The sequence below is a fragment of the Pseudopodoces humilis genome, chromosome 1 (assembly GCF_049639895.1).
Source record: "Pseudopodoces humilis isolate 2021_Gansu_Grassland_sample_001 chromosome 1, ASM4963989v1, whole genome shotgun sequence".
In the NCBI taxonomy this organism is placed as follows: Eukaryota; Metazoa; Chordata; class Aves; order Passeriformes; family Paridae; genus Pseudopodoces; species Pseudopodoces humilis.
Genome location: NC_142200.1, coordinates 9,840,601 through 9,912,689, shown reverse-complemented (window position 1 = coordinate 9,912,689; position 72,089 = coordinate 9,840,601). Strand labels below are relative to the sequence as shown.

General features: G+C 43.3%; 1 protein-coding gene across 1 annotated transcript; it reads left to right on the top strand.

Annotated features, from left to right (window-relative positions):
• The first annotated feature begins 46,529 nt into the window (after positions 1 to 46,529).
• Positions 46,530 to 50,503, top strand: MYC (MYC proto-oncogene, bHLH transcription factor). The gene is made up of 3 exons (XM_005516908.3): positions 46,530 to 46,728; positions 47,625 to 48,330; positions 49,362 to 50,503. The coding sequence occupies exons 2-3, from the start codon at positions 47,640 to 47,642 to the stop codon at positions 49,925 to 49,927; spliced, it is 1,257 nt and encodes a 418-aa protein (XP_005516965.1). The 5' UTR covers positions 46,530 to 46,728; positions 47,625 to 47,639; the 3' UTR covers positions 49,928 to 50,503.
• Positions 50,504 to 72,089: the final 21,586 nt, after the last annotated feature.

The window sequence follows — 72,089 nt, the reverse complement described above, 5'->3', positions numbered from 1 at the left end:
AAGTGCATCAGAGCAAACAGCACTCTGATTTCAAATGTGCTTAGACATTCAAATGAGGTATAGACTTTGAGAGTTTGGGCACTATACATTACAACTGGAAACCAGAAAGTACCTTCTTTACCTCTTTTCCAGTCCTTCCTCCTGGTGTGAGGAATTTTAAGGATCAGATTGGAAGTAAAATGATCAGTGCAATTTCTGCTGTTTTCATCTTTCCTTTTTCTTTCTTTTCTAGCATATGCTATATAGACTACTACTACTGCTACTACTACTAATATAATTTTATGGCATAACACATTGTGTTATGAGACAAAACTCTGAAAACCATGGGAAGTGTAAACACACAGCAGCAATAGTCATTGCATGATGTTTCAGTGTACAGCAGAGAGCACTGTTTGTATCTCTGTTAGATTCAATTTCTTTGCTGCCATTGAGGAGTTTGCTTAATAGCATCAGTTAAGACCCCAGCCTTTGAAATCACTGTTTTCATTTGCAGAAGGAGAATGGGAGGAAGATTAGCATGGAGCTTAAGTGAGAGGCATGCATATGAGTTCTCTGGGATGTAATTTTTAGGGGCGTCAAAACTGCTGGAAAGATAAAGGAACTTAAAGGAAAAATATATACATCTGCAAATGAGTTCCATCTTTTCAGTTGACAAGCATTGGAATTAAGAAGGAATTCAGGAAAGCAAAATAGAAGAAGTCTTTCACCCATCTTTTCCTACCTTTTCAGAAAACAGACTATGTGAGAAAAAATTGTCACACATAGAAGACAGCTTCTCTCTCTGAGCAGGCTGGCTGTGATTAGACGATCCATGGTGCCACTCACCTGAGTGTACAAGTCTGCCCAGAGCCCTCTGACAGGGGTCCTTGTTGGTAAATCAGGACCTTGCAGCACATTCTGCACCCTGGGGTGTCATTATGTTACTACTAACACTTATTTGTATTGGGGTAGGTTCCCAAAGGTCTGTCTTTCCAGGTCAAGGACCTCATTGTGCTTGGCATAGTAGAGAGAGAAAATCTGTTCCTGAAGAGCTGACCCTTTAAACAGAAGGTACAAGCAGCAGTGAGAACCCAAACTGAAATTCAGGAGATATTTAATTTCTTCATCAATTCATTTGACTGTGAGAAAAACAGAAATGAAAAAAAAAATATGCTCAGAGATATAGTATAAGTAATTTAATTCATAATTAAATGTTTGTGTTTCAGCTATCCTTAGATGTGGGTCTTTCAGTCACCACTGAAAACAGGAGTTTGCTTTAAAAACAAATCTGTTAACACCTGAAGGCTATAATCTGCCCCAGTATAATCACTTAAATAAGTAACATTTTTCATTTCATTGTGTTGGCTTATATTAATTTTTTGTAGCTAAATTGGCCATGAATGATGAAGATATTTTAATTTGATTTCATACCAGAGGTAAGTTGGCCAACAAGGCATCATTCTTTTTGTCACTGTACACACCACTGCAGAAACAAAATTATAGGAGGGTACTGGGATTTTTAAGCTTGAGAAAATGCTGGGATGAGAAGTACATGTCTGTGTCGATCCTGGAGCTCAGGAGAGGCTTGAGTCTAGTGTGACATTTCATGTGCACCACTAATACAGGCTCCTTACTACTCACTGGATAAAATCTATTCAAATGCATCAACTTCACAAATGTTTTTATTAAAGCTCAGGCATGGACAAATTCAAAGGTTAACTCTGTCCTCCAGGCACAGGAGGACAGGGAATAACATCATCTAATCATGCTGCAATTCCTGGGGATCAGGCAGTTCAGCTGTTTCAGAAAATGTAGCATCTCTACTAAAAATTCAGAGATGCTTAAAGGGACGTACTTAAAGGTGTAGAGTGCAGTAGTTATATTGAAATATTGCTTGGTCCAGCTTGACTAGAGCTGCATTACTTACACTTCTTCCCTTTCCCTAAAATTTCCTCACCAGAGAGACCTCTAACTTGTGGCATCCATGCCGTGAAGATAACCAGAGTGAACAAAAGTCTACCATGGGAATAAGAGGCTCAGCTGGAATGTATCTACCAGAACCAAACCCATCTTGTCTGTTTTTAAGATTTGCAATGTGGCACTGACATGCTAAGAGCCAACATCTCAAATTTTCAGTGAGATACTGAGGAAAGACTTCACTGCTCATCCTCCTTTGTCTAAAAGCCAAAACACATCCAATGGCTCTGAATATGATTCTTTTGTCCTTCACCAGCAAACACAACTGCCATGGTATAGTTTCCCAAAGCCAGTTCTCCCTTCCCATGGAAATCACCACCAGCCTTGCCAGGTTCGCTCTACGAGGGTGACCTCAGCTCTGTGACTTTTTCATCAGCCAGCACCAGAAAACAAGGAGACTTGCATCCATAAGTCCCATCCAACATTTTACTTTCCTTACTTTTTTTGCCCACACATCCCATCCAGACATTAGAAAAGACCTTTACAGCAGGTGGTGGTGAGTGTCAAGTCATTCACCAGGCACCCTCTGTACCAATTGTTTCAGAAAAGAGCAGGCTTAACATTAAGAGCACTGAATTTTAAAGCCAGATACCTCATATTAGACTTCTGAAGAGATGGGTTGATTCTCATGCTTTCTGTGTACCAATTTCCTAGCAGCAGGTTATATTTTTGCAGGATGTAATTCATGGAGTAGATGTACCAGATAACATGTGGTCCTCAGTAAGCAACAAAGACAAAAGAGCATAAAACACATATGCTCTTAGCAAACTTGTTCATAAATATGCTTCTTTAAAACTCAGTTTCTGTTTTATTATTTTCTCTGGGGTGAAGTCTGGATTTATTTTTAATTCTTTTCTTTCTAGCAAAATTTTGTCATTCTATAGCCTCTCATTTGGTTGGTTGTGGCATGACTTTGGTGTTTTGGCCTTCCTTTCCAGTCATGGATTACAGCTGAGTTAAACTAAAGGCTAAACTTAGCAAATTCTCTCCATTAACATTCCAGACATGATTTCAAATAAGAGAGCAAATTGTGCAACTGTTGGTAAGAAAAATTTAATTTATGTTATTGGAGTTGCAATATTTGTTGAAGAATCAAACACAGCCTGAGTAGAAACTTATATTTACCCCTGGGAATATCAAAATACAGACCTGCCTCTGTTTCTACAGTGCCACAATGTTTCTAATATTTTAAAATAATATAAATAAATTCAATGTAATTTTGAGTAAGAATACTCTAGATGTTGTGAGAGGAACTTTTGAGGTCTCAGTATCTACAAGCACTGCTAAATACACTTAAGGATGTGGAATTACCAAGGAAGGATAATGGTGCTTCCCTCTTCAGTAAATGGTGTTGAGATCTTATGATGAAAAGCACTAGATAAGTGAGGTACTATCTGTGCCACCAGTCAAATCAGACAGCATTGTGCACAATCTGTTTATTTTTATAGTGAAGTATATTATACTGTCAAAAAGACACTTCATCATATATAATAAATATTCATCTACATGTATCATACACTTGAGCTGCATGAAAGTTGAATTCAGAGCATAGAAATGAATGAGAAACTTGTGAGATAAATGTCACCTTTCAGTGCTGTTCTTGTGGATAAATTGCAGATGGATATAAACAAAGTCAATTATTTCATACAAGTGTTCCTTGACTCAATGTAAGTGTTCCTTGTGCCTAGACTAAAATCCTAAACCTCATCATTTACCTTTTGTCAGAGGATGGCAAGAAGAAAGAGTATGAAGTTCCACTAACTGAGGATAATTACGTACAGTAACACAAACATTATCGGATATATTTTCCCAGAAACAAAGGTCACATGCAATGGTGTTGAACAAATCCTCACCAGTGCTTACTAAACAACTCCATTAACTACTAAAGAAATATTTTTATTAACACTGGCAGAGAAGGTAGCATATAAATTGAATTTCCACATGCAGTTATCACACAGCAATGACTCTGAAGCATAGCAAAATATCATTTCCATGACCTCAATCACACAAGGGAAAGCAAATTTAAAGTAATCTTTGACTTTGCTGTACTTTGAGTTTGGATTTGCTAGCTTTTTAATATATGGACATATGTTCTAATTAATTTACTGTTATCCTTAATTTTCTTAGAAAATAAAATATTTTTCCTGGAGTAGTCTTTTATTCAGTTTTAAACTGTATGACTAGTCCATGGCTATGCAACAACTGCTTTCCATAAGCAACATGAAGAGCTCTAAAAGCAAGAACTGTATTTTGTAATACACTCAAAGAAGCAAACTTACACAGTGGGGAAGGCCCTGTTCCCTATGTTGTGTCCTCTGCAGATAAAACAAAGCAAAACAAAATTGTCCTGAAGAAGTAGTTTCAGTAACTTCTGAAAGTTAATTCTGAAAATGTGTTTTATGCTAATAGGAAGCCATGGATGGTGGTGTTAGGGCACTGTCACCTCCATTACAAGACATTACATTTAAAAGTTATGTATAACCATTTAGGTCATAATTTGGATTTTTTTTTCTTCCTATTAGAAGTTTGATGTCATTTTGACATTAAAGCCTGGATAGCATCTGAAGGTTGGGCCATATGGCTGAATGCAATGACGCTGTGGCAGCTCAGCGAGTGTGAGTGTCCTCCTGTCCAAGCAGAGACAAACACCTCACCATCACACGTGGTCCACACAGCCCCAGGCACGAGGCTACACACATTAATTCACCTCAGGTAAAGCAGCTCTATTTACTTCATCTCATGGCCAAGGCAGCATAAAAACAGGGCAGAGTCACTGTTAGACCACATCCAGCTCCACACTTGCCCATCTGCCCAAAAGTTTCTTTTCCATTCTGTGTCTAACAGCACAGCCCAAAAATCCAGCAAACCAAATGTATCACAGGGGTCTGGGCTTTAAATTTTCCTTGCTTTGCAAGTATGCAAGGAGCCTGTTCTGCCAACACTTACTGACTCCAGTGGTAAATGTCTTGCTTGTTCTGCCTCCAGGGCTGCAGGTTGCTGCAAAGGGATCTGACCCTCGGTCGTCCCCCTTGTGCTTCTGCACCAAGAGCCAGCCAGCTCTGCCTGCACTTTTAGTGAATTGTGCCTTAATGAAATATAGGAGAATAAACAGAGGTGCTGTTCCCTTGAAAGCCACTACATCTGAAAATTGGCAGGCTGCAGTACATTATACCACCAACCACAGGGTCATAATATCTAAATACATTGTATATAGAAAATAGTCACCAAAAAGTAAGTATAGTCAGCATTTGTAATAAATAATAGCTAATAAATAGTGAAGGCATTACATTCTAGGATGTAAGATCCTATGTCTTCCACTATTTAGTAATTTATCATGTGAAATCCACTGACCTTTCCAAGCTTTCCTTTTTCCCTTTCTGTTTTGGTGAAACAGGAGTGTTAATTATGCTTTCGCTTTTTTTATTGAGCAACATTAGCATACAAATAGGCCATCAATAAGCAATTACAATCTCCAGCTCAGAAAGAAGAGAACTACAATATTGTGTGGCTACTCACGCAAGCACACAAGTCCTTTTTAAAAAAGACAGAGCAACTCACAATTGAATAAAACAGGAATGCACAAGAAAAACAGACAATGATAGATGGATAAATATCAGGCTAGCTCTCAGGCAAAGAATTCAAAAAGGTCCTTCTTATTCATCAGACAAACATAAGACTCAAAATAACCCTCGTTTTCCCCAGACTGCCCTGCCACTGACTCCAGAGATTAAAAATCTGTTCAGATCTCATGCTGGTAACATTTATGAATTTTACTCAAGTGGAAGCTATCAGTTGTGTCAAATGGCACTGACTTATGTCTTTAGCAGCATTTGACTTATTGCCAGTGAAACACTAAATCTGCTTGCTTCTTTTTTATAGTGGGGGACCTATATGAGAGATAGGATGAATTTGACACTCTTAGGGGAGGTTTGTGCTAAAGATGAATAATAAAACAATCACCACAATATTTTTTTTTCTGTAAGTACAACACATTGCTGCTGTGCCCTTCATTGAAGACCTGGTTTAAACCTGAACCTACACTGATTTAAGTAAATTGTTATTTTGAACCTTTTTATACTTCATACTATTGGCCTAAAATTGACTTCAAATGCAAATAGGGGTGAATTAATTTTTAAGTGCCCACACAAGATGTTTCCACATTTTTACATAACATTTAAGACTATTTGATCTTAAAACCAGTTATGTCTAATGTCAATCAGCCAACACATTTATAGAAGTCACTGACCTTCAGCTGAGATGCTGTAAATAACCAGATTTTGATTCACAGACCATTGGGGGAAATGTAAATAGCTTACTTTGAAACCATCTTTGACTGAAGGATGACCTCTTACACTACTATATCTTGATCTGTTGCAGGTTTCATGTCTGAAGCAGTTTGTGCATATTCTGTTTGGGGAGTACCTGCTCTACAGCAAAATGTAAACAGCTTGAATTAATGAAACCAAAGTCTACTAAAGAAAAAGATGCTTACACCTTTTGTGAAAGTGATCTTGACCTCCTGCCCTATGTATTTTTTTTTCATTAAAATTATAAATAAATCTTTGAAAACTACATAACACTGATTGTCTAGGAGGTCTTCTTTTGTTTAGGACTTCAGCAGACAAGTTCAGCCAAAATCTCACCTTGCCAGCTGTGGAGACAATCCCCTTGGCTTCCCTCTTTTCCTGCCAGCAGCAAATACCATCTCTGGCATGGAGACAGAACCACTCAGCAGACACCAGAGTTTGCAACCTACCATCTCAGTTTAACCAAATACAGATTATGTTGTGAATTTCAGCTGTCAATGTTGCTGATGCTCACTTGACTTTTCCATCTTCCCTGTGAGGGTGTTATCTCCTCAGTTGCCCAGGAGGATTCAAAGATATTCATTAACAACAGCATTCCCTTAATACAGTTTAACAATCCCCCTCTTCACCAGGTTTCCTCCAGTGCAGGAAAGATATGAGCTGCTAAAATTCAAGCTGCTGTTGGATGATTTCTCTGGTTTAAAGTACAACTAGATAAATATATTTTAACTCCACTATTCTCTTCAGTTCTTATAAAATCTCAGTTTTTCCCTCTGGCATTTTCCTGCTTTACCACTGAAACTTTGCACTGCATTTCCTGATGGCTTTTTCTGGTGATGCTAGTAAATGGGATTAAGGCACTGCCAAGGACCACACAGGAAAAAAAAATAAAAATTGATACTTTGATATGAACACTGAAAAGAGCAAGGAAAAGAGTTGAGGGAAAATGTTCAGAGAAGCAGGTTTGAGAGTGCAGTCCCATGAACTGGAGTGAGCCAACCTAACAACTCACTGTCGACACCTTGGTGCGACACTGTGGTTCTCCCCATTTTTCCCCTCCTCCCTATGCCACTTGTCCTGCTCCTGTTCTTATCTTATGTTGGCTCTGATGTTTTTGAGCCACTCCTTTCACCAATTCACTTCACCATCCCAGCACAAACTATGCTGTAGGTTGGCAGAAAATTATCAGATAGTTTCTGAAGGCTAAGTGAGCTCACAGGAAGGAGACTCAAGGACCAAAGTCAGTGAGACGGAGCAATCACAGAATCTCAGGTTGGAAAGGATCTTTGAATCATCAATTCCAAACATGAATATTGAGGCTGGACAGCCAAGAGAAGGGGAGTGACACCCACCTTTCAAAGAAATGACAAGATACCTGAAACCAAAGTTTAACCCAATTTCATCTAACACAGTAGGACATTTCCAACCATTCTCAAGCAGTTTGCTGACCTGTTCACAGGTTTCTTGCTCTTGCTTTGATTGTCCAAGTGGTTCTGTCCAGGGAAAGGTGCAGACAGGGAAATCTGTCATTGGAAAGGAACATTGCATACACAGGCTTCCCTCCTGGTTACCTTCATGATATCAGAAAATACCTAGAGAATAAAGCTATAAAAAGACAAAAGGGTCTCAAATTCTCAAAAACGCAGTAATCTATTCAGTTACTTGATTAGCAATGTGCTAACAGATTTTTTTTTTCTCCATAATTAATAGCACAAGAATAGTATTACTAAAAGGAAGGGCACTTTTCAAGCCCAGGTTTCCAATGTCTTATTTTGGATTTCTGAACACTAAACATGTCACAACATGAAATGTGAAATTTCACTTTTATGTGTTGTGATTTTGTCCATTTAAAAAGAAGTATATTTCCTTGAATCTTTTCTATATCTAAAATAGAAAATATAATCATAATTCTATTTCTTTCTGAAAAATAAATTGGTAGCAAATCTTTTTCTAGAAAATGTGAGATCTCCCTCATTTAATTAAATAAATTTTAAAGTCTTTGTTATAACTCTCTTTATAACACTGCACAAGCATATGCCAAGGTAAAGCTTTTAAGTGAAAATTTTGCAAGGTAATATTGCAGCTCATTTTCAAGATATTTCAAATCAGCAGCCCAGCCCAAAGACATCCATTTCAGTTGTTCTTTGATTCTAGGATTGCTGAATGTTCACACTTAATCATAAACACAGACTATAGAACCACAGCTGTTATTAAAATAGAGATAAGATAAATCTTAATTAACTGGTTGTATGTCTGTAAATAAATAAACTAATCCTATCTCCCTGAATTGCAAGTGACAGCTTTGCATCAGCTTGAAGAGAAGAGATTTCTTTTATTTTTTTTAATTTCTTACTGGTGGTTACAAATCTCAGTATCAGAAAACGTAAAGTTTGAAAACAATAGATTTAAATTTATCTCAATGGCTTCATCTGAGAATGGAGTTAATGCACACTCTTGTGCCTGTCTTCCTAAAACTGAGACGTAAGTTGGACTAATAAGCAACAATGTATTCAGCTCTTGCGCTCTGTGTGGCAAAACTATCACTGGGGCAGGTCCACTAACTTTAATGCTCCTGCCATTTGTCTGAGAAATAAAGTAAAATGGAAAAGTTAGGATCACAGCTCTGATGCTGTCTTGGCTTTGTTGACAACTACTTTCAGATACCTGTCAAATGCATCACTATTTTGTTGCAGTTTGTATATTCTGACATGATCTATGTCTGTGGTTCAAAATCTTCCCAGTCTTCAATAAATGTCTACATATTACACCTCTATAAATATAGAATTCCACATCAATATTGCTAGCAGGCTATCCTAGGGTTATTTCAATGACATTTTTATGCCTCTTATTGCTAAGTTAGTAAAGGGAAAAATATTTCTTTCATTTACTTTTAAGTTGATTAAAACTTACCAGTTCTGTGGTGTCCCAGCAACTTCACTAAAATCACCGATTCATTTTAGACAACCTTCCAAAAAAACAGCTGATGATGTCAACTTCTTGGTCTCGTGTTTGGTCCACATGCAGTTGACCATGTTAAGAGGCAATGACTTGATATTGCTCATTCTCACACAAGTCAAGAGCTGGAAGTGTGCAGTCTATCTGATTAATTCGCTAGTCTTTATGAGATGACTAATGGTTACTCACCAAACAAAAAAATTGTATTACCTGATCATTTTTGATGCTGTTATCTGCAGGGGAGGAAGAAATGGGGTCATTTCTAGATGCGATGGAATTTCATTCAGCCTAGAAGTGAGGCTTACCAGTCCCAGTTAAGTTAAGACAGAAGAGAGGAAAGAAAGAGGAAGACTTTCAGGAAAAACTTAACATTTCAATAAAAATTTTATAGTTTTTATTTCACCAAATTTTTCCAATAGAAAATCTTATCATTCCTCATGCTATGTCTTTGAATGTGAAGTAGGTAATCTGACACTCCTTAAATTACCAAAATGTTGGTATAAATACACTTTTCCAGGAAAGATAAAAGTACTGGCCAAATGTTAACTAAAACATTACAAGATTAAGAATATTGTAACCACAATATTACAAGAAACAAGATTACACAGCTGTGAATATTTATATTTTTTAAGGTTCTAATCTTACACAGATGATTTCACTCAGGATTTTTTAATTGCTAAAGTGAAAGGCTGAGGTGTAATTTTGGTTTTATAACTCACTGGCTGTTTAATGACAGCAAGGAAAGAAAAGTTGTCAAGATTGCCAGTGAGAGGCAGTTAAAAATATTTATCTTTATTATACACTCAATCATAACATTTACAGTTTCTGTAAAATAGTCGATTGATTCCACTAATTCACAAATTAATAACGTGATGGGAAGAGGAGGGAGAGAGTGCACATTAGTAGGAAATTCTTCCTAATGTGATAATCAGCCACCTATATTTGTCATATATACATGTAAAGGGGGAAAATATTCCCAGATTAAGTCTGAAAATGTTGCTACAATAATCTCAAGGATAAAATTAGCTTGCTCAGCCTAAACCGAGAAAAATAATCCTGAATGTCTCTCCTTCTCTTCCACTAGCAAAAGAGATCCTAGAATAAATAGAATCAAATTATTAAAAATAGTTACTACTAAAATAAAACTGAGTTGGGAAAAAAGTGAAGTATCGAATAAAACCAAAGGAGATATATTGCAAAAAAAGAAAAAAAAAAAAAATCCAAGTATATATTTTAAAGAGCTGTTTGGATGAAAGACTTGAGATAAAGCTACTTATTCCTTCTCAGTTTCTCCCCCTCTTTCCTGTTTGGCTTCACTATAAAGCAATAAACACCATCTGGTTTTGGAATTTTCTGCTGCTTTGCCTATGGTGCTTCTTCTACAAAATTTCCCTTGGGCCAGAATTTGCTGAGCAACCTTATCTTCCCAGAAGTCAGTGGTTTTAGGAGGGATTCAGCACCTCAAAATCTCAAATTCCTATCAAGTCTTTCTACCTGTTGTGTGCCTGGATCTCACTGGCTTGCCCTCCTCTCAGAGGGCTAAGCGAAGGATCTCCCTTGTTCCACAGGTTTCAGACCAAGGACGAGCACCCCCAGAGGATTTTAAACCAAGGATAAGTGCCTCCAGAGCTTGGGTCTGCACCCACCACTTCTTGCCTTTCTCTCCCTCCTCTCATGTCCTGAATGAGGCAGGTAGGGCTGGATTTCACAGGTTTTCCCTGCCATGAGAAAGGCACTTGCTTTTCCAGAGTCCTCACAAATCGCTGCCCTCAGCCCCTGGCTGGCACAGACACAGGGTTGGACCTCTGTGGCCAGCGCTGTACCTGACACCAAATCCTCTCAGAAATCAGGTTCTCGAGTGACCACGTGCTCCCCCCATCCATCTGCAGCCAGGTGAGACACTTTGCCTTCCTCATCTCATGAAAACTGTCCCCTGTTTGTCTCACTCAGGACCTACAAGCACCTGACATCAGATACAGGGTGAGCAGAAGGGAGACACACAGCTGGAGGCAGCAGCAGCAGGACATCCCTTTTTAGCACAGTGTGGCTACTTTTATAATATGTAATATGAAATTTTACTCTAGGTAGTGTGTCCTCTGCAAAATATTTTCTAGGAGATAGCACATCCCAGAGATCCTTTGTAGGATATCATCTAACTGGAGATTTTCCTTCTATATTAGCTTCAATAGAGCTTTTGCAGAGTAAAATGAGCTAGAGCTACCCTTCCCACAGGGTAACACAGACCCCCCTCAGTCCTGGAATAAATGTTAGAGGAGTATCTGTGTTGCCTTTATCTAACACATGAATTAACTCAAATGATCTGGCAATCAGTTAATTTTGGAAGAAAAATTCTCATCTGCACATGCCCTCAGCAAAGATCAGTTTTCTTTTTTTGTCTGATCTCTCTCTCTCTCAGCTCTTTAAACTCCTCCACGAGAAAGTATATCACCCTTTAGCTGTTCCCCATACACAGCCTGCTGCTGGCATGCAACCAGGAAAACTCCAACCCATAACAACATCAAGGAACCATTGCTGCTCCTGCTATCACAAGAATCCTGTTCAACTTTTGGGGTGGGTGGTTCAATCACAATCTTTACAACAGATCACGCAGACCAAGGAAAAATTCGTTTTTGGAGCTACAGATGAAGAAATCATAGAGGGATGAAAAATGCTACCCAAGCACCTCTAAGGAATTATTTTCCTTGTGTGGAGATTTACTTGCGACATTATTAAAGAAAGTACTGCTTACTGTGGCCTTATATCTTTAAAATATTTCTGATACATATTGAATCTTCCTCACATGCACACTACCATTGTCTCTTGGGTTTAGTACATTATCAGCTGTGGAAAACTATAGGGATACTTAAAACATCAAACAAGCTGTTAATTTTGTGATTATGAAAATTAGTAGATTGTAGCTTCCTGGGACAGCTTCTCCTGGGGAAGCTGAATACAACATTTGAAAAATGTTTAAAAAGCAAATAACAATTAAATAAAACTGAGCAACACGAAAACAAACAAAAAAACAAACCCACAAGTTACTCACTGAGTGACCAAAGCAACAAATCCCTTATTATCACCCCAGACATTTAAATATGTACAAAAGAGACAAAAAGATTTTAAAAATCTACAAACAGAAACAAAAAAATACACAAAACGAAACTCTGGAGCTGGAATTCACAAAAGCTGATGAGTATCTACCATAGTATGGGTCCGTATCTGGGCAGGTCACCTGAAGGTGTCTTTACATGCAGCAAAGAATTAGACAAACAAATTAATGAAGATGGTGACACAATTTACTTCATTAGTTTCCTACATTCTTAATTGCATCTTTTCAGTTCTATTAACTGCTTTGACTACATCTCCCTTGGCTATATTAGGTGTTTATGATGTGTAGACCTAAAAAGTCGTGGACCTCACCCTGATCTGGTAGTTGTTCTTAGCTTTTCAACACTAGAGGACCTTCACTGTGGTCCAAACATAACAAAGTTCACTTTCACATCACTACTTAATCTGAACCTTTCCCACACTGGAAAATGTTATTGAAATCCTCAGTTGAGGGCCCTTCTAATCCATGCTTAACAATTTGAGAACCAGTGTGTACATATCCTTAAATATTATTCATGTCAGTGTACCTAAACAAGATTCATGTGCCTGAGAATTCTTTATTAAAAATGTGATTTAGGGACACATGACAGATAGTGACATGCCAGCTCATCCACCACTACCCAACTGCTCATAAATCATGTCTTTGAAAATGAACTAGAAAAGCACAGGAAGAGTTACTTGCAAGAACCCAGTGGCTCAGGAAATGCAAACACCGTGCTGGCAGAGCATGAGTGCATTTAAGAGATTTAATTATTTGCTTCTATTCCATAGTTTAGGTATAAGACAGCTGAAGAAAACAAAAATACACAAACAAAAAACCCAAACCACACTTATGTCATGTGTATATCATAAAGGTGATTGCCCAGAAACCTTGCTGCTGTCCTGACCTCTGTGATCCTGGCAAAAGGGGCAATGGCCACTCCACCTCAATCTGCCTGTCAGCGAGCTCCGAATTCTACAGAGCACAAATGGGCACAGTCAGAGGGCTGGGCTATCTGTACAGGGATAACCCCCTCATCTCTGCCTCTTCCTTTTGGTTGAATACAAACTTTGTCTCCCTTCTCATGGCATAAGCTGTGCCTTTCTTTATCAGTATAAAGTTAGTGACCCTAGTGAGCAACTCCCTTGATGGGGCCACTAAACATTGCATAAGAGAGCAATAAATCACCGTGCTGTTTAATGGTGACCACAGGCTTCCCCTCCACACTTACCATAAGCAAAGGTACAGGAAAAAACACCACAAATAAAACCTAAAATTCAGGAGTTGGATATTCAGGAATTGCCACCTGGGTCAAATGAAGTCTTTCCACAAACTTCCTATGCCCATTTGTGTGTGTGGCCAAGCCTCTTTGTACTTTATCCTCCTCTTCTCACCAGCAAAGCAGAGCAACACTTCCCTGTCTAAGGCTGAATATATCAAAGATTGTGATATACCCACATATTTTGGCAATAAAGTTCTAGCAGTATCTCGGGTAGATAAAATCTCCTGCAAACAAAATACTGGATTCCTTTAAAAGAATAACTTTTTTTTTTTCCCAGTTCAATCAAGCTAAAAGAACAATGTTCATTATACAAACAGGTTTTCTGATGTAATTACCAGGGTTTCAAAGTCCCCTCCTGTACTTAGGGTTATGGAACTTGTTGCCAAGCAATTACCCCTTAGATTTGCTTTAATCCATGCCGATCATTTCCCAGAGCTGATCATTACTGCAGACTTTAATTGCCTTTGTTGGCTTGTATGTTGGTGGAGTTCAAACAGAATAGATTAACAGGAGGCTGCCAGTCACAAAACCCTTTGAAAAAAAGGCGGGAAGATGACTTAAGAAGCTCACAGTGTACTTTATTCCAAGGTCTTCCCAGAAATTGTGGTTCACACCTATATTAACCTGAGAAGAGGTCTGCAGGAGTTATATCCTGATCTCGCTGCCATCACTTTTATAGTGGTACTAGCCATCTGTGTTGTATGGAGCTGCAGGCAGGAAAGTCAGTAAGGAACTGGAAAAACAGTGACTGAATTAAGCAGAAAGAAGGATAAGAACATTATCTGTGGATAGTGCAGTATGCAAGACAACCAAGATATCCAGTGCATGTAAATCTCAAGCCCGTGTCAGTAGGACAGACTGTCCCACACTATCATTCCTGTGTGGTTTGGGTTTGCAGGTCACTGGGAAAGAAGAGCACTCTCATTCCTACTCCAAACATGCAACCTGGTTCCCATCCCTTCAGATCATGTCATTTATCTAAAGGTGCAGCAGGAAGCTGGATTGAGTCTGTGATAAAAGAGATCTTTTCCTCCAATAACATGGTTTATCTATTAAGTGAAGCTGCTTTTAGAAGAGGCTCAGTACGTTTGCAACATCCCCCCTGGTAATGAGGTTAATGCACTTGGTACAGCTGATGCTGTGGAGCATTCATCAGGACCATCTTCATTTAAACACCAGATGCATTTGCAGCCATTCAGTACTTTGCCATCTAACCCAAACTCACAAAAATTTCTGGTTTCCAGTTTGTTTCCCAAATGAGCATAAAACCTCTTAACATTTGCTACTTTTAGCACAGACTTAAGCTAATACAAAAGAGAGGGAATTTTGTCCACACCATACATTTTTCTTCCCTCCCACACCATCATTATCTCTTTTCCTTCGTAGCTCAGTAACACCTAAAAGCTTTGGCATCTCACCAGGGGCTGCACCAGCTCTCAACATTGTACAGCTACATGGCAGTCACAGGCTCAATTAGAGTGATATCACAAAGCCAAAGAAAAATAGGGACAATGCATATGTATGCTTGGAAATGAGCAAAATCTGGGAAGAAGGAAGTGAAGGAAACGAAACCTCACATCAAAATATGATGAGTAACAGCTGGATTTACAGAAAGTTCGTAGTGACAGAGCATCAGAGGGTAACAAGGTTATGTTTGTGTGGTTTATGTGTCAGGAACATGTTGCTACAGCCACCAATCATCAGACATAGAGCATGTTTACACACAGCTGTGCCATGACAAGAACAGAATTTACAGTGAAAGAAAGAAAAAGAGCTAACTTCAGGGGAATTTGATATTGCAGTGTATGACCAATACTGGGAGCCCATTATGCAGTAATAATCTTTAGTTCTTTGGGACAAACTTTTTAGCATGGCCTGTTGTGATAGGACAAAAGGTACTGGTTTTTAACTGCAGGAGTGTCAATTTAGATGAGCTATAAAGAAGTTTGTTAGGTTTTTTTTTTACAGTGAGAGGTAAAGCACTGGAACAGGTTGTCCAGAGGGGTGACAGATACCCTAACCTTGGAAACATTTAAGGTCAGATTGGATGGGACTCTGAGCAACCTGATGGCAGAAGGGGTTGGACTAGATGATCTTTAAAAGTCTCTTCCAAACCAAATTATTTTATTATTCCATGTTCTGGACTCGTGGAGAATACTTTCTTAAAATTGCCAGTAGACATACCCACCACAGTCTCAGGATAAAGGCCTGGAGTGAGAGGCACATTCTTACAGCCCCTTTGAAAGCAGCCTGATGTGCCCTGCATGGGGAGAGGCCATATGAGCCAAAGTCCTTCTCTTTCCTCCTTCCTTGTCTAGATAAATAGATATTCTCCATCTATGAGAACAAACAGGCTTGCAACGAGAAGGTGCAATTGTGCTGTGATACTCCCAGAACAACAGACAACATTTAGCATGTAGCTGCTACCTTGAAAATTACTTAAACTGAGCAAAATGGGAAATGAAAAAGTAAGGGTTTGCACACTTTCATTTGCTGCTTTGGGAGAAAAAACAAAAGACTATGGTAAAAAGGAAATTTTAGAAATGCAAATAAATTGGAGTGGGGATCATCAACCCCAAGACAGAATATTTTAACTGAGAAATTGTTGATGTAGAGATAGAAGACACTGCTTATGCTGCATGGGACAGGACTACTGTACAAGGAGAACAAGAGAACCTGGAATAATAGAGATGGACTGGAATGCAATAGTATAAATGTGAGGTCCCACAGCTGGGCATAAACAACACTAATATTTGTCATTAATAGAGGCTAAGGAAAGAGAGACAAAATATTTTTTGTATACAGTCAACAAAGAGCAATAGTCAAACATTATGTTATAAATGTGAAGAGGAATAATTCAGTCCTAGACTGTTATGGGATGTGATGTTTCAAGGAAAAAGTTAAGAGAGATTAAAGTCACCGTACCAAAATGTGAAAATATGTGTGGAATTCTAGCCACACATTTTCAAAGCGAATTAAAATGGGCTGGACAGGAAACAGATACATTTTTTGCTCATTCCAATAAAACAGATTGTCAAGGATAAAAGTTCTTTTCCTTATAACTATTGGTCTGAACTATGGAGTAAAAAAAGACATTTAAGTTGAAGGACTTTGTTGACTCAAGAGGGAATTGAATACATACCATCCATAAATGCAGTCAGCTTGCAAATTGGAAGAAAAACATCTATCTATCTATCACAGAAATTAATCTCTAGAAATTTCCATGGAAAAAAACTCAATGCATCAACAGAATTATTGTGGAACTTGATAAACTTAGTAAATACATTTTTATGGCATATTTGCCTCCAACAGAATAGGAACAGACTTACTGAACTAGGAGATGACTTTCCACTCTATGTCTAAAACAGAATTCACCCTTTGTAGAAGATGCAAAATTCAAATTATAAATAACCTTGAGTCTACAGTTTGAACATTTACAAGAGTTTTAAATAATTTTAAGATTCTAAAGTTTCAGCCATGGCTCATAATTTGTATATCACACATCTGTTTGGCTCTTAGGTTTTTATACATGGTTTAAAGGGACATTTTTTCCTTTTGCGGGATTTGTTCTTTTTTTCTGTGGGATCTTTCAAACACCAGATTAAAAGCATTTGCATCAAACCCATCTTGGACATCACTGCCAACATTTAGTCCTTCCTTTGCCATAGAACAGGGTTTTGTTTGGTTCCCTCAGCTTGACAGCATTTTTACATCTGGGAACACAAACCAATAAAAGCTTAGGGAAAATATAACAAGAAATAATAATAATACTTATTCTGGCTGGAGGAAAGTGCCAGAACTTGCTGCAGAAAATGACTGGTTTAGTGCTTATGTAGGCTTTTCCTGCCCAATTTAGGACAACCCTTAGAAAAAGTTGCTATGAGAAATTTTTCTGTAGAAAGCAAGCTACAAGTTAACAGAATAGGAAAGACAGAGGCAGCTGTTCTGCAGGGCACACATCAGATTTTCTCTTCAATCAATATGCACCAATGAATTGGAAACAAACTGCTGAATCTGTGCTAGCCAGGATGGACACAGCTCAGGGGCTCACCCACGTGTGAGGCTTGCCCTGACCCCATGTTGATCTGCTGCTACCCAAGGCTGTTTCAGTGGATTTAAAGTCAAGGTGAGCAGACATTCACAGGAAACTGGGAAAATCACATTTGGACTGGACCCCTCCAGCTCACCTCCACTTGCCATTTTGTTAAACCCAGATCTTGTCAGAAGACTGACCTGTGGGTCCTGATGCATGTGGTCATATTTAGGAACAGGAGCCTGGGATGTCACGTACCTTCCTTTGCTTCAAAGTGTATCAACACAAACACTCCTGAGAGCTGACTTCTGAGGTATTTACACCTTGTGACACAAGCTGTGGGTGAATTTTCCCACGTCTGAGGTACCTACAGGACCCCTCTCCAGGGTGAATTCACTACTTCTCCCACAGATGAAGGCATGTACAGGATAATTGCTTTTTTAATTTAACCAAAAATTTTTGCTATACTAAGAAGGATCTAGTTATGTGTACAGTTTTGTTCCCTTCCACTCTGACCAGGGTCAGCAAACAGGTCCAAAATGTACCAGCATAAGACATATGGACACACTTAAGCAGTGCATTGGAACATATGCCTGTTTTTGTTTGAAAACAAGGCTAGGAAGTCTGCTCTAAAATCTAGAAAATAAGTTAGAGTATACAAGAGTATTTACTTTGCTTTTCAAGACTTGGGATACAAAGAGCTTTGCTTTCACTTCATGGACTTCTCAGCTAACTGATGAGCACAGGATTAATAGCTGCACTCACAGAAGCAGCGAGGTTTGGATTCATCCCATGAAGACTTGGTCTGTACTTAGTGGAGATGGAAAAAATCAGAATTGCCTCCCCATGACACTTTCTTCTCTATGCTGGTGGCAGAGAAAGCCCAGAATTATTTTGGTCCTTCAAGTGCTGACTCTGGCTGGAGCACTGTGCTCATCCCACCACAGCATTTCCACTGACACAAATTGTTCTGGAATTGCTGCAAAAGCCTCCGAGAAAAAACTTAATGTAGGGCCCATAACTGCTGCAGAGAGCTCTGGCTCTGGATGGTGAAAAGGTTTGTGTTTCAAGAACTCTGAACAAGGGTGGCAGCTCCATCATTTGTGCTGATGGTAACAGTTTGCCTCCTTTACAGCTATTGCATAAGGAAAATATCTACTGCCCACTTTGCAGTGATTTGCCATTTTTACTGTGCCAAAGCAAGGTTTTATAAGTGTCTCTTTCTTTGCACATTAAATCCAGGGTGTGTAAGACAAAAATAATGTGGGGCTGGAAAAAACCAAACAAAACATAGGACTTCTTAAAGAAATTTTTCATTGTGTGGCAGAGAAAAGAGAGCCAAAGGGTCTTTTATCTGTAAAAGGACAGAATTTGAGAAGCAAATTTCAGGCAGAAAAGTCTAATGTTTTTTTCTACTTCCTTTGGCCTCAGGAAATGGATCCCTTTAAAGATGAATTGTGAGAGAACCCTTGAATTTATTTTACCATTTCAATTAAAATGGGTGCTCACTCATAGATATTTCAAATAAAAGCAACACTTTAAGCAGCACTCAGTTAAAGAAATCAAGGGTTGGCTCAAAGAGGAAGGTTAATCAGTAAATAGAATGTTAGCATGGAATTTACAAAACCTATTGCAGAACAGGCAGTTGAATACAAGCCTCCTATATGACCTTAAATTACATTGCCTTTCTCTACCTTGTCTTTGCTTTTCACATGTACTTGAGGTGTTCCCATAGTCCAGTAAAAGCAGGGACTGGACAGAGACATGGATTAAACAAAGCAAACTTCAAAACCAAGTGCTAAACCAGCTTGGTTGTGATGAGGATTAATAAAAATAATTGGAACATTTCAAGTTTCAGGTCCTGTTATAAATATTTTGCACCAGTCTGTGAATGAGTACCTTGCACATTGGAAATGTTTGTGGGGCCAGGCATTATCTATCAGGAGAAGGTGGATGAGGTCTTCTTCAGTAAGAAAAGTTTCTTGGGGAAAATGAAGCCAAGGGTATGAAGTTAGAGGGAAAAAAATCCAAGGTGCCTTGTCAGATCTCAACTCTGTCAGGTTTGAAGTCGAACTAGTGCATATGCAAAGACCTGTGCAACTCTGCACCATCAAAGCCTACTGAATCAAATTTGCCACCTTTACATTTCACAAATACTTTAATCCAGTAAATGCCATTCTTGATTGCATATGCCTGTAACCTTCTCTATCTAGAAATCTGTGACTTGATTCCAGTTAATCTATCTTTTTTCCTTCCCCAAATTGGTGTTACCTGGATGTTAGCTACAAAAGCTCCTTCCTGGCACAATTCTGTGTCTTTTAGTCATATGTTCCAGTGTGAATGAGACGTTTGATATGTAAGTCATAAAAGAACTATCCCTCCAGAAAAAATATCATTATCTGGCACTGCACAAAGTGCATGTCAAATTGTCCTTAACTTTAAGTCATTTAAGGCTTTTAATTTCTGAATGCAATTGTAAAAATGAAAGCTTTGCTCTCATCTCAAGCTTTGTTAATCACATAGTTAAAAATCAGACAAACGAACATCATCAACAAACACAGATTCAACTGATCATGATTTCCACCTTCATCCAGTGACTGAACAAGTTTCTTCCTTTCCACAGGACACAAGAATGGAAATTATTTGAAAATGTTATAAATAGCATTTCTACTTAATCTGTCTTAATCTTGCTTTATTTTAGTAATGTACTGTTTACTCCTCCTTGCACTGGCAAATCAGGAGTCCAAAATATATGTATTTATTTACATTATTTTTAAATATCACAGATAAAAAAGCTTCTCCTCCCTTAATATACATTTAATAAATCCATTTTTCCATCAACAGCTTCTGCTTTGGCCTGTATTTGAGACACCACCCTCTGCTCTGATGTAACACACTGCTCTCACATGTTTATTTCCAGCTCAGCTCAGGCAATGGCAGTGAGGAAGAGACAGGTGTATCCCTACATTTGAGCTCATTTTCTGATTTCTTTCTGTCAGCATCCCATAATCCTGCTTCATTTCCTGCTTTTGCTACCCACTGCCAAATCACAGCTAATTGCAGGGCCTGACCATAGAACCTCCTCTGCCCAGATGGATTCCTGCACCTCTGTTTCGCTCCCCATTGGGGTGAAGACTTTTTTACAGCCATGCAAAAGCCAAATTAGGACTGATGTGGATGAACTCCACAAGGTATTCTGTTCAACAGTGAAACATCAGGCATGTTCACTAATACTCTGAAACAGCAAATTCATTTTCCAAAATAATATTGTGTTAAGTCTGCAGATTGCACTGATGCCACCAATACTTTCATCACTGAGTGTTAAGATTTCTTTTTCTTTCCTTTAATCTTCGAAGATACAAGTTTCCAACTGATAAAAATCAGCAAAGTATGTTGATAAGCACATCATCAGCTACACCTTTAGATTAGGTTATATTTGATTTAACATTATTAATTATTCTGCTTTCCAATGAGTAATCAGCCAAGTGATTGCCTACCCAAGCCATAGCAGAACATCCACAGATATTGTGTAACCTGCAACTGTGGTAACCTGAAGGATTCCTCACAGTATAAAGATCTGGATAGAAAACTTGATGAGCTATGTAGGAATTTCTTCAATAGCTATAGACATCTGTAAGCCAACATCTGGACACTGTGTGCAGGCTTAGGATGTACAAGAACCAAAGCAGAAAGAAGATTGTATTGTCCTGAGTACATTTTAACTTCATCCCTTCTGGGCAATAAAATGGTTGAGTTGAAGTACAGAATAGGGCAGGAGAAGAACCTAAAGGTGAGCAAAAAAAACACAGAATCCCTGCTAATAAAAAGAGGTGCATCAAAGCAAAAAGACAAGAAGCTGTGGTCAAAGGAACTACAGAACTATGTGCCAACCAAACCTGCAGTGAGGAGAGTTATAAGCACACAAAGATACCAAATATTTCTTCATAAACTTAAAGCCAGACAGGCCCACTAAAAGATTAAGCCTAGCCTCTTGGATGACATTCTCCATTAAACCACATACTACACTCTTGGGTTAAGGATAAGAATTTAGGTTTGACTAAAGCTCATCTTGCAAAAATGCACACAACGCCTGAGTTGCAAACATCAAGAAAAGTAAGACCCAGTACTTTCCTTCAGGACTCTACCCTAGACTAAAACAAAACTTTTAAAAACCCAAGGCAAAACAAAACAAACAAAAAACCCAAATAAAACCCAAAATGAAACAAAACAAAGAGGCTATTTTAGTGGCAAAACTTTCATTGAGTTCAGAGCCCTTGTTTCTGATTAAGTCTTTGTGTGATAGATTGAGCAGAGTTCAACATCCAGTATTTTCTCTACTGAAAATATTTCTGCTTCACAGTGAAGTCATCCCTGTATCTTTCTTGCTATATTAAGCTGATGAGTATCCTTAGGTGTCTCTCTGTTATTTCTGCTTAGAAGAAAGAGTTTGCAAACTAGATTGAAATTACAGCTCATTATTACATTTTGCCCCTAAAAGTGAATAAATTAAACAAGTTACTCAGTAAAACTGACAATTTTTTAAAGGTGAAAAGTGGCAAAGAAGAGACAAATTCTGATAAAAATGGCAACAAAGGCATACAATGGGAAATTTCCTTGTGGCCTGTTACTCAACCATTAGATGTCCCCAAGTGCCATCAGGAAAGGACACTGGCCAGGCAAACAAAAGGGACTAAACAGCCACACAAGCCTGTGGACTTGTAGTATTCACTGTGTGTGTGTGTGTTTCATACAGATTTACTGCTTGAGAGCAGCAATGATTTTCTCAGTGTTGGTAATAACTGAATGGTTCCAAAGGGAAGATTCCAAAGGTGCAGTGACTATGGAAAAGCTCACATGGGATCTTATTCAAACAGCATAGGTTGAACCTCAGTTATTAAAGTCAGTGGTTTACAAAGAAACAAGGTTGGAGTAGAGAACAGAGGCCAAGTTCTTGATGGATATTTATTTATCTACAGATCAGAGCTAATCATTTGGTTCTCCTGCACTAGTGGCCAAATTGTACCTCCTCACCAGAACTCACACATGACTTTAGAAAGCAAACAAGGTAAGACCACATCTTCAGCTGCTGTAATCAAAATTTATGATTAATACCTTCATCTTAAACGTTAGTGAGATGGCTGGAGCAGTTACTGCTCCCAGAGATTGCCAGTCCTGCCACTGGGGCAGCCCAGCAAAATTCCCCACAGGCACTGAACTCTACAGAAAAGCACATGAAAGTAAACTTTGGGCTGGGCTTTGAGCTTTGTAGCTCAAGATGGGCTTCACCAGCATTTTGGCAAGATGGTGACCACTAGGAGAGAAATGGGAAAGACAGATAGATGAAATAACTTCCTCAGTCATCTCAGTCCCATCTACCTGTACTAATGAGTGTCCTCTCTTCAGTGACAAGCACAAGTATCTTCAATGACATTTTTAGTTGAAGAGCAGGTGCTTGAGAACAATCATTTTATCTTTATATATTATTTTAGTTGGCTGAATGCTGAACTTGCAAGCCTAGTTCATCTTCTGAACAACCCAACTTTGTGCTTATTTTGAGCAAAGCACTGTACTGCTCTAACCAATATTTATTCTTTTGTTCACAAAATCACTCCATTTACTAAAACAAGCACAAGGACATGGTACCTTTTTAGCCCTACTAACTATCGACATTTTCTGTGCTTCAACAGATAATCACACACAAACACACACGAAAAATAAAAACCATTAAGGAATGCAGTGATAGCCAAAGGATCATTTCTAGATTTACTTAGTCAACATACAGGAATATGGAGACACTCCCCTTTTCATTAACTGAGAAGCCAGCTTGGAGATGGCACAGGGAGTTTCACAACACTTCCTTTCTGACAGATGAAAGGCTGCAGATTATTCAGTAGTGAAGGTGAGCCAGGGGAAGACAGGAACATCCAGGATGACAAGGCTGTCCACACCCACTAGCAATTTTTAACCAGAGGACTGAGGTACAAGCAAATATGTGCCAGCTACATCTGTAAAACTATTTCTTTTAGATGTTCAAGGACACGACTGCAAAGGCTGCAGAGAATAATTTGCTAGGAGTTAATTTGAAAAACCACCACCAATGGGCTGACATTTGAATAGAGATGTGGAACGGGGCTGGCCCAAGTACTTTCAGCTGGAGCGGAGTCAAGACCCTGCACACTTAAGGAAAAGTTTCTGTATTTGAGGTATTTGAGGACATTGAGTTTTTCTGTGTCTCCAGTGCTGTGTGAGACATTAAGCACTATATGCTTTACTTGGAAAAAAACATTAATTTCATGGCAATAATGAATGTACAGTCAAAAATGCCTTCACCACACACATTCCTCCCACTCCCTCATGCTAACCAGCAGGACTACAAGCAGGAACATATGCTCTTCCTTTCTCCCCATCCGTCTTTCCCTTCTCTGGTGACAGAAGGTACTTACCCTGGCAACTCTGGAGCAGTAATTTCACAGACATGCTTGGCTCATACCACAAGTGGTTAACCAAGACATCAATAAACTACTCAGCAGAGGACTCCAGGGGCTTACCTCCTCCGAGTTCTCCCTTGCGGCTGGATTCCAGCAATGTGAAGCTGGCTTCTGGCTCCAGGTCCGCTAGGAGATGGCTGGAGCCCTGCACCCCATTCCCTGGCTCCCTGCAGGCTGCACACAGAGGTTTTGGCTCTGGGGCCCCAGCAAATGTTGCCTCCTCCTCGTTTGCTTTGGCCACTCTCAGACAGCTGGCCTGAATCTTCCCTTGTCACTGTTGCAATAATGGTTTGAGGAGCACAGGGTCAAGGCAGGCCAAGAGACCTGGATGGCTCTGGCTGGAATAATAAGGGATTTGTCCAGCCAACAACAGGCAGCAGGTTTGACTCTTTTCCCAGGACCAGGGACATAGTAGAAAAGGTCTGAGGACTTGACTACAGGGCTACAGCAGGCAATTCAAAACCTCTTCCTGAAGATGCACATTTTATGGGCCAAAACAAGTCCATATAAGAGGAGTTTCTGCCAGAAGCATTTATTCCAGGTCTCAAAGTAGAATAAAAAGTACTTCTCTGAGACGATAAGGACATGCTTACAACAGTTTGGCTCAATTTTGAAGTATTGCCTGAGATCCCAGAGCCCCACAGGAGTTTGGTACACGGCAAAAGCTCCTTGGGCAAACCTGGCCACCAGTCAACACAAAAGGAACAAGGCAGGGGTTGTGCAGTGATGGAATCAGTGTCACATCATGGAATCAGGGGAGCCCAAACCCTCTTGGTAGCACTCTGATGTGAATCCAGTTCCTCTGGAGACCTATCAGCAAGGATGACTGATACACCAGAACACAGCACACTGAGCTAACTCAGGAGGTAAACCCTCCTGTCCACTCCCTGTAAGCATGACTACTGACTCCCAGAGATGGAGGAACTCTCTTCTGTCCCTCCTGGCTGGTGTGTCCCCAGCCTTCTCTCAGCTGTCGCCCTCCTGCAGTTTGGGAGCACATCAGACCAATGCAGAGGTCACTGAACTGAAGTGCTGGGCATCTCAGAACAGAGAGCTAACCCAGCTCCCAAGGAAGCCTCCTCCTAGAAAGTCAAGTAAGGATTCAGTAGCTGGAGTGGAAATGTGATAAACTTGACCTTGAAACAAGATGCCATTTCCTGGGGGTGAGAATGATTAAACATCAGGACAGTTTGCCAAGTGAGAGGAGGAATCACTAAGATCCTTTACAACAAGATTAAATCTCTTTATCAAACCTATGACTTAATCCCATTTCTGGGAAGAAGTTCTACAGTCTAAGTGAGCCAGAGGGGAAAGGGGAGTGAAATTTGCAAATTGCTGCCTCCTTCTTAACCTGGAGTCCGTGTGTCTCTGAACATACCATAACTAATGACAGTCATGGTACAACAAGATCAGAAAGATTTATTCCTTCCTACAGCACATCCTGCTTAATAAAAAAAGGAAAAAAAAAAAAAAAAGAGAGAAGAAAACAGGTGAGGAGAATGTATGAGGACCCGTGGATTTTTGATTTCTCTAATCATACATGTGAGATTTCAGAAGTCTGATAATTTGACTAGTCACATCACAAGACACTCTTCCATCGAGTCTCCTATGGATGTGAGGTCACCCTTGAGTGCAAGTAATCAGGTTTCCAAGCACTGCATCTCCTAATCTTGATACAATTGGTAGGTATCCCCAGTAAGCTACACTGGCCCTCTAGGTCCCACTGCAAGAATGAGGTCAGGTCACCCTGCTGCCAGTGTCTGGGATGAGACATGAGGTGAGCAAGGGAGAGATTCTCACAGATAATTCATGAGACTTGACAAATCTAAATGCAGCCAAGTAGGTTTTAGACCTTCCAGTGATTGCCTTCCAGCAAGTTGATTTCCATCAAAGGTGACACAGCTAATCTCCCCTTGCCCTTCAGGGAAGAGAAGTAGAAATGGAGCTCAGTCTACAGAGTAGTTGATCTCATGGCTAACAGCTCCTGCTGCTTTTGGCCTCTCTATCCCGTGCCTGGCCTTCTTTATCAAAAACACATCAGCTCATACACTAAAGAAGACTGAAAATGAAGACAGAAGAGGCAAATTCTAGAAATTTCCTAGTCAGCAATCCCTGCAAGAATTATTCTTTTTCAGGCAGTGTAATATTTTCTAAAACTCAGTCTCTTGTAATATATCAGACCAGTAGTTGTTTATGTTTGTGGCATTGCTACAGCATCCATACCAGCACTAATCTCACTATGTATGGTTTACAGATTTTAAGGTCAGATGTTTGGGATCATCCAGGCAGTATAACACAAACTGCTGAATTTCGGCCAGAATTTCACCCACATCAATGTCATACATTCCCTTCAGCAGATTGCTTGGGAAACATCTTCTTTGACCTCAGTGAGATCTTTGATTTATATACAGATGGCTCCTTTATATTTCCTTTGAAAATGATGGCCAAGGTTAGAGGAAAACAGGAGACAACAAAGCCATCTCCATCAATGCAACTCCCTACCCCAGAAAGTTAGTGAGGAATTCTGAGAAATTTGCACCAGAGACAATCACATTTTCTGCAAACTGCCATAAAGTGGAAAATACCAGGTGACAGCTCCATACTGGAGATGCTTCAGCACTCAGTGGGCTTATGTAAGAAGCCATAGTACATATAAAGGTCTAATGTGCCTTCAAAATTACCTCATCTTTTATTTAGACATTATTTTGCCTTTGTCTTCCTTTATCGCTCTTTATATGAGTGAAGTGGGGAGGCTGGACAAAACTGAGGTGATTTAGGCTACTAAGTGGAACTAGAGTTCATGGTCAAAATTAGGCTAAGGAGGAAGAATTCCTTGTCACCACCCCAATAGCCAACCCACCTCTGCTTTGCAGTCAGCTCTGTTTAAATGATTCTTCCCAGCTCCAGCCCCCACCCAGCTTGGTGATAAGGCTGTCTAGTAAAAGAGGAAAACACAAACAGAAAGCTATGGTGGGCAGCTGGGTGAGGGACAAAAATAGCATCAGGGCATTTTGTAGTGGCATCCTTTGTGCCATTAGAGTGAAAATTCTGGCAACATTTCTATTTCATGGGATTGGTATCTCCACTGGGGAAAACACATATATGCCCTTCTCCAAGGGGGTAAAAAAAAAAATAAAAAAAGAGGCAATAGGCTGAGTTTTGGCCATGTCAGAGACAAGAGTTAGGAAACATCTAGAACAGCTGAAATACAACACTCAGGAAAACAGTGGAAAACCCCTCCTGGAGCACAGGGTGATGGAGGATGCAGGAGAGAAGTCCCAGCTCTAACCTGCTTGGCAGCCTAAGCTCACACTGTTATCCTTATCTTTTTGCTGTCCCCCCTCCACCCCTTACCTATTTTGAGGCTCTTTGGAGCAGGCTGCCTCTACCTGTGCAGCACCTGGAAGACTGATTATGATCTCTAGGTTCTACAGTAACAGAAATAGTGAGACTCCAGCTGGCTCCAAAGTCCACATATCTCACGAACTACTAACAAGTTATAAGTTTGTACTTGGGGAAAAAAAAAAGAAAAAGAAGCTATTAATTTTAAAATTAAAATCTGCAGTAGCAAATCTGCAGCTTATATATTCCCATTTAAAACACAAACAGTGCTGAAGAGCAAGATGGAGTATTCAAGGAAAGAAACGCCAATATTAGTTTTTTTTCCTCTTCATAAAATTATTGGTCTCTCTCCTACTCTTGCTGGTATAAATTATCCCTAAACTTATTTGGATTAAGACAACATTTGTGCAGAGATTTATTGTTTCCTAATGGTCTGCTGTAGCCTTCTAGTGAAGTTGCTAACACTGGGTATCTTCCAAGAGCATATCCCAGACCCTTGTCTGCAATTCTCACTCTGCTCCAGCATTTCTATTGTATGCTGTTCCTCTGAAGATCTTTTCCAACAATTGTTATAATGCATTCTGCCAGTGATACCATTGGTGCTCCCCCATCATCTGGCCAGATTTGCAAAACTTTCTGCAAGCTGCTAAGCAAGCAGGCTCTGCTAGCTCCTGTTTCCTAAATACTAAACAAACAAACACAAACAAACAAACACAAACAAAAACAAACAAAAAAAACCCCAACCCCCCCCAAAAAACCAAACACACAGACACACACACACAAAAAAAACCAAACAAACCACAAAAAACCCACAAAAAAACCCTGAAAAACCCCACCAACTCTAGATCCTGACATTCTCTAAGCTCTGACTTTCAGAAGAAGTGAATTATGCAGTGAATTCAACCTCCAAAATTTCAATTGGGATGTAATTTAAATGCAAACATTTGGCTTTCAGGCTTATGATATCCCTAAGTGGCACCAAATCAAATGTTTTCTGAAGCTGACTGAGAATTGAATTGGTCCCTTGAGGTAAATGTTCTTCTGTTTACTTTAGAGGATGACACTGACGTGGCTTTACTCAGCAACTAATCAATAATTTAATTTTGATACCTAACTAAATGAAACTCGATAAATATCAGACACTTTTAAATTGGGTTTAATTAGTGTTTATGGATGTGTTCCAGGGCTCTGATTCACAAACTGTGGCAACTCCACAATGAATCTTGTCTTTCTGCTAGAAGATACTCACCCATGCCCATGTCAGAAGCAGCAGATGGTCCTGAGACATGCAGGGTTTGGGTGCCCTCGTCCTAACGGGAAGTAATTTCATAAACCTTATCACAATGTCAGTGTTCAAAGGGAGCGATGGAGGTGATGTGGAGGGGGAGAAAGGGACATCAAAGCAGGAGCTGGGGAGGGGCCCAGCTTTGAATTTCCAACTGTGGGTTAGATGCAGCTCGGGAACAGCTGATGAGAGTGATGAGCAGCACAGAAAGACGTCAGCATGGGGAGAGATGGAAGAGATTGCATCTGTTTCCTTCAGAAACTATGCAAACAGGGAGTGACATAGTGCCAGCGTGTAAAAAAAATTAATGGTCTAGAGAAGTTATGTCTACCAACTCACAAGAGCTCCTAGCACACCAGAGGCAGTTGCAGTTCAGCACATGGATATTTTAAGAGTAAAACCACCTGCAGATCTCATTCTTACCACTGGTCAACACCAAAACAGCAGAAAAGAAGGAGAGCCACGAAGAGAGCTTCCAGCTGGTCTTGTAAAGAAGAGTGCCCTTCTCTGTGAAGTAGGAAGACTTAATTCCCTAAGTACAAGCCATGTACTCTCACCCTCTGGGCTGGAGCAGGTCCTGGCCTGCTTCGTGTGCCAGCACAGGCATGGCCAGCCAGGTGAAGAAATGAGCTGGAATCCAGAAGGTGCAAGATCCTTATCAGAACCAGCACTGCACTCAATGGGAAAGGAAAACACATAAGCAGAAGCCAACCACGTGTTGGTAGAGATTACACAGAAACACACTCTAGGGATATTCCTGACCTTTCCCTGCTCTCCTTCCAAAGTCACTGATACCAAGGTTTGGTGAATCATTGGGCTGTCGCTGTGGTCCTCAGGCTTTGGTACCCCAAAACTGATGTTAGCAGCAACCATCACCTCTAAATGGAAATGATCACAACAATGAAGAGCTCTGTCGCCATACAGCTTTCCTAGATGTAAACACACATACAGAGTGCACCCTGGACTGGTCTGGGAAAACCACATCCCATGGGCAAAGGAAAACGCACTCCTAAACATGCAGTTTTGCCAGCATAACCACATTGGCCTTAGGATGTCTGCCTGGAAAGTTGTGGTGCTGGAAGTCCATGCTTCTTCATGCTCTGACATAATGAGGGTGTGCATTTATCTATCATACTTAATTTTAAATAAATATCAATATTTTTCCCCTGGGCTCTCCTTTCTTGTTTTGTCAAGAACAATGATTGTATAATAGCCAACATTATGATGCAAAATTAGAGGGAAGAAAATGCCTTAGAAAGGTGTCATCATCTGAATAGATGTGATGGCTGCTTGCATTAGCTCAAATATCTTTCTCCCTGAAGTCTGACCCTAGGTGTAAATCGGAAAGGCCTCACGGAACATAAAAAGAAGTACTATCCTGTTGACCCAGTTTTCATAGAGAGCAGTGTGTATAATTATTTTGGCCACCTGCAGCCGATAAACCAATCCCATGTGAGGTTAAAAATTATCCAGGCATTTACTGGTGACACAGCAGTTTGCTAGAAACCTGCACAGCAAACCTGCTCAGCCACACGCTGCTGCAGGGAGGTGTGGTGAGGCATGAGCCAGGACTGAGATAGATCTGCTGCTGACAGATGTCCTCAGCACAAAGGAAGCTCTGCAGAATTCTGCTTAGGTGGTTTATGTCATTCAGAAATGGTAGAAATAAGTGATATCACTAATACCTTATTTTGTGAGAGGATAGGAAGCTGCAGAAGGGCTGTCTGTATGGTGCTCCAGCCTGCAGGAATATCAGTAGTTTTCAGCAGTAAATAAAGCACTCTTGGAACTACTGCATTGCTGCAGAAAAACCACTCCCTGTGGGAAAAGTTATGCTACTAAAAGTGCAATTCCTTTTTCTTTAAATAGCATCAGTGCAAATATTTTGTGCCAGAAGAGCTGTGACAGTGAGAGTGCCCCTTCCACAGGCCCCAGCAGATGTCGGTGTGCTGGCACAAGTCCTCAGCAGGGACTGGGAGGAATTTGCTGAGCGAGCATCCTCTGGGTCTGTGCTGATGACACTCCTGGACATTACCAGGCTACGATCAGGGACTGCTGTGATGAGTTTCAGCAGTTTAGGTTCACACAGCGTGTTTTCCCCAGAGATGAGGTTGGTGCTCCAGGCAGCAGAGCAGCACAGGTTAGGCACTCAGGTGTGAACACGACCTTCAGTGGGTCCTGCAGCCCTGGGAAAAAGGTTCTTGAAAAATCCAGCATGGTACAAATCTAGCCCCTCACAAGCCACTTACTGATCATCCCCTTTTGAGAATAACTAGAAGAATTATTTATAAATATAAAAACATAATTTTGGGCAGAGTGCATAACCTTCTTAGGCCACCCAGCTGGAGTGTGAGAGACAAGGTTTTATATTCTTTCATTTTTCACAACTAAAACATGTTTCTCTTTTTCTTTTCTTTTTTTTTTTTTTTTTGACACTTGATGTGTAACAGAGCCTCAGTGAATACTCAAAAAAAAAAAATTATGATATAGCTGTTACTAATTGTTCTAAAATTAAGTGACCTAATTGGGAAAGCATTTTCCCTGTAACTTAATGCAGAAGTGCAAATGGATATAATTATATAGGCATAACTTCCTATTCTGTCTTGGTTTTGTTTATGTCATTTGAGAAGGGATTTAAATTCAGCCCAAACATCCCCATTTCTATGGGAAAAAAAAGGTGAAATTCTTAGGATAAATTATAGTTATACTACACAGTCTAAAACATTGGTATTAATGGCAATTGTATAATGCACCATATAAAAAAACCCTAATTCCCATATCTTCCATTAGAGTTTATATCCTGATTTCATGCAAAATTAGAGTAAGTTATTAATAGCAGTGGACTTCCTAAAGATTTACTCTAGATTAGAAGGTTCTCATCTGCTCTTAGCATGGAAACTGTAAATATTACTTGAATACAAAGACAACTGAACTGTAAACCAGCTCATTACATCTCAGATCTTTACTAAGTAACGAGTGTTCTCTGGTAAAAACATCAGTACAGGCAAGTTTTTCCTTTCACAAGATCCCCTCAAGACTGGTCAGCTAATGAACAGGGTTTAATGATTTTATACTGAGCCATTCTGGAAGAATTACTGAGACTTGCACTAAAGTAAAGAAAATGTACATCATGCAAAATCCCATGTGTCCCCACAGTTCACCAGGTCTGCATGATCCACATTTCCATGAGATATCACATTTATAACACATCTGTTATAGTCACATCTGCTGGGGAAAGCTAAACAGGGCTCCCTTTGACACAGATGAGTGACATATGTTGTCATAAGGACATTTCTGCTTAGCAAGCCAAGCACAGCACAAGTGCTCTGCTGAGAAGATGCACTTTCCCTCCCTCCAAAGCTAACCAGAAATGGTGCTGTGTTTGCTCAGTGCCTGTTTGCCACAGAGGCCAGCCTCAAATATAACCCAAATCAAGTCATCTGTGGTGGCTGAAGCAGCCCCACGAGGTCCAATAGCTGCACTGCTGGGGTGGCTCTGCTCTGGTGGCACTCAGATGGCATCCATGGCCAGCTCACTGCTGACAGCCATCCTGTACAGCGTGCTGTGGCTGTGAGAGGCAGGTCCAGCTCCTCCTCGGCTTCTGCTTCCATCCTTCAGCTTGTGCTTTTCACAGCTCGCTTATCGAGGCAGATGGCTGCCTGCAGAGCCCCAGGCAAATGGACAGATGGGCTCTCCTCAGCTCAGAACTAAGAGCAAGACTTTGCTGACCTTGCCTGTTTTCTTGGCTGGAATCAGTCAAAAAAAGCTTTTCCATAGCTTCAATTCCTGCTTCCATTTGAAGCAAATTGGAACCAATGCAAATATTATATTTCCTCATCTGCCTGCAGACACAACACGAGGTTGGGTTTTTGCACTCCAAGATGAGCCTGAACTTTTCCTAAACTCAATGGTGCTTCATGTCCTCCTGAACTCAGATTGCTCCCCTGCTGCCGTTGTTCTAGATCTGATCAGGCAAGGAAACATTCAGCACATCATCTCTACATACCCCAAGCAGCACATTACCTTTGTTCATATTCATGATTATGTGCATTTATGATACAATAAATGCTTAGAAGAGCCTTCAGGATCCATGTCACTTAGGAGGAGGGAAGAAGAGATAGTAGAGAATATTAAAAAAAAAAATATTTTTTCAGGCCGATTTTATTTTTTCAGGCATCAGGAACCTGATGATCTGAGAATTAATTTAAAGTGATGTTGGTACTAGCACATTATGTGGTACCTAGCTTCATCTGACATTGCTACCCTCGAGGCAGAGGTGAGGCTGGTGAGGCACTGGAACAGGGTGTCCAGAGAAGTTGTGCATGCCCCACCAGGGCCCTGAACAACCTGATCTAGTGGGTGGTATCCCTGCCCATGGCAGGGGGATTGGAACTAAATGATCTTTAAAGTCCTTTCCAACTCTAACCCTTCTATATTTCTGTGAGAAACCATAAAGGAAGAGAAAAAATAGAAGTAACTGAGCACTGAGACATTTCAACCCTCACTCTCCAATGCCAAGATGGGAGTACCTGTGTTGAAAAACAATACAAAGGTTTGGGGAGTACTAGATTAATTCAGGCATTCCTTTCTGATGTAAACTTTCTGATAATTCAACTCATAAAAGTAGGACAGGAGGAAAAAAATCCCAAATGTACCTCATGGTAAGAAATAAAAAAAATCTGTTTGGACAATTTGCAACCTATACAATCCCTTCTCCAACCTCTGCAACACAATTTCAGATATCACTGCTGTGGGAGCATAGACAGCAAGAAGACAGGCAGGTATTTGGTGGGATATTGAGGCCTTTGCATTTGGTCTGGGAAGCATTGCAACAATCTGAAAATTGCACCAGAGTTGCTGAAAACAAGCCTGTAGAAACTGAACATGACAGACCTGCCCCTAAGGCTTGTGAGCTTTAGAATACCTTTCAAAAGCTTGGATTGAGGGAGGAATTTGAGAGAAAATTCCAAGTCAACAGCTTTACTGTAAATATATTACACTGAAGTTGATCTGCTTTTCTTCCCGCTTTTATAGTAATGTTCCCTCATGTTCTCTCCTCTCAAATATCTGTTCTTTGCACTGCTTTGCTTGACGTCCTTCAACCTTCCGTTCAATTCACCTAAAAACCAAGGAGTACTGCATCCAATAGAAAAAGGAATGGAAGAGAGAGGAGCTCTCATGTAGAGTAATTGCCCCGCAGTACATTTTGATGCCATGAAGCTGGTTATGGTTTCTCAGTAACAACAGAACAGACCTGCTGAACTGAAGAGGAAAACTGTTGGCTTTTAGCTCACAGAGCTCTTGCCTCACTGCTCAGAAGAACCCCTCACCTTGCCAAGGTCAGTCCTGCATCACCCCACCTGCAGGAATCACATAGCAGCTCATTACTGACTGAAAGCTCTTCTCCCACCACATTTTTGGCCCCCACATCAGGAGCTCGTAGGTGAAAATGGAAGGCAGCCTTGTCTCCAGGGCTTGCTCTAAAAAAGGCACTGCTTAGGGAGAGCAAATCCAGCAGAGAGACTGGGAATTTAAGAGCCTCTCTAACTCCCCACCAAAAGTGGAACCCACAATGACATCACTGTCATTCTTGCAGAGCTTGCAAGCACCTGCAGGCATGTCTCTGAGTTCCCAGCTACCTGAAGTTCCATCTTATTCCCAATAGACTCTGCCTAAGGCAAAGAAGGTCTCCAACATTCATCCCCAGGTAGACTACCTATTCCCATGTCCCAAATTTTTCCTTTCCCACTCTCCTTTTGGATACTGACACTCTGCAACCTCTTTTCATCTTTCCTCCATAAGCAGCAGCATTTACACCAACCCAAACCCTCCAGCTCACTCATGTGCAGGCTGCTGGCCTCTACTTATGCATCACCTCCAAAGCTTTCATTTGGCAGGCAGTCTCAAAACTGCCAGCATGCTACATTAACCTGCATTTCTCTCTTCATTCACCACTCTTAATTAGTGTTTGGGAATGTATTAATATGGGGATAAGCCACAAAGTTTGCATCTGGGTTTGCCTCTTATTCGCAGGAGCTGAGCTAGCATCAGAGCCTGATGAAGAGTCACCCCTTCTTCCTCTTCCTCAAGAGCATAGAAGTGACTCCCCATCACAGAATTCCCTCTTCTGCTTGCATATACAGCCACTGTGATTTTTTCCCCTGCTTTCACAACTCTAAGTCACTGAACAGTCATTTGGTCCAGTAACTGAAGCTGTTTAGAAACTACCAGCATTTCTAGCTTGACCAAAGTCATTGCCTTCAGGCAAGGACGTAACAAAAGTGATCAGTGATAGTGGATGAGTTAAGCAACATCAAATCTCTCTGTAGCCACTTTAGGAATGAATACATGAGCTAGTTATTACTGAGTTTCATGTATATGTGAGATAGATAAGTCTAAGTTTGCAGCAAGATAGTTACTCTGACATCACAGGCTCTGAAATAGCTGCAAAGTCAGAGGGGTGGCAGAGGAGACAAGAGGGTCTGTTCTGCTCTTCCTCAAGTGGCTCACCTCACCAGCAAGGTGAGGTGCATGCTTCCATGGTGCAGCCTCTCCTACATGCTGCTATGCTTGGGACACAGGAGTGTTCACTAACATCTGTGGATATGCAGGCCTGAAGGGGTCCTGAGCTTCCCAAAGCAATTAGAAGAGTCACTGAGAAATCTGCCCTCATCACTGCCCTCTCCTAGGGCCTTTGTGTGGCTCAGATCCCTTCTCCTCTTTGATGGTATAAGGAAACCTGTAACAACCAACATAGCCAAGAAAATGGCCCTGTTAAGGACAGCAAACCAGAGGCAGCACCGTGCCAGGGACAAAAGTTGCTCAGAAAAACTACAAGTCCACACCTGAAGGAGACCACCCCTCTTCCTGCCCCAGATCCTTCCCTTAGGTTTCCAGCAGCACCAATCCATCTGGCAGTAGGAGTGGGTCTGCACTGCACACAGTAATGCAGTGATGCATTGACATCTCTGGGACATCTCAGAGCCACTCAGCTTATGGTACAGGCCAGTCCCTACCAACTGCTGATCTCAGAAGAGGCTGTAAAACCTCTATGGACAAAGTGAGGCAGGTGAGTTTTGTCTGAGTTCTGAGCTGCCATGGGACCCCAGGTACTGAGATTTGCTGTTTTAAAGCCTCTTGATATATGTATTAATCATAATATTGCAGACATGTAACACACCTGCACTCCATATGCTGTATCATTTAAATTGAGTGACCTAAAAAACCTTCAATTTTCCATGTTCAGAAAAGCTAAAGGTAGTTGGGAATCTTCATCACGAAGGAGGCATCTACTCAATGTTTAGCAGACAGCAGCTTCTGAAACTCTGAGGGAGGAAGTATAACAACTCTTACATTAGTTGCAGTTAATGCAGAAGAAAATGACCAAGCATGTAAATGCAAGGATGTAAGGATGACCTTGAACCTTCCAATTAGCAATATCATGACCAAATTCCACAGCAGGAACACACATAGCCTTTGGCTTCATAGACATAATTTCATTTTCTGTCTGTTTAGCAGAGAGAATAACAAGGGAAGCTGAGAAGAACATGAGCTGAAGGCAGAGATACCTTCTGGTTAAATATCAGAGCACTGACATGTGGTAGCTGTATATATTAGCACATTGTTTGTGGGGACTGGCATATGTACCTATCCAGCCTTCTCATCACACATATAGACAGAACTTGGTGTTATGAAGCACACAGTAGTCTCAATTCTAACCCATATAACTTTAATCATCCATTAAAAAAAATAAAGAGAACAAGAAAAAAAAAAAAAGCCCAGTCCTTAATAAGGAGCAGAACTAGATGGTCCTAAAGTAGATATTCTAATTTTTTATCTCTCTTCTCACCAAAACTGAGATACATCTCTCAATGCCCTTTGCCACAACGCTAACAGGAGGGTACATCTACTCTAGAACTGGCCTGGAACTACAGTGGTAGAGGAGGGTTACCCTACATCCATTGGATAACATGGTTTGGATCTGCAGATAAGTCCTAATGGAAGTGAGCAGGGAGATGTTCCCTGCTCCCAAGCACACAGGCCAGGATAGGTGAGAGAAAATTTGGGGCTTCCCAGATTCCTTCGATCTATACCTGTACTTCGGTGTTCTGGCACATCTCTTCCAGCCCTTTCAGAGCCAAGGCAGGCAGCACAGGCACTACCCCTTACTTGGCTCTTCAGGATGGGGTCTGAGCATGGTGAAATGCCTTTGCATGCAAACGATAACAGGAACAATGATGGTTGCAGCTCACTGACAACCTCTTCTTTCCTTTCTAAGGCTGGGTGTAAATAATGTTCTTATCTTCTAAGAAATACCTCTGGCATCCCTGACTAAGTGATAAGTAGAAAGAAGAGAGACATTCTTAACTGCTGATCAAGAAGGAGGAGAGTGATTAGCATCCTCTGGGGAACACCTTGTTGATGATGGCTGCTTTGCATTGTTGAGGCTGTAAGAAGCACCTAAATTCCTCCTCCACAGAACTCTCAGCTGCTGCTGAAGTTAGTTCTACATTAATCCCTCAGCACAGTCCTCATCAGGCCCATTTCTGATCAAAGCTTTTCTTGCCACTGCAGTCATAATTGCAACGCTCTTGTTCCCATTTGAGAAAGGGACAGAGTCTGAATGTCAGTAGGACATTCTGACTCTGTCAGGAAGGACTGGACTTAGGCAACATCTGGAATCTATGAAGTAAGGAAATAAAGCAAAAACAACCTGCAGAGGAAACAATTAGTAGCAAGGCTGAATGAATTCCTGGGGTTTTCACACTAAGGGTTGTGGCTCCAAGTCCCTGGTAGCTGGGTTTGATATGCTGGGTCTCAGCAGTCCCCTGGAATTGCCCATCAATGCACAGTGCACAGCAATTTTTGGAGATTTAGCCCAGTTTCTGCCATGCTCAAACTTAACCAAAGCAAGCAGAAACAAGCCCAGTGAAACAGCATTCCTTCTACAAGGTCAAAGCTTGGACTAGCACACAAGTGTCCTGAAGCTCAGGCTTAATCTTGAGGAGTGGATCAATGCAGATGTGTGGGCACAACCGACTGCACAGATTTGCATTGCTGAGTACCAACAGACAGAGCCTTTCCTTGGCCTCACCTCCCTCAGCAGTAGAAATCCAGACATTTGTGGCTCTGCACCCACATTGGGGTCCTGTGGGACAGCCTGGCTCTGCAGCCAGACACATTGTGCTGGAATGCATCCTGACATCTTCTTGCTGGGGTTTCCCCAGCCTGGGCAACAAAACACAGACAAAAGCAGATGTGCATTTAGGCTCCCCCTGTGCTTTAAACACCTCAGAAAACAGCTGTAACAGGAGATCACTCCATCCCAGACATGCTTGCTCTAGTGACAAAGGTGTGCCCCAGTGCTGTATTGGGTCCATGTCCACAATATGAAAAAAAATGCCAGCCAGATCAGAAATACACCTATATCTAACAACAACCTACATTTGGATAGTGTAGGAAGAAAATAGAGCCTCACTTTCAATTACAGAACATCTCTTAAACTGGGCAATCCTAGCCCAGAGCAGTGATCCTCCTTCTCCCTTCTTACAATTTTTATCTCCCCATATCATTGCTTACATGAAACATCCGCTTCCATGCATATTTCCCTTTCTAACAAAACGCAGCAGGAGGTTCCACAGGTTAATTATAAATTGATTTTAAAACCATTTACCAAGAAGTTATTTAAATTATTTCCCTTAATTTCATTTGATGCAGCATATGTCTTGCAGTGCAAAGGGGAGATGCAGCTTTATTGCCACTATCTGCCAGATGAACATGTTCATCATCAACAGTGCAGGGAGTGATAAGTCACTTATCTGATACAGAGAGACAAAACACTCCCTCTTTCTTATCAACAAATTGAGTTATCAGCCAAGTGAAGTAGTGTTTCGGTAGCCTTTCTGGCTGTGTTTTGCTTTTAAATCCATACTGGCAGCAAATGTTCATGGATGTATTTGCCTCTCTTATGCTCATTTAAAATAGCAGCAGCAGCCACTACAAATAAGAAAGCTTCATCTCCCAAAGATGTCTAGCCTGAGCGCAGTTATACAGTTCTGAATTTACTCTGATTGCTGGAAAACTGAACTAAACTACACCAAAAGTAACAAAAGTGATGCTAAAACACTTTAGTATTTAGTATTAGTCCTACAAAGAGCTTAGAGGAACACACAGCTGTAACACAGCACATCCAAAGCCTGACATGACCATCACTGATGGCTTAACCCACATTTCTCAATGCTGTCCCTTATATCTGGGTGCCTCACCTGAGACAATTAGGACCCAGAAACCTGGGAAATGCAAGCCCTGATCCAGACAAGGTAACACTTTTGCTACAGTTGGCTGCATATGCCCAAATGAATTCAGAATTAACTGCACTGCATAACAAAGCTGGAGAGAAGTTAGGGTTGTCAGCCAAAATTATTAGAGGTAATTTTATTAGAACTTTATTTATTAGAATGTAATATTATTAGAACTGTAACAATGCATGGAAAGGTTTTAGGTGTGAAGAGTTAGAAACTGTCTGATGCCTTCTAAGGACTCAGATGAGCAGCTACTCCGAAAGGCTCTGTGCAGAGTGCTCCTCATGAGAAGGGTGTCAGCATCACACTGACTTGAGCAATTGGTGAATGCACAGTTGTTCCCAAAAAGTGCTCAGTGCTGGAATCAGCATCATTTTGGCTAAGTGTGGCTGGAAAGTAAACTTCATTGGGATAGCACTGAAAAGGAATTGCCCTTGACTGCAGAGGCCAAACAAGATCATTCACCAGTGTAAGTTTTAAATGTGACTGTTCTCTTCCATAAACCAGTCCAAAGAAAACATGACTTGATAAATAGAAACCCATAGAGGACAGACATATTAAGTCAGGAATGTTTCTAGTGAATACTTACAAACTCACTGCTACAAGCTCATCTTCCTCCTTCCCATAAAGACATATTCAAACAGGACCTCCAAGATTAATATAAGGGTTGACAATGAGAAAATCATCATTTCACCTGCTGAACAAGACAAACAAAACCTGTGAGCAATTCTGGGCTTGCTCAACATAGAGACAGAAAAGGGAGCTCTGACAATCTTCACCAGAAGCTTGAACTTTGAAGAAAGCATGGACTTTGCATTGTCTCAGATAAATAGATTCCACCTACCAACAAACTCAGATCCAACCACCTATGAGCTGTAATAAGACCAGCAACACCTTCAATCTCCAGTGTTTTCTAAAGGCCATACAATACCTACTTTTCCAGACATTCTCCTTCCACAGGGCACTTTCTTTCTCAGCACAGTTCCAGTGGCTGAACCTGTTAATTTGATAGCAATCAGACTCATCTCTAAAGCAACCAGCTGCATAATTCCTGGAAGGGTCCTTTGCTCTCACCTGTTTGTAGATGGGACAGGATTGTTGGATATTAATTCTCAAAGAGACAAGAGATAGCTATAAGAATGGTCGGGCTGACAATTGTTTCAATAGTTTCCAGCCTTGCTGTCAGCTGACACATTTCTTCCTCCAGATAATATCTGATGCACTCAGATGTTTCTGGAGCTGTGCCCCCACAGGATGTGTGGCAAGAATGACAGCGAGCTCTTCGCTCCTCTGCATTCACACCAAACCTGCAAGGAAGCTGCTGTAGGAGGGTTTGTTTATTTTTCTTGAATATTAATGAGAAACCTGCACGAAAACTCTCAATCCTTTCTCCAGGGGCAATGTTGCAAACCTCCTCAGTGTCGGGCCAAGACGAGGGGGACTCTCTGCACTTGCAGGTGCGATATGGAGGTGGGGAGGCAGGAAAACTCATTCCTGCTGCCTCACAGCTGATGGTGAGTCCTGTACAGGGGAGCACCAATATTGAAGGGCTGGAGCAATGCAAGAGGCTCTGATCCCATTACAGCTCTAAAGATCAGGGTTTGACAGTGGTGGTACCTAAAGGATCATTAAGTAGCTGCAAATTACCTCAATACTTTAAAGAGGACTTAATCAAGCAGAGCTGGGGTGTCTTGACAATCTGATAACTGCAGCATACAATTCGGAGAATGCAGAGGCCAGGGATGTGAGACTGGCCTTTGGGACTGATTGCTCTGACACAGCTCTTCTTTTTCTTTTTGAAGAGAAATTTAAATTACCCAGCCTTTCAAAAATAACTGTTTATCTTTCACAGAGACCTTGAAAATCATCTCATTTATCGCACACTTAAATCAGTGCAGATTTCCTGCAATTCATCCTTAATCCACAGCTGAACAAAACTCTCTTCTATCAAGCAATGCCAAAACTACTGGTGTTAGCTAGGTGCCTTCCAGTTATCTATGTCAAAAGGTGTTAATTCGTGGAGGAAGTTTAATTCAAACTGCTTGTATTTTTGGGGTTGTTTCCATGGGACTTAGATCAGTTTACAAGTAGTGTAACAAAAATAGCTAGCAAAAAAGTTTATTTGCGATTTGAAGTTAGTTGTATACACAGATAAATAGTTTCATTTTACATAATTAAGAATAAACCCATCAAGGGCTGCTCTGCTTGAAAACAAACTAAAATTTGATACCAAAGGTACTGTGATGGCTTAAAAGAACTGCAAAGTCAATCTGTCTGTAAACAAATTTAAATTAACAGCTATGGTAATTTTACCCTAAAGCAAAAAAGGTAAAGGCTGCACACCATAGGAAGACTCAAGCTGGTGTAAATGCTTTTACTCTCTGTATTCAAAAATGTTAAATTACTGTCTTCCAATCTGATGTCTTCTTCAATTTTATGATCCCAGATAATAGGACAAAGCAAGATAAATATATATCAATATATATGTGCTTAATGACAGACCACCTTTAAATATTGCTAATGCTTTTGTTTCACTGAAGACTTTCATATGCAGTCAGTTTAAATATCAACATCTGAAATATTTGTTTTTAACAATTACAAATAATAAAAAGTCCTATATCACATGCACTGCCAGATTGAAAAATTAAAATCTAAAGTGTTTGGTTTTAACAATCAGAAAAAAAGAAATGAAAGTCTTAACTCTGAACCATGGGAAGCAAAATTTTGAATCTCCTCTGGCCCAAGCCAGAGGAGCACTTCAAGATCTTCCTGATTCTCTTGATGACAAAACTTACTTTTTCTGGGACTTCCATGGATTTCCGTGAGAGAGGAGGTACTCAGTGTAGTCCTGGGGAAAGAAATTTAATATCAGTGCAACAGTTTCTTTACTCAGCACTCTCCTGATTCAGTTTTCATCAGTTTCCTTCTCCATATTTCCCTTTTGCTGTTGGTAATAAACAGCTTGAGTTTTTCCACAGTGAGGATCACAGACTGGAATGATGCTGAGGAAGAAGCTGCCACATTTGCTGCAAACACTCTAGGGCACATAGCTGAGAGGATGAGGGAGGGTCAAATAAATAAATTAAACTAGATAACACTTTCACTGACCCCATGACATCTCTGCCTGAAGATGGACATCCACAGGGTGAGGGTAAAAACAGCCTTGGCTTTCAACAGCAGACAAGACCTAAATATGTGATATTATGTGATTATGTAAATATGTGATATATGTGATATGTGCTACTTCTGGTTTAAAACTGGCATATTTTATTTTATTTTATTTTATTTTATTTTATTTTATTTTATTTTATTTTATTTTATTTTATGATACTGTTTTGATTCTCTTATTCATATTTACTGATAACACATCAGCCATAAAACCCACTGATTTCTTCTGCATACTTTATGATCACTCTGAAGACTCATGGACTGTGACTGCTACACTGATCTGGCTGGGTGGAAACTGCAGTGGTGGGTCCTGTCCATCTTCAGGAGGTGTATTTCAGTCTGTTTTTCACCACAGTAAATAGACAAGGACAGTGGCCCTCCCAGATGTCTGCATTTCTCCCCTGTGCTGGGGAAGTCCACTGAGAAAGTACTCATTAGCACAGCATATGAGTCTCTCTGAGCCTGGAGGAAGGGGGTAGGAAGATGTTATTAATTTAGTCAGTGCTGTGCAGCTTGCAGAAACACTGTCAGCTTCTGCCTACACATATCTCACCTCCTATTGTTAAAGAAATTACAGCTGCTGAAAGAGATGAAAAAGTAACTCATATATTTTCTGGCTTTCATGGTAATAAGGCAAATTCTGATTCTCCTTGATGCTGTAGTATGTCTCTGCTTTTTGGACTGGCATCTTTTGAGGTAGCAGTGGGGACACAATTCTCTGCACAGACGCTATCAGTGAAAGCATGCTAGCCTATTTTAGTGGCCCTGACTGCCCTGGCCACATCTGTTTGGGTATATCAGTCATTCAAGGACTTAGGACTTCCCAAGACTAATTAGTATCAAGTTAGTGCTTTCCTGTTTCTCACTTGTGGAAGGCCAGAAACCTGCAAAGCTATAGAGAGGCTGAGTGAAACTTTCAACAGAAATTTCTGAAGATAGCTATGAGTTCACAGACACATGGAATGGTTTGGGTTGGAAGGGACCTTATGGATCATTTAGTTCCATACCCCTGCCATGGGCAGGGACACCTTTCATGAGACCAAGTTTTTAAAGCCCCATCCAGTCTGACCTTGAACACTTCCAGGGTTAAGACAGCTACAACTTCTCTGAGCAACCTGTTGCAGTGTCTCACCACACTCAAAGTGAACAATTTCCTCCTAAACTCTCATCTGGATCCACTCTCAGTTTAAAGCCATTTCCCCTCATCTTATCCCTACATCCCCTTGTCAAAAGTCCCTCTTCTGCTTTTTCATAGGCCTTTTTTAGTTACTGGAACATGCTGTAAGTTCTCCAGGCTGAACAACACAAATTCTTTCAGCTTTTCCTCACAACAGAGGTGCTCCAGCCCTCTGATCATCTTCATGGCCTCCTCTGGACTCACTCTGGCAGGTCCATGTCTTTCTTATGTTGGGGATCCCAGAGCTGGACCCAGTATAATGTTCATGGTGACTATTAGACATCTTACTGTCCTCTGAAAAAGAAACTGCAGATGTCTCTTGAGAACAAAACATGCAGTAGGCAGCACAGGCACATAGCACATTATGTCTTAGGGGTTTCCAGACAGGGGGTGCAAGAGCTTTTCCCACCACCTCTGCTTCTCTTTCAGGTTTTGCTTTCATTTCTGGTTCTCACAGGTTTGCACCCTGCCATCACATGTAAATTCCACCTGGGGTGCCAGCTCAGTCCCTTCCCATTTCCGATTGATCACTAAATCCTTCCATGTCAAAGCAATCAAATTGACTCTGCTGTCACTGTCACCTTAATGTTATACTTGTGCATTTATTCTTTCTGTATAACAGCTATTTTGTCAAAATGTCCCTTTTACTGGAAATTGATACTTAATGATTTCACACCTTGTCTCTGTTCTTTTTTAGCTGGGATTGAACATAAGAAATAAGAGCAAAATATATTTTTTTTTTTTCATCTACACTAAAACTGCCTCATAAGATCCATGCTGGTACACCTCAGAGTTGGCTCCTCAACAAAAAGTGAACTCAGTCTCCACAAGCCTGGAGAAATCCTGTAGAACATTTTAAAGACTGTTTCCTCTAAAGGCTGTATTGTTTCAATAGCACATTTCTCCCAGTTTTCCCTTCCTGTTTTTCCATTCTTGTGAACACAAGGTATTTTAAGAGTCCATCTGCTCATGTTACTTACTCCTCTCCACTTTAAGTCATAACCCTCTGTGATATTACAGTTAATTGCGTTGCCTGTGATTCTATTGCAACCATGAATGGGATCATGATTTTCAACCCTATCTGTACCTGAGTAATTTCAAAATATTTCACCTATTACCAGCTCTGTCTGAACCTCAATGGCTTTTACAATTTTGAGGACATTTATTGCGTATCTAGCGAAACTGATGCTATTCCTAAATAGAAAAGTGCCCATATTGCATTTTACACGAGTTGTAACTAGAGTAATTTGGATCTTGCACCTTTCTGGCCTGCCTTTAGTCATGTTACTTCCATTTACAGCAGCAAGGTTTGCTATGGACACAGGGGGATATTATTTAAAAATAGCACAATGTATTTTAAGCCATTTCTGAGCAAGGGTATGGATATCCTATTCTGGAAATGTCAGTAGGTGAAGCATCTACACCATGCCTATGCCATGGCTCTTGTTTTGTCACCCTCTCTGGGTAAAACTGTCCTTCCTTTATCAACAGGACACGGGACAGAAGATGGTCCAGAAGTTCCTGGTGACCCTTTGCTCAGTGAGGACTGTGATGTTTGCATACACCCTGCTTGGCGAAACGCTCCGATAAGACACGATGGGAAAAATAAAAATGGGATTTTTTTCTTTCTTTGTTTGTTTGTTTCTTGCTGTTGTTTTGCTCTGGTTTGGTTTGTTTCGGATGGGTTTTGTTTCCTGGCGGCTGCGGCGGTGCCCGGGGGTCGCGGCTGCCGCGGGCGGCGCGGCGGGGGCGGTGGCCGGGAGGGGGCGCGCTGGCCCCGCGCAAGCGGCGCGGCCGCCGTGGGAACCGGGGCCGCCCCCAGCGCCACGCCGGGCTCCCCCCGCCCGGGGTCCCCCCGCATCGCAACCCCGAGGGCTCGTGCTCGAGTGCGCCCAGCAAAATGCCGGGAAGCGGGGAACGAATACACATATAGGCACACAACATCCCAGCGGGCTGCCCGCGGTGGGAACGGGAGAGCCGCCGGGAAGCGTTTAGGGGGCACACCGGGGTGTCCCTCCACCTCCGTGCGGAGGCCGGAGTGGGGATGGCAGTGGTGGCAGGATGCGCGGGGTGTAGCTCGTCGGAGGCTGGCGGCTGCCCCGGGGGACGGGAGAACAGCAGGTGCGGGAGGGTCGCCGGAGACGGGGTCCCCGCGGGACGCCCCGCGATGGGGAGCGGGGACAGGAGGGAGCGCCCCGTGACAGCTCTGCAGCCGCCGCAGCTCCGCATCCCTCGGGGATGAGCGAAAGGAGGGAGGTCACCACGGGGCGAGAGGAGGTGGTCGGAGAAGGGGTGGCACAAGCTGGGGAGGGGGCACAAGCGGGGACCGCCAGAAGGAGAGTGGCTGCAAGGTGACCCCGTGGGGCTCTGCCTCCGCCCTCTCCCGGTTTAATCCTCTGCAGACGCCGGCAGAGGCGGGATAATCAAGCGGAGACCGGGTTGGGGGGTGCCCGAGCTACACACGCTCCTTTGTGCCGGGAACCCGCGCCTCCCCCGCTGCCCCTGGGCCACCGCTCTGCGCTGCGGGACCAGTTGGCCCTAAGGTGCCGGAGCCTCCCCGAGGGGGGCGAGGGGCGGGTGAAGCCCCTTCCCCCTAACCGGGGTTACCGCGCTCTCCCTTGCGGGAACGCCAGCGGGAGGAGGGGAGCGGCGAGAAGCTGTCTTTAATCCCTGCTAGTAATTTCTTTTCTTTTTTTTTTTTTTTACTATGTTTACTTCCGATATCTCCGTAAGCAGCTCGTAGTAAAAGACAACAGAAAAAAATAGTAAAATAAATAAAAAGGGCCGCGGAGCGCGCCATCGCTTCTCCCGGCGCAGCTCCCTCCCTCCCTCCCTCCCGCCCGGCCGGCCGGAGGCGGGGGCAGAGCGCGGCCGCGGATCGGGGCGCGGAGCGGCCGCCCCTCGGAGCGCGCCCTCCCGCGGCGGGAGTGCGGAGCCTGCGCGGCTGCCGGGGGCGGGCGGGAGCGCGGCGGGGCCCCGCGGTGCTGCCCCCGCCCCCGCGGCCGCTCCCCCGCCCCTCGCCGGCGCTTTAAAGGAGGAAAAGCAACTAAACTTCTATTGTACCGGCCGGCGCGCCGCGCCGCCCCGGACCAGCGACCGGCCGCCCCGGGGGGCGGCTGGCCCCCCGCTCCGTGGGGCTTCTCAAACCGTGGTGGAAGAGACCTACATTTTCCCGGCGTTTTGTCTAATTTTTTTTTTCTTTTTTTTTTTTTTTTTTTTTTTTTAATTTTACCCCCGTCCTTTCCGGCGGTTCTTTTTATCATCTATCCATTTTCCCCTCGTTGTTTCCGCACCGCCTGCAATAATCGCCTCGCTACGTCTCGCAGCTGGCGCGTTGGAGAAGCCGGTGAGTTGCGGGGCTCTTCGCTTCCCATCACTCGATTCCCGCGGTTGTGGCGTTTGGATTGACACGGGCTGGTGACACCGGGCTGCTGGCGGGGCTGAGCTCCGCGGACCTGGATACCGACGGTCCCTGCCGATGGACGCTCTCCTCTGCCGGGGCTACGGCGTTCCCATCCTTTTTCTTGCGATCGGATTTTAATTTAATTTTTTTGGGGGGGAGGGGAGCATTTGCTTCTCGCGTATGCGCGGGCAGGGTATGATTGTTGCATACATTGCTTATATACACATGTATATATATATATCTTAATATATATATATGTGGGTATATATGACGAGATTTGGCAAAGTTTGCCAAGGTCGCTGCTTGTCCCCGCGCAGTGCCCAGGTAGCTGAGGAACACTCCGGCTCCCGGCTGGAAGCCGCCGGGCTCTCGGCACCCCTTCCCGCCGGGACGCGGGGCAGGGATGGCTCTCCGTGCCGGAGCCGTGCCCCATGTGAGCGGCGGCGGCGGCGGGGAGCCGAGCTGAGCCCAGCCGAGCTGAGCCCAGCCGAGCCGGGCTGCCGCAGCCTCTCCGGGGGAGCGGGGAGGGTGGTCCCGGAGCTGGCAGCACACCCCTCCGTAGGTCAGGTCGCGCCGCCCGACTGTCCCGCCGCGCTTAGAACGGGTTGAAGGAGGGTCGTGCGTTTTTTTTAAATTACTGTAATTATTTTATATATATATATATATATATATATATATATATTTAACTACTAAACGCGACTGCGCATTTCCCTGCCGGCAAGGCGTGGGGAGCCGGGAGGGAGCGCTGCGTGCCGGGGGGCCGGTAGCTCCTCCGAGGCCGGGAGGAGCCGACCCCCACGGCTCACCCGGGTGCCCCCTGTTCCCCCTCCCTCCCGCAGGCACCAGCCGCCGCGATGCCGCTCAGCGCCGGCTTCTCCAGCAAGAACTACGACTACGATTACGACTCTGTGCAGCCCTACTTCTACTTCGAGGAGGAGGAAGAGAACTTCTACCTGGCGGCGCAGCAGCGGGGCAGCGAGCTGCAGCCCCCCGCCCCGTCCGAGGACATATGGAAGAAGTTTGAGCTGCTGCCCACGCCGCCCCTCTCCCCCAGCCGCCGCTCCAGCCTGGCCGCCGCCTCCTGCTTCCCCTCCACCGCTGACCAGCTGGAGATTGTGACCGAGCTCCTCGGGGGGGACATGGTCAACCAGAGCTTCATCTGCGACCCGGACGACGAGACCGTCAAGTCCATCATCATCCAGGACTGCATGTGGAGCGGCTTCTCCGCCGCCGCCAAGCTGGAGAAGGTGGTCTCGGAGAAGCTGGCGTCCTACCAGGCAGCTCGCCGAGAGGGGGGCCCCGCCGCCCGCCCCGGACCGCCGCCCGCCGCGCCGCCAGCCCCGCCACCCGGACTGGCCGCGTCCCCCGCCGTCTCCGCCAGCCTCTACCTGCACGACCTGGGCGCCGCCGCCGCCGACTGCATCGACCCCTCGGTGGTCTTCCCGTACCCGCTGAGCGAGCGGGCCCCGCGGGCCGCCCCGCCCGGCGCCAGCCCCGCGTCCCTGCTGGGCGACGACACGCCGCCCACGACCAGCAGCGACTCGGGTGAGTGGGAGCCACGCGTGCTCCGGGAGGGCGTGGGAACCTGCGCGGCGCCAGGGGCTCCCGGGGCGCCGCTGGAAGGCAGCACCCCCCGGCCTCCCTCCTCAGCCCCCCTTTTGCCCCCCTCCCCGCCTTCGATTTTTTTTTTTTTTTTAAATGCCACGTTTGCGAGGCACTGAGAGTCCCAGCCAGCTTATTTCCTGGAAAACCAGCCCAGTTTTTCCTCCGGGGAATAAGGGAGTGAAAAGAGGGGGGAGGAAATATAAAGAAAGTGTAGGAGGGATAAACTTTCATCATGGGGTCCCGATAAGGCTGGCTCCCTGTTTCATCCGTGGGCCGGGAAGGAGTTAACCCGAGAGCCGCGGGGAGAATGTGCAGTCAGGGAGGTGCTAGTGAAAGTGACTGCAGGGGAGTGAATGGGGCTGGGAAAGTTTTAGAAATGCTTCCTTAGGTATGTGACAGCGGTTCCGCTCCCTCGTAAATCTGGTTTGAAAGTGAATTTCTACTCAAAGCGCTACAGCCTTCCCTTTTTCCTTTTTCTTTCCTTTTTTTTTTTTTTTCCCAAACTCCCTCCTGTTTTCCACAAATTAACAGATCAAGAGAGATTCAGAAAATGTCTCTGAATACCCATATGTGTTAAGTAAGCGTTTAAGGCGTGGCCAAAGCCTTCTAAATCCATAATTAAGGGCAGCTTGAGTCTGGTAGCTTTATTGCGCTGTACTGCTGACAACTGAGGTTAAACTTTCCTACTATCTTTCATGCACTTGACATTACGCAAGATCATTACAACTTTTTGAAATCAGGGAGCCAGGGTTTGGACTGCAGTCCATGTGTCCTATTGCACTTGAACCACTGCTTCCTGAAAGGAAAGGCTCTTGGGGAAAGCTGTGTCCAGCATCATGAAATGGATTTAAGAAGGGTTTGTCATTGGGTTCCTCATTGTGCAACTCAGAGTAGCCTTCCCTGTACATACAGTAGTCTTGAGAGTGCCTCCATACAAGTTATAAATCTTTTCATTTTTGTTTTTATGGCAGAAGAAGAACAAGAAGAAGATGAGGAAATCGATGTTGTTACATTAGCTGAAGCAAATGAATATGAATCCAGCACAGAGTCCAGCAGCACAGAGACGTCAGAGGAGCACAGTAAGCCCCACCACAGCCCGCTGGTTCTCAAACGGTGTCATGTCAACATCCATCAGCACAATTATGCCGCTCCTCCCTCCACCAAGGTTGAATACCCAGCTGCAAAAAGGCTAAGGTTGGACAGTGGCAGGGTTCTCAAACAGATCAGCAACAACCGAAAATGCTCCAGTCCGCGCACATCAGATTCGGAGGAGAATGACAAGAGGCGAACACACAACGTCTTGGAGCGCCAGAGGAGGAACGAGCTGAAGTTGAGTTTCTTTGCCTTGCGTGACGAGATACCCGAGGTGGCCAACAATGAAAAGGCTCCCAAGGTTGTCATCCTGAAAAAAGCAACAGAGTACGTTCTTTCCATCCAGTCGGATGAACACAGACTGATTGCAGAGAAAGAGCAGTTGAGGCGGAGGAGAGAACAGTTGAAACACAAACTTGAGCAGCTAAGGAACTGTTGTGCGTAGGAACTCTTGAGCATCACTGAGAATAATGCAAACTAGACTGAAACTATGATAAAATATTAATGATTCTAATATCTCTCATGAACTACGCAGTCCATCGAGTATGGAACTATTGCAATTGCATGCTGTGCGATTTAACTTGAGACTACACAACCTTGGCTGAATCTCCCAAGGGTTTGGCCAGAACCTCAAAACTGCCTCATAATTGATACTTTGGACATAAGGGATGATGGGACATTCTTCATGCTTGGGGATGAACTCTTCAATTTTTTTTTCTTTTAAAATTTTGTATTTAAGGCATTTTTTCATACAAGAATCCAAAAGAAAAAAGTTGTCCCCAGTTTGCTGTATATATTTACACATCATATTGCCATGTAAATACCTTTAATAAAGCCTTTATAGAAAAATGTGCAACATTAATACGCAACAGTTGTGGCAACTGGATTTATACTTGTCTTGAACTTCTGTGCCATAACATTTCACAATTTTGTTTTTTATTTAAGTACTTTTTTCCTTTTAAAAATGATTTTTATTTTGTTTTTAGATAAATAAATATTTGCCCAAAATTTAATTAGCTAACTCTTGTGTAAAGACTTCACTTTGTCTCCCACTGTTGTCATTAGAAGTCAATTTCCATGACATTCCTTTTTCTGTCATTCTGGCAGTGATCTGACTGAAGTCACAGGGGGTTGGATGAAGGGAAACTGTGATAGTTTTGCAAATTAGTAGGGACTCATTTCTTGCTCCCACTCCATCTCTTAATTCAAGTGGATAAAATTATTAGTCTAATGTGCCCTGTCAATTCAACTTACCTTGCTACCAGGTCTTCCCTGCAGGTGCTGGTAGCAATGCCTGTGTTGGTCATGGTTATTTGCCTGCTGAAGGCAAAGCTGAAGTGGTGCATTTTCTCACTGATCACCCCAGTATATAGGCTCTGCATTCCTTCCACATACATATAATTACATTTTCAGGGCACGACCTTCATTCTGCACCAGAGACATAGCCATGTACTTTGAGGGCTGCTTTGTAGTAGGCTCACCTTAATTGCTTCCTGTTTGATTTTAACAGAAGTTAAAGAGGATAAGAAAATAAACTGTGATGGTGACTGTTGAAGTGGTTAAAACAACAGAGCGGTTTCCCTTTTTAAGTGCTGAAATCAGCAGAGCCAATCTTCTTAGTCAAACACCTTAACACTTTATTAATGTGAATAGTTACTTAGGATTTCAAGGGATACAAAGTTCAAGGACACAGAAAAGGGTGCAAAGGGGAAAAGTTATTTCTCACTTGAAGAATATGCTCAGGCAGACTCCTAACATTTGCCAGACATATTAAATAATATTTACATTCAGGACTTGTCTCATGCTCAGCTCTGGATGGGCCCTAAGGTACTTGCTTGACACAGCTCCGAAGATTAGATTTGATCTTTTGCCCCATTTTTACCCTCTTAGCACCACTTTGGTCATGACTTCAGCAACAAATCAATGAGCCCTTTGATGTGGAGGAAGAATGTGTTTTTCCAAAACTTGGGCCTTGCACTTTTTTGATTTCCATAATTCCCATTAAATCCATATTTGCTTGGCTTCTAACCATTAGAGAAGCAGTGCTGCCAGATAGCACCAGTGCCAGCCATTGAGCTGGGACCAAGGGTTCAGGTTTTCTTTTGCTTTTGAGTTCAGGGTGGGAAGAAGAATGTTGGGTGTGGGTATGTGTGGGATAGGGGCAGGTGGCACTATGTAGGCAGGGTAGATGCCAAAAGTCTCTGTTCTGCAAAGCCCTGGGTAATCATCCCAACAATCTTGAATGAGGGAGTTCGGAAAGAAGGTAAGTATGTAAATCTTATTTAATGGAGGGCTTTAGGTTTTTGAAGGTTTGTTGGCGGGGGGAACCCCATTCTGTTAGAAAAATAGAACAAAGCAAGGCTTTTCTCTTAATCTTTTATCACCTCCTGTAACTGTTTATAGAAGTGGTCTGCAGTTGCTTTTTTCCAGCGTGTGTTTCAGATACTCACTTATGAAGAAAAAGAATTATGTGAAATGAAACTGTTAATTGTATCTGAACTGTAAATCAGGACAACTTGCAGCTATGAATAACATAAAAGTTCTGCCTTTTATTAGACAGGATATCTAATTTTAAAAATACATCAATTTCTTCTGCTTTTTTGGTGTTCTCCCTGTTTTAGATACTGCTTCAGAACAGAAGATGTTGTTCAAGAACTTATAACTGCAACTCCATCCTCCAAAATAAACCAGGAGGTGTAGATCCATCCACAAAAACTGAAATATATGTCACCTTTGAGTTCCAGTTTTGTGTGTTAGCAAAACCCCCCGGCTTCTTCCTGTTAAATGAGGCTAGACCACAATGATTAATGAACCTCTTCTTATTTGTCAGCTTCTTATATAATTTGGAGAATGGTATTGGGTTTTCTCTCTGCAGAAGGTCCTTAGTCTTTTGATGAATAGGATACTTGAAGTTATTTAATCCCTTACTCTCATCTTTTAATTGAGCATCAGTTCCTCTTGCCACTTTCCTACTGGAAAATGAACCATGAACATGATCCCAAACTGACACTCTAAAAAAATATGGTTTTATGGGATGACACTTCATATTTATGACATTTCTTACTTTGTTGTAGGATTGCAAAGTACCTAAATAATGCAATAAAAAAAGAAAAAAATTAAAACAGCCTGTGGGTACAGGCTTAAGAAATCTCTTCTGGTCATTAAATTGCTGCTGGAACAAAGAGGAATGTGGCTTCCACTTTCCAGCTTCTCAGGAGAGATTAGCACATTTGGAAGACACAAACATCTCACAGGAGTTTCTGGGCTGGATTCAGTTAGTAGTGCCTTGTATCTGGATAGGAAGGTGTTGAGTTTTGCTGCTGTTTTGGAGCAATAGAGGAGATAAGCTTACAAAAGCAGCATCTGAGCCTTGAAATGAAATGCAGAATTTACAATGCTTGGCAAACAGCTGTACCAAAGTTCTACTTGAAATACAGGGAGCATTTTTATCTTCACTTCTCTGCTCCTTTACTTTCATAGGACACTTCAAGCTACTTCTCTTCTAGAAGAACTTTAGGCAAAATGTGGCATCAAAGGAAACTAGAAACAAACCATCATGGTGAAAATAAAATTTCCTTTATCATATACTCTCACTGATTTAACTTAATTAAATACCAACTTTGAAGATTTCATTTTAATTTTTATTCTTGTGCTTAAATTTTGTCTTTCCAGCCAAGTTATTGTGTTTGGCTTCAGTGTTTCAATACAGAATATGCTAGGGTAGAACTGGGATGTATAAAAGAACCCATGTCTGTTTAATTCAGCTCCCACTAGAATCTGTAGAAATTCCATGTTTCTTCCAGAGAAACAGAGCTGTGTCAGTGGAGGATGCTCTTGAAAATTTTATCAGTACCTATAAAGAAATCACTTTACTTGTCCCTACGTAAGCACTCTTGCTCATGAAGCACTTTGCAACCCTTGCAGGCATTTGAGAGATGACAAACATTTCATCAGAGCTGCATGAAAGGGAGAATTTCAGGTAAGTGGAACAGAATAACTGGAAACTGGAAATAAGCCAGGCCACTGCAGTTGAAATCTGAATTTATTCAAAACAGAAGGTGGAGGTGGTTGTTTCATCTACACAGATGAACCATCTTCTAATATGTTTGATTTATTTTTGTATTTTAATTATTTGTGTTAGAATCACCTGCCAAGGAATTAACAGAAAAATAAAACTGAACTATAAGCGATGCTAACACAGGCAGACAACTTGGGGAGAGACTCAGGATTTACTTCCCAGCTTACAGGTTTGCAATTCCTTCATTTTAAAAGGGCATTTATGGGAGCTTCTGAAAAAGGGCTCTGCTGAGTGAGAGTTAAGCCCTGGTTTCCCCTTGTCATTTCCACGCAGATGAGGCCTAAACATGCCTAGGGAGAAAAAGTGAAATCAAGAAATGAGATAGATAAGCTGCAGAAGCCAGATTTCATTTCCAGTACAAAACATTTGATGTTCAGCAGGTTTCACCTACTTTCGTATCACTCATCTCAGGCATAGCTGTAAATGTCAGTGGGGACAGGTAGTAAAAAAAAATGCTATCCAAGATTCAGAGTAGTGGCTAGGAAGTCAAAGGGGACTTTCTTTTCCTAATTTAACCAATCATCTTTCTACATAGATCTTGAGCTAGGGGAAGGTGCATGAATTTGGAGCACTTTGCTTATAGCAGTGGACTCGGCCATGTAAGTAATTCCCTTTGAAGAACTATAGAATTGTTTAGGTTAGAAAAATCTTTAAGATGATTGAGTCTGACCACTAGCCCAGCCCTGCCAAGTCCACCATTAATCCATATCCACAAGAGCCACACCTACATGTCTTTTAAATCCCTCCAGGGACGGTAACTCAGCTGTCTGTCAACCAACACTCCTAGGTCCTATTCCACTGGGCAGAAAGTTCTGGCCCCAATGCTGGGCCCTGGGAAACATCACTTGTAACTGGATTTAACTCCACTCACCACCATTCATAACCAGCCATATTTTTACCCAGTGAAGAGTGCACATGTCGAAGCCATAATCACCCAATTTTTCCAGGAGAATACTGTGAAAGATGCACTGTCAAAGGCTTTGATAATGTCTAGGTACACATCACAGCCTTTCCTGCATCCACTAAGTGTGTCACCTTGTCATAGAAGATCAGATTTGTTAAGCAGGACCTGCCTTTCATAAATCCTTGCTGGCTGGGCCTGATCCCTTGGTTGTCCTGTACATGTCAGGTGAGGTCACTCAGGATGATCTGCTCCATCATCTTCTCTGGCACTGAGGTCACCCTGAGGCCATGTAGCTCCCCAGATCCTCCTTCCAGCCCTTCTTGCAGATGTGCATCATGAAAGGGTTGCAGTTACTGTGCTTCTGGGGAGAGCTGTTTTGGGTGGGACCTTGGCCAGGCAGTGGTAATATCACCCTCAATTGGTTTGTACTACAGTACAGGTATTTTTTTCAAGTCTCTACATGCCCAAGCAGCTTGTCTTCAAGTGTGTCCAGACTCCACCTTCCTAGCAGATGAGGTTAATTTTTTCTGAGTATGACCTTTGGTGCTGAATATTAATGCATATGAAAAAGTTTGGCTACTTGCCAAAACCATTTCATATTTGTAGTTACTGAGCAAACCTTGCTTCAAGTTGCCACCAATGCATGGGAGCCCAAGCTACAAGGCATTTCTGCATGATGGTGCTTGAAACCACGAGACACAAGGGAGAAATCAGTGGCTGAGAGTGGACCTGCACAACTCCGGCTGACTGAAGTATCTTATTCCCACAAGCACTGTTTCCAGTCTCCACCTTGATACAGGAATTGTGGAGCTATTCTTTTTTCTAGACAAGTCTGGGAGAAAGCAGCTAGTTCCTGACATTATGTGTTATGGTGATTACATTTTATTGCTAAATTCACCCTTCATGTATGTCTGTCTATGGATCTTGCCATGGCTACTTTTCTGTTGAATGCATTTCCATTCAAGGCAAAATCTTTCTTGCCACCATGTGTAATTTCTATTGCAAGCTTCTATGTCCCAATTACATGGAATTATGTTTTCCAGATAGGATCAGGGGAAAAAAAAAAAAAAGGTAGAAATAAAGGATTAGGTGGAATAAATGAAGAGATTTGAAAATATAAACTGCAAAAATTAAGCAATCTGACTGGGTCACAAAAAATTCCACTCAAAGAAATAAACACTTCTTGGAACTAATTAGCTCCATCAGCTTCCTTCATGCTAATTTATCCATGAAGAGAGAGGGAAAAAAATTCCAGGTATCGTGCTTTATGTAGAGCTACTACGAGAGCAAACACCCAAAAGTTCTGCAGGCTGAAGTTAGAGTGTGCACGATGAGATGCGCAGCCCCATTCCCAATGCACGTTCCCTGGGATCCCTCGGGACATTGCCCTGGCTCTGGGGTTGCAGTTGCACAGCAGCGCTCCCGTTCCCAGCACATTTTTCTTCCAGGCTCCCCACGTGTACAAGGGGCTGCTCACAGGGGTGCAGCTGCCAGAGTGAGAGCTTCTTTTCACTCCTTTTTCTCCCATTAATCTGCTCCGTGACGACAGCAGAGCCAAACAAAGCCTCTCGGTGCAGGTAGTTGCTGTGATCTAGTGCCTGGCTGAGTGTCTGACAAAGCCTTTTTTGGCTTGGGACCAAGGCCGTGCTGTGCTGTGGATGAATTAGGGGAAGAGGGATCAGCGCTGAAGCTCTGTAGATTCAGCAAATGTGAGCTAAAGGTTCCTGTGCTTCCCTACGGCACGGAAACCTCCTGCTCTCCCTCTCCTGAATAAAAGTAGTGTCTGCAATACCAGGTGGGGTCCTACCCCACATTACTCAGGCTCCAAATTTATTCAGTCTTATTTTATGTAGTTCATTTAGGTTTATCCAGTGTGATAAACTGTCAGTGCTTTTTCCTAGAACTATTTATGTTCTCATTTGACTGCACTACAATAACTCTTTAAGTAATTTTGATTTATTCACATGTGTACCAGGAAAGACAACCTGCTCTGTAACAACTGCTATCAGGACAACAAGATTGTCCTGACAATCTTTCCAACAAGATTTCTACAGAGAAGCTGATGTTTAAGTATCTAAACCCAAGTAAAAATGTAGAAAATGTGTTGAGGATGCTGGATCAGACAGCAAAGTTCTATCAGGGTTGTCCCACCATTCTACACTTTACAAATTTACTTCTAGGCTACACTTTAAAATCATGAATAGATGAATAAGCTGAATCTATATTAAAAGGGTGCAACAAAATATATAGGGAGCATTTTGTTGTAAACCATGTTCCATGAACATAAAAAATTCAGGACAACCAAATGTGATCCATTAGTTTCTGAGGAACTTGAACAAAGATGCTACTGAACTGGGATGGCTTTTCAACAGTAAGCAGCATCACTATAGAACAGTTGTAACATACCTTTTAAATATTAGAATATTTATAGTGTGTAAGTGTGATGGACAGGAGAGGAAAAAGGAGTTTTGGTTTGGTGGTTTGATTTTATTTTTTTTTTTTACTTTATCAACTAAGTATTTTACATAGAGATTTTACAAAAAGAATTCTATCAGCCTCCTAATAGTTTACCATGTACTGGCTGCAGACACTGAGATTCACAATGGTTTGAGAGAAGAAAAGCTGTATTATTTTGGTAAATTGTGCTGTTTTAAAATATTGATTTGATCGGCAAAATTTCTCTCATCTGGGCTAAAGCAGATTTTTCTTTGGGCACACATAAAATCTTATTATGTGTTCCCATTATCATTCATCATTATGGTAAAGAGTAAGATAATACTGTATTGTGCCTAGACATGAACACTTTAAGGGAATAAAAAGGCTATATGAATATCTTATGAAGTGATTGCAAAATAAAATTGACATCAAAGTGATTCAACTATGTAACATATTATTCCCTCCCTGTAAAATTGGATTCCTGCTGAAAAACACTTTCCTTCTTTTGCATTTGTGAAAGAAAAAACATAAGCCTCTTGCCCTTATGGAACAATACAGCATTTTCTCATGTCTACAAGGGCAAAAGTATGCATCCTCATGTGTACTTTTATTTGAAATTCAATTTTTGGTGCTTAATTAAAATTAATCCAACCCTTTCCCTTTCATTTCAGCAAGCTGCCTTAAAACTGAGACCTCATTGTGGCAGCCGAAACAGTCAACACATACTGGAAAAGCATTATGGCAGCTCCAGGGGCAAAAAATAATCACCAGATATTAAAGACCTGCTTAGCAGCTGGAGCAAAATATCAGGACAGGGAGGTGGCTGCCACAGAGGTCTGTGCAGATACACAGTGTGACCTCGGCATTGAGGTTGCCCCATCCTCCAACTCTGTTTCAAGCTTCTTTTTCTTGAAATCGATAGCCAACGTCCCATGCATGTCACACACTCATATTTAGTAATGTTGCTTTCCAGAAGATTTTAAGCTCATCTGGTGTTTCCATGAGGTCCCTCTGTACAAGTCCCTGCTGGTGGCCCTTGGGGGCCCTGCCTGCAGGAGCAGTAAATCCCACCGGAGAGTGCTGGCCCCTGGCATGGCATAGGGTGTCCATACAACACCAAGTACTCACCTGGTGTGAGCATACTTTGTCTGTTTAAACCTGTTTCAAAAGCTTTGAATGATAAACTTAATCCTGCCACAATTTATGAGAAATTTGGTGTCTTACTGCAGGTGCCCTAAAGTCCTCATGAATACCCCACAGTTTGCAGATCAGTGATGACGTTGACATGAATTGCATTCATCCTTCTGGATGCTTCAGCCATGCATGGTTTCAATTTTATGACTATGAGGCCATTGTAACTTATTTATTCCCTAATATAGCTGGCTCTGTGTCAATCAGCTTTCAGCTAATCCTTTCCTCTGTCTTGGTATGCATTGGGAGCTACATCTTGGCCTCTTCGTGAAGCACCACACAAACCATGAAACACTGACTCTAGCAGAGACATGATTACAACCTTAGTTTTGCAATCTTTCTTTAATCTTCTTTTAATTAATTTAATTCTGATATCATTATCTAGATTACCCCATTCATTCAGCCTCACAGCATCTCTATCTTCATTCTCACTAGCAGGCTTTGGTAACTTTGCAAATGGGGCAGCTCTATCTCCCATTTCTACCTTTTGATCTTTACTAACAACCTTCCTTTAATGTCTGCTGAGCTTAGCCTTTTGTCAGGCGAGCACTCCACCCTCCCTGGTAGAAGGGGCACTGCTCTGATCAACGTAGGCATGCAGAGCTGAATTTCTACCATCTGCCTCTCCAGCTGATCCTGCCGGCCCATCTTGGCTCTCCAGCCAGTTTTAAAACCAGTTCAACCAAATCCAATTTAAAACTGAAGGGCAGATAGGATTTCATAAAGTTTTACAGCCCATTCAAGTTTAATGAGTTTCAGGACCTGTGTCATTTTCTGCTGGGGGATTTCTTCTGGTAACTTCCTTGGGTGGACAGTACTGGGGTGGGCAAAACTGGAGCTTGCAGCAGGCACTATAGGTTAGAACATATATAATCCATATTGTTTTGTTTTCCCATTTACCTGAAAAAGAGCTCAGCTGTTGCTTTGTTTTTTGCTTAGTGTCACAAAAATGCCATGCCATTTGTGCAGTTAAATGGAAAGGTCCAAACTATTGCATGTTTCTATGACTCATAGATCATCTGTTCCCTCTTCTGCTTGGCCTTGATGTGAGAGAAATCAAGGGGTCAGGATGCAGACTGGCATGACTTGCACTAAGATCCCAAATCCATCCTATATCACTGGGATAAAAATCCTTATTCTGGTATAATCTCATTCTAAATTGAATTAATTTATATTATCATACCTCTGCCCACTCTACATGGCTGTAACTCATTATTTTTTAAATGTGTAAATCCTGATCCACTCGTCTGCTCAAGCAGGGTCATCTGGTGCAGACAGCCCAGGACCATGACCTTTAATCTGTGATCGTGGCTTCTGAGTATCTTCAAGGATGGAGACTCCACATAACCCCCCTGAGCAATCTGTGCCAGTGGTCAATGATCAACGTCCTGGTCATGACAGCTTTTTTCCGTGGTGTGCCTTGATGTTACACAAGATATAACACAGAGTATGTAAATTTTCAGAGATGCTGAGCAGATCCCACAGCTGGGATTGCTCATTACTTTTAAAGAGCAGGCAAAAAAAGTGCTGCGGTTTTCCTCTTCTGGAGCAGTAACAATTTCTGGATGAAAAGGCAGCAGAGAAAGGATAAATCTGGGGTACAAACAGACACAAGTGCACTGCCTGCCCTCTGCCATTTTTTTCTGAGTAACTTTAAACTCTGATGCACTCTGGCTTTCAGGCAAGGCACATTTTCAGAAGCTCTCAGATGTCAGTGGTTGCAAAGCTCAGCTGAAAACTGAGCACAAATGGAAAATCCTGTCCTTTGGTCTCTCCTGGCATGTCAACTATTTACTTTGACTTATTTAAAACTTACCTGCTCTGCCCTCATTTTCTCATTTCCAGTCACTTGTACCAATTGGCATCATTTGGCTGAAAGACAAACTATCCAAACAAAATCAGTGTTGCTTTCCTGCCATGAGCTAACAAAAAAAAAAAAAAAAATCCCTGAATCCTGAGGGCAGACAGCAGACACTGGCAGGAAGGCAAGCAGCCACAGCCCTGTGTGGTGCTGGTTTTCTGGGGTGATAATCTATTTATGTGATGCTTTCCATACAACCCATGCTTTCCCTACCCATTACTGCCAAGATGAGACTGGTCAGCACAACAGCAAAATAAGCTGCTCTGCCTAGTAGTGGAAAGGTCTTTTCCCAGCACATATTACAGTTTGTTTAGATGGTGGTTAAAGATGGTGTGTTGATTTTAATGAAGATTGATAGTCAACAAGAATATGCTGCCTGCCTTGCTTCTCTGCTGGATGCTCAGCAGAGAGCCTGGCGAACCTTAAACAGTGGGATCCCCTGTTGATTTGGGGATTAAAAGCTGTCTGTGGAAGACCATGCTGAGAAAATGTGCTGAGAGCCTCTGCTGAAGGGGCTAATTCATAGTTTAGTCAAGTAGCTTTATAACCATGTCTGTCATGAAAATTTGTTATCAGCATATTGTTTGAATCACAGATCAATGCACGCTGATTTTGGCAAATCTAATTAGATTTGATGGGGAAGAACATGGATGCATTTTCTAAGGCTCTGTAGTTCCCATCTTTCTGTGTGTAATTTAATTTTGAATTTGTTTAACAGCAGTTGAAAGTTGTGAATCGTGATACTGTGTAGATGTCAGCCATGGTTATCCCACTCCCTTAACCAAGGCCGTCTGTCACCCAGCGCAAGAGACTGGGAGTCAGAATTCCAGTGCCTCCCAGTTACACCAGTCAGAAGTCAATGTGTGCTCTCTGTATGGCCACAGGCAAGATATTTTACATATCTGCACCTCAGTTTACATATCTGTGAACTTGGATATAGCATATATATGCATCTTAAGGGCACTATAAGACTTCATTGATCACTTCTACTAAGCTGCTTCAATTTCTTCTGCTTCCATGGCACAACACAACATTGATTATCATAATCTGAGATGTGGCAGGTGCTTATCTATCTTTGTGAGCACTGTGGCTGTGATGCAATTGTTTAAATCCCTTCCTAGTACAGCAAGGATACCAGCAATACAGGTGTCCATCATGACGTCAGGGCTTAAATGGGACATGCTCCGGGACTAAACTGGTGAGCAGCTTATGACAGATGCTTGCACAAGATAATTCTGCCTCCCTTAGGTCTTTTCTCCAGTGCTGGTGGAGTTTCTTTAGTGGATGTTAAGCAGTTTGTATTCATATCCTGTGCCTTGTGGCACAGGAGCAGCAGCATCATGACTATGAAATGGACTTAAAACCCCAGGACAGTGTCCTGCTGTGGTGCACATCTTTACCTCTGACGTGGGAGCTGGAAAAAAGGGGCCAGTACAGGCCACAGGCTCAGGATGCAGGCACTCTCCAGGCAGCAGAGAGATGCAAAGGAAGGTGTTGGACCAGATCTCCCACTTCTTAGGGCAGTGCTGGGTCTTTGTATGGAACATGGGCAGCAGTGCCACTGTCACCAGCTGTGCTAATGAAAGCACAAGTCTTCCAGCTGCCTCTGAGGAGGATCTCATATCTACAGCCACAAACCAGCCTGTCCCAGCCCCCAGAGGACCCAGCCCCAGTGCCTGCCCCACGGCTGTGCCCACACAGGCAGCATGGGGCACATCTACAAACAAGCACTTTGGGAAAGTTGAACTTTACACGAGTGCATAAATAGCAACAGGTCTTGAAAGGAGAAGGACACCAGGTCCAGCACAGGTTTCACACACCATCCCCCACTTCCCTCCTGCTGCTGGAGGAACACTGTGCATTGCCCAAAGCTCAGGTTGTGGCTTGGATGTGTCAACAGGCCTGTCGTGACAGTCCATGGGCTGCCAGTGTCACTCTCCCTTGAAAATTGTTCACATGAATGTTGTATATTTGTTATAGATGAAGAGATTAGTGTAAAGGCTAAAAAAGGAAAGTAAACAGAAAGGGAAGGACCCTGGGGATACCGCAGTGGTGTCTGCCAGCTTGGCTGGTCCGACCTGTTTATAATGTCTAACACAATCACAGGTGCCAAAGAATAACCGACAAGTTAAACAGTTTCCTCTTTGAGATTTAGCAACAGGATCTTTGTGTGAGGAAAGCAGAGATCTTGTTTTTTTCCCAGGAGCTGAGTGCTTCAGAATTAGGGAAGCAGATGCCAGGCTCTTCTCTGGAGACTGGTGGCATTTTACCTGCTCTGTACATCCTCTGCTGCTGTTGAGACACACAGTTCTCCTGTGGGCACAGGGCTCACCTGTGACCAAAATTATGGTCCCTGTCTCTCATCCAAGGGTATCTTCATGTCCATGGTTTTCTATCCCTGCTGACAGCACCACTTCCCACTTCCTCTCCCAGGCATGCGACTTCTCTTGTGATCTTTCACCCTTCAGACAAAACAAACTCCTTCTCCCCAAGGATTTAGTCAGTCCCTTTCTCAGGAGTTTCCTGGGAAATCTGTCTGGGACCTGAATGGTTCTGTCTCCCTCTTCTTGAATTCTCTCTTGTTCACAGAATTATTATTTTTCACTAGTGACTTTAAACCTCTGTCTCACAGTTTTGATAGTCCTCCCCCCAAACTCAAGCATGCTCATCCCTGGATCTACTTCACAACTTTAGTAATGCAGACATGTGATTTCATTTTATTCCAGGACTTTCTTCTTTCTTAAATCACATTCAAGATAGTAAGTTTAAATGCTGTTTATAATCTCTAATGGAGTTTTTGTACCTCTCTGTTCTACTAGTTCAGTCTTGCTGTACATGCAAAAAGGCATCTATTTGAAAGGTCATATTTCTTTTTTTATTTTTTTTTTAATTTTTATTTTTTAATTATTTTTTATGCCACAAACTGGTGGAATATATGGAGCACCTGAGTCACCTGTTTCTGTAGCTGGTAGCTAGACCATCAGTGACAAGTCTGTTATTTCTGTGCTTCATACCAACCCTGAATATCCTCTTTCTCTGCTCTGGAGTCACATCTAAGCTACTCAGAATCTATTCTTCATATCACATTGAACACTGAAAAGACACAGAAGTCAGTGGAAGTCTTTTCTAAACTTTTCAGTCTTTATTTTTGCTGTTATTGCCTCCTGTTCCTGGTTCTCAGAGTTTTGTCCCCACCAAAATCACAGGTGAGTCACTATCACCTAGAGATGGATCACTGTTTGGGTACAGGAATGCCTTTTCTTTAAATTAATATGAGTACGTAAATTCAAAGACTCGGAAAAGAAAATAATTATGATAAGCACCATTGCATTTTCCCATTGTTTTATCACAGAATGAACTTGATATTGGTAAATACAGCAGAAAGGTATGTATAAGAGTGAGGACAAGAGCTGGTTGTGTCAAATCATAACACCTGCTGCAGAACAAATGGGTGTAACTGGTTGTAAATACATTCAGGATGACAATTAGGTGGTTTCTAATCTTCAGAGAAGAAAGGTTCCAAGATAGTATCCAAGAAGGTGAAGTGAGGGCAAGACATTGATGTTCAACTTAATGTCTTTATGGGCAGGCTGGTGTAAAATGCTGGTTTATACTGGGAGAGGAGCAGATGCAATGACCTAACCCTTCCTCCTGAGTGTCTTAGATGACCGAGGGTTTTTTGGGGAGTTCTGGAATTAACCTGGAATAAGCTTAATCCCTGGATGAGGGAAGGTAAAATTACTGCTATGATTACAGACTCAGCTGTTTTTTCTGCTGTGTGTCTCCATGGCCCATGTTTGCAGGGAATGTGTGGTGGTTTGTTCCAGCTTCTGCTGCACCTACCTGCCCTGGATGATGACACTTCACTTTCCAGCTGCCTGTGGTGACCAGCTGGAAGCTGTCACTTCCTCACTCTAGTAACCTCAAAGAACATCACAGCTCTCCTTGGCTCCACTGGCAAGGATTAAGAAGCACACATGTGATGCCTGCTGCCAGCAAAGCTTGTGGGGCCATAGGCAAGGAAGCTAAAGCAGAGTGCTGGAAGGCAGAATGCTTTGGCTGCCACAGCCTCGTTGCAGCCTGACCCCTGATCTTTGCCTCAGATCTTCTTTTGGCCTCAAAAGAGCGTGTTGCATCAGCTGGCCTTGACTTTGCTCTGTTTAATTTGCAGAGGTGAACTTGGGGCGATGCAATTGCCTTGTGTAAGTGTGCTAAGCTGTCGTAAGGATGATTACACTTAAGTGCTTTATTGATATGAGACTATTCAGATCACATTACCAGATGATTTTTATAGTACAAACACTAGATAGGCTGCAGGGCTGAGCGATAAGAGAGCAAGGCATATTCTACATGCCTGTGGAAAGAGGGTCTTTTAATGTTTCCTGCACTGGGAGACCCTGGTGGGATGGAAACTGCGGGTCCCCCCTGGTTACTGAGGCCCCAGCTGTGCCATCATGGGGGGGGATATGCTTGATGGTCAGCTGCCATCCCCCTGCCAGCCTCCCTGCAAAGGTATAATGTGTGGTCTGTGAATTTTTATGGGATGTGGGGTCTGACTTCCAAACCCAGGACTGCCTTGCAGTGGAGGGGAACAGCATGTCCTTGTGCTGCAGGTCACAGAGCAGCCACATATGGATAGCCTTGTGTGATCATCATCTGACTTCTCTGTGTGTAAACAGGCAGGCAAACATTTTCACTCCTCTTCATGATATTTCCCTGGCTTTGTCATGACAGGAATTTGACATGAAATACCTGTATCTTGTCATGGCATGCAAAGTTGTGTTCACAGCCATGCTGCTGGTGCTGGTAATACCTGGGCAAGTCTGTGGCATCAGGAAAACCTCTGTTAATCTGAATTGATATTTTAACAGCAGATTCCCAATGTGTTTTGCCAAGGAAGGAAGGGAGTCTTAGGGAGAAAGCAATGAAAACTCAATTTTCAGAGCTATTTGATACATATTTCTCTTCTGCTTTGGCCACTGGGAGCTGTGAAGGAGCCATCAAGGCCCCATTTAAGGGCAATACCCATGTGAAAGCAAAGTAATAGTTTTATGCTACTGCTTCTCCTTAACTCCAAGTGGGAATGGGCTTGGAGAAAAAAGTGTGTCAGACTGCTCCAGAAAAAATTGTGTCAGTGTGCTCCAGAATAAAGTGTGTCAGTGTGCTCTGACACTTGGCCCTTTTCAGCTGATAAAATGAACCTTTGGTCTCATGAGTAACCTTAGATTTTAATCTTTCTCCTGAGTTCACTGACCTTGGGAAGTAATTTATTTAGGACTTGGTCTCCAGCCAGTTGTAGGAGTATGGCCCAAAGTGATCTCCTCCACCTCTCTTCCTCTACAGCAGTTTGCTGAAAGGGACAGCACAAAACCTTCAATCTTCCTTCTCAGAAGGGCTCCCACCTCTCTTCCCACGAGCATGGAAAGCCTCTTTTTCAACCCAGTGTTGTATCTCATTAAATTGCAGGACCACAGAGCTACAGCTTGGATTTATACCCTAGTTTTGTGCCTTTTGCACAAGCATTTGCTTCTCCTGTAATGACTGAGTAGTTTTTGCAGATCAGCTCTTTCTTGAAATAAAGCATTGTAGGGGAGCTGGGAACATACTTACTGATTAAATGCAGCAGCATGTGTTATCAACATGAAGATGTCACTGTGCTGGGTAAAGACAGGCTCTGTGCAGAGGCTGATTAGCCTGGTGTGGCAGTGGCAGCTCCCAGGCTGGGTACCACAACCCACACAGAAGCCAGCACCCACCCTCTCAGGTTGTACACGCTGTAGAAATGACACTACAGCTCCCACCTCACTGCAGAGATGCTGGCAGAGCAGGATTCTAGGTTCCCTCCTGGAGAGAGCAATAGCATTATGGAGAAAAATCTCACACAGCATTGCGGCTTCTACTTAATTTTGGATCCAGCCTGGTATCAAGGGGATACATTTCATATTTTCTTAGCTTGTTTACCAAAAAAATGAAACCAAAACCGAAACCAAAACAAACAAAACAAACAAAACAAACAAAAAAAAAAAGTAATAAGAAATGGAAATAAAGCTTGTTCTGTCCATATACTGGAGATTTGTTGTGTTCCTGTTTCAACAGTCTGCAGCCTGTTCTGTATTCTCAATGTTCTCTCTTCGAGCTCATGGAAGGCTGCAAAGCTACTTTCTATATTTGTATGTGGGATGCTTGTATCCTTCTTTTCTGTGATAATTTGGAGACAGACATGATATGTCAGCACTTTGGAGAACGGTATTTAAAGTAAAATTTAAAAAAAACATTTCCATAAGAAGCAAACTTGCAGTGTTTGGGAGAAACAGGGGCGAAGGCTTCTGTTGGGGTGAACAACCACGGAGGACAGGCAGTGAAGGCTTCCGTGCTGCCCATCCTCTGATGCTGAAGCCGATTCCGCTCTTCGGCAGCACCTTCCTGTCCGAGGGAGCAGGACAGGATCCCGTAACCTCCCTGTGCACGCTGTGGCCTCCGCGCCGGCTGACCCCGCACTTGCCGAGTGCCGCCGGAAAAATCTCTTCTTTTACTTAATTATTTCAATTTCAAGGCACGCCGAGGCTCGGCCGTACAGGCGTTGCGGTGCCGGCAGTGCGGTGCGGTGCAGAGCGATGCTGTGCAGTGCCGGCAGTGCGGTGCGGTGCAGAGCGATGCTGTGCAGTGTCGGCAGTGCGGTGCGGTGCAGAGCGATGCTGTGCAGTGCCGGCAGTGCGGTGCGGTGCAGAGCGATGCTGTGCAGTGCCGGCAGTGCGGTGCGGTGCAGAGCGATGCTGTGCAGTGTCGGCAGTGCGGTGCGGTGCCGGCAGCGCTGCTCTGTGCGGTGTCGGCGGTGCAATGCGGAGCGGTGCCGGCGGTGGGATGAGGAGCGGTGGGATGCGGGGCAGGAGCGCGAGGCGGTGGGATGCGGTGCAATACGGTGGGATGCGGGACAAGAGTGCGGAGCGGGAGGTGGGATGCGGAACGGTCGGATGTGATGAGGGGGCCGTGAGATGCGGTGTGATGCGGGGCAGGAGGGCGGGGCTGGCGGTGAGATGCGGGATGGTAGGATGCGGTGGGATGCAATGGGATGCGATGGGATGCAGGGCGGTAGGATGCGGGGGGATGCGGTGGGATGCCGTGAGATGCAGTGGAATGCGGTGGGATGTGGGGGGATGCAGGGGCATGGGGTGGGATGCGGGGGGATGCGGTGAGATGCTGAGGAATGCGGTGGGATGCGGTGAGATGAGGTGGGATGCAGGGGGATGAGGTGGGATGCAGGGGGATGAGGTGGGATGAGGTGAGCTGCAGTGGGATGGGGGGGGATGTGGTGGGTTCCAGTGGGATGCGGGGGGATGTGGTGGGATGCAGTGGGATGCGGTGGGATGCGGTGGGATGCAGTGGGATGCGGAGGGATGCAGGGCAGGAGCGCGGGGCGGGCTGCGCTCGCTGCCCCGGGCTGCGGCCGCGGGCGGCGGGGGGCGGTGGCGTCACAGAGCCGCTCGCCAGCACAACGTTCCATTGAGCCGAGCGCGTGCTCGGGCGAGCACATGGGCAGCGGGGCCCGCTCCGCTCCGCGCCCGCCGCTCCGCTCCGCTCCGGCCCGGCCCGGCCCCAGCCCCGACCCGGCCGACCCCTGCCCGCAGCGGGCCGCGGTGAGTACCGGGGCCGCAGAGGGGGCGGCGGGGTGCGGGGACAGGGGGCATTCAATTATTTATTCTGCTTTTGCCTTTACTTTGCCAAGCCCCGCGCTGTTATCCCAGTCGCCGTGCGGGTCGCGGCGCAGTTCGGAGCCCGGGCGCGGGGGTAGCTTGGATGGGGGGAGGGGAGGGTGCCTTTCGTGTTATTTATTTATCTTTGTTAAAGCGCTCGGTCGCCCGTGGCCTAAAAATAGCAACTGCACGCCGAGACCCGTGCGGATGGGGAGGAGACGGGGCCGGGGCTCCGTCCGACGGCAGGCACGGCCGCGATGGGCTCGGAGTGACCCGCAGCGATGCGCCCATCCCCCGCAGCTCGCCCTCACCCCAGGCTGCCGGACCCGGGGAGGGAGCGGGGACGAGGAAAGGGGTGCCCACCCTGGCGTCCCGGGGTTCCGGGATCCCCCCGGGGCAGGGGAGGCATCGGGGGGTCCCCGCGGTGCGGGGCTGGACGAGCCCTCGGGAACTGCGCGGAAAATGCGCGCAGCGCGCAGGCCGGGGCGCGGAGCCGGCCTGCTGCCTGCCCCGATCCCTGTCCTGCTCCCTGTCCTGCTGCCTGCCCCGATCCCTTCGTGCTCCCTGTCCTGCTGCCTGCCCCGATCCCTGTCCTGCTCCCTGTCCTGCTGCCTGCCCCGATCCCTGTCCTGCTCCCTGCCCCGATCCCTGCCCCGATCCCTGTCCTGCTCCCTGCCCCGATCCCTGTCCTGCTCTCTGCCCCGATCCCTGCCCCGATCCCTGCCTGTCCTGCTCCCTGCCCTGATCCCTGTCTTCCCTGCCCTCGCCGCTTCTGCCTGCCGGCTCATTTAAGCTTTAACCCGCAGCACTCGGACACCGTTAGTGTGCTCGGCCTGGTCCAGAGCTGGGTATCAGGAGGGTCAGAGGAATAGACTGGGAAGATTCTTTGCATGTTCCAGGGTCCATTTCTACAGACGATTTTTTAGGCCGACTTTTCCTCAAAAAGTTGTTTGGGGTTTCTGAGTACTCTAATAGGCCTCGTTTTATTTTTATACCTAAATAATACTGATGTGTTTCCATTGAGAGGGTGGGTGCTTTAGGACTTGGATCTCAAGTTGTTTACTGCATCCTAAAATACCGTGCAGAGAAATACCAACAGAACTGAGAGTTGAATCTGAGCGATGCTGCAGGCCCTTCAGTGAGATCTTTTTAATCCCATCCTTGTTGCCAAGTTCAGACATGTTGTCCTGGCCACATATCTGGTCAGATACAGTGAGTTGTGAGCCCTACAGCAGTTCCTCTTTATCAATATGTTTAAAAATTTGCTTTATTTAAGTCACTGATTTGGAACAACAGAGCTTTTCCGAGGGTGTATTAGAATATGTTAGCCATTGCTAAATTCAAAGAACACAGTTATGTACTTGTTACAGCAGCATGAGATGCCAGTGTTTATTTCTTCATTAGGGCAGAAATGCAATCTCACTAATGCCAGTTTGCACTAACTGCAGTCCACTGGTATGGATTATTTTAAGAGTACTTAAATACATCGTTTCCAATGAGGAGGATATTAAAAATGCAGCTCTGAACTGTAGACATCACTAATAAATAAGCATACAGTCTAATACTTAATCGTGTGTCATAAACATCCAGTTTCCTTTCAATTGCGATTTTTAAAATTATTTAACAAATATGTGTGTTTTCCAAGCAGGTGAGGCAGTAAGATGCTCTTTTGTGCTAGGAGCTGCATATCTCAGTAAGTGCCAGCTCGCAGTCTCGGGGGATTCAAGTGATTTTATATTCACTATGCATCATTTTAGGAATGTGCCTATAACTTTATTCTTTCCCCCTCCCTCTTCCATCTCTCGTAGCATTAAGTCAGGAGTATGGCTTACAGCTATCTTAGGATTGTTGTAATTTGGATTGGTCTGACTGTGCCTCTGTGCATTTTAAGTTATATTGAGGTAATTAGTGGTACAGGTGCAGTTTGTCAGCTAATGGGAATGCCTCTATACCTGTTGGGAGCAAAATGTACGTGTGTCTCGCATCCCTGGGAGAGGGGCTGCCTGCACAGGGACAGCAGGAGCAGTGCCAGCTCGCTGCCTCCGCACAGCCTGGAGGATTTGGCATCGTTTGCATCTGCTCGCTGATGTCCAGCCCACGTCAGAACCGTCTGCAGTCGCAAAAATCAGGAAGGGCTCAGGCCTGCCACCGTCGAAGAGTCTATCTGTTGCAGAAAGGAATCATGTGTTCCAGTTAGTTTGTAAATTGGAATATCGGCTTCCCGGGTGAAAGTGTACGCTTGGAATATAACTTTGGCTAGAGCTGACGGATTTCAGAGGTGATGGTGAGTTGTGAGTCCTGATGGCAGCACGGTTCTGTGGCTCTGTGTGATGTTGTGCTCTCCTCTCTGTGCCCCTGCACAACCAAAGCCCAGCTTTTTGTTTCATTAAGGACTTTTGTCTTCTAAGATTGGATCTTATGCAAGATTTGAACTGTATCTTCCTGTTTTTAATCAGAATACTTTACAAAGGCAGCTTATGCTTCCTGGCTGTATATATTTAATTCACTTTTTTTTATGAGAAATTGCTGTCAGGGGAAGTGATCTGGAGCAAGGCTGAGGGGAAAGAAAAGTGTATCTGTGCTTTCAGGGTGTTGGTGCTTGGTATTCAAGTCTCTTGTGCTCATTTAGCACTTTTCAGCTGAAAGTGTTCAGTGCATTATTACAATATCACTTTTTTACAGGCCTCTTTCTACATGCTTTTTTAATAATTATGCTGGTGCAGCTATACTCAGAATTGCAAGGTTGTGCTTATGAGTGTGACAGCTTAAATAATATTTTTTTCCCATTGGTCTATGCAGATAATAGTGCTGGAAAACCATGGGAAAATGTGGGGTTTTGTTGTGACATGGAGGAATTGCTGCTGCTTGTAGGATTACTGGGGGTTTGTCTTTTGCTCCTGGTAGATGAATTTAGCGAAGTCTGGTGTCTGGAACTTGTGGTACAGTGCACTGCAGCTGTGTGCCAAGCAGTTCAGCAGTGCAAATGGGTCCATCAGTGAAGTCTGTGCTGCTCTCAGGGCATCACTGCTGGGATGGAGATGTTGGGATAGTGGGCACGACACCCTGACCTCTCAGTGCCGGCCAGGGGACTGGTGGTGTGGTATGATGTCCTCCTTTCTGAGCCAAGAGGGATGCAGAGCTGCAAACTGAGTTAGCAGAGAGGAAAATGCATACCTGGACAGGAAGCTTTTGCCTTTCTGCAACAAGGTGATACTGATCTTATTTTGAAGTACAGCATGCTGTTTTCTGTCTCCTTGATGGCTGGTAGCTTTAGTACTGAACACCTCCATGGTTCCTGGTAAGATTGATGAAGAGTGAGGAGGGAATAAAACCATAGTCTGTCTCTTGGACTCATTATCACTGTGTATAGGCGCGTTTTCCCTTGTCACAGCTGCATCTGCTCCTGAGATTGTCCATCTTCTTTATGTAGCAAAGTGCTCAGTGCCCTGGCAAGTGGTACTGCTGTGTGCCTGCATATGGCATTATTTATCTGGGGGTGCAGTGCCTGCCATTTGCTCACTTTGTGGGTACAGTTCTGTAGAGGACAGCATTTTTTGAGCTACCAGTGTTGCAGTTGAGGAGTGTTCTCAGTTCTCTCTCACTCTGGCAAGTGCCAGAGATTGTTTAAAACAGGGCTTGCTGGTCATGTTTTTTTCCCTGTCGCTTCAAGGGTGACAGAGAAAAGCACTGAGGTGGTTACCTGGAGCATCAGCTCTCCTCAGCTGAACACAGCAGCCTGCTGTGACTCAAACACTGGGACTGGCCAGGCATTTGGAGTGGTCTGGAGGTGTGATGTAAAGCATCTAGAGGTGTATGATCTGAATGCCTTTTAATGTGTGCCCAGATGGTTTCATTCATTACTTGAATTCAAGGTATGGATGTGAACATCAGCGTGGAGGTCTATCCTACAGATCAGGGTAGGATACCTTGAGTACTGGGGGTGTACTGTTGAGTATTGCCCAGGTTTTCCTGGCAGGTTTGTCCCACCCCTTCTGTTGCCTGTGCTGTCACATCTTCACTGCTGTTGTCAGCAGCTACTACAGTTAAATCTCCCATCATCTCAAAGGAAAAATGATCCATGAATTCCTGCTGGTGCAGTGCATCATGCAGGAAGGAGCTCTCGAATGCAGCAGTGACAGGCAGAGCTAGAACCAGTGCCTGGTAAATAATTCAAATCAGAATTTATGGTGAATTAGAAATTAAAGGCAAGAGTGATTAGCTGCTAAAACAAATTGCCGAGAGAAGGGGCAGGTTCTGTCTCAGTCATTTCTGCCTTAAAACCTGAGTCAGAAGAAGCAGTAGGAAAAGCTTTGTATTAAAATTACTGTGTAGGTTCCTGCAAATCAGCTCATGTTGTTTGTAGGTTCCTGCAAATCAGCTCATCAGAGTTGCTGGACAATAGAGGGGAGGTTTGACCATGCCCCCACACTGTGAGGGTAGGTTGTG

Coding starts and splice junctions, on each gene's coding strand:
- MYC (XM_005516908.3), top strand. CDS start 47,640: ATGCCGCTCAGCGCCGGCTTCTCCAGCAAGAACTACGACTACGATTAC. Junction 48,331..49,361: donor CACGACCAGCAGCGACTCGG/GTGAGTGGGAGC, acceptor TTTTTATGGCAG/AAGAAGAACAAGAAGAAGAT.